This window comes from Scardinius erythrophthalmus, assembly GCF_964197995.2.
Source record: "Scardinius erythrophthalmus genome assembly, chromosome: 16".
NCBI lineage: Eukaryota > Metazoa > Chordata > Actinopteri > Cypriniformes > Leuciscidae > Scardinius > Scardinius erythrophthalmus.
In genome coordinates, this window is record NC_138236.1 from 20,952,126 (window position 1) to 21,024,214 (window position 72,089).

Genomic DNA, 72,089 nt, shown 5'->3' on the forward strand with positions numbered 1-72,089 from the left:
ACATGTATGTTAGACCCTATACCGACTAAGCTACTGAAAGAGATGCTTCCAGAGGTCATAGATCCTCTTCTTAATATCATTAATTCATCTTTGTCTCTAGGATACGTACCAAAAACCTTTAAGCTGGCTATGATTAAACCGCTTGTTAAAAAAACGCAACTTGATCCTACACAATTAGTCAATTACAGGCCGATCTCGAATCTACCTTTTCTGTCAAAGATATTAGAAAAGGCAGTATCCTCACAACTGTGTTCCTTTATTGAAAGAAATGATATCTGCGAGGATTTCCAGTCCGGATTTAGACCGTACCATAGTACCGAGACGGCTCTTGTTAGAGTCACAAATGATTTGCTCTTATCATCCGATCGTGGTTGTATCTCTCTATTAGTGTTACTCGATCTTAGTGCTGCATTTGACACCATTGACCACAACATTCTTTTAAATAGATTCGAACATTATGTTGGCATTAGTGGAATTGCACTAGCATGGTTTAAATCATACTTATCTGACTGTTATCAGTTTGTAGCAGTAAATGAAGAGATGTCTCATCGATCACAAGTTCAGTATGGCGTACCACAAGGCTCAGTACTAGGACCGCTGCTGTTCACTCTGTACATGCTATCATTAGGAGATATCATTAGGAAACATGGAATTAGCTTCCACTGTTATGCTGACGATACTCAGCTGTATATTTCTTCAAAACCTAACGAAACTTATCAATTCACAAAATTAACGGAATGCATAGCTGATATAAAAAATTGGATGACTCCTAATTTCCTACTTCTAAATTCTGAAAAAACAGAGATTCTAATTATTGGACAAAAAACTTCCTCACGTAATAACCTAGAATACTGTCTAACACTTGATGGCTGCTCTGTTATGTCTTCGTCGTCAGTTAGGAACCTGGGTGTGCTCTTTGATACCAATCTTTCATTAGTTCATGCGTTCATGACCTCAAGGCTAGATTATTGTAATGCTCTACTGGGTGGTTGCCCTGCACGCTTAATAAACAAACTACAGCTGGTCCAAAAACGCAGCAGCTCGAGTTCTTACCAGAACCAGGAAGTATGACCATATTAGCCCGGTTCTGTCAACACTGCATTGGCTGCCTATTAAACATTGCATACATTTTAAAATATTGCTGATTACTTACAAAGCACTAAATGGTTTAGCTTCGCAGTAATTGAGCGAGCTCTTAACGCATTATAGTCCTTCACGTCTATTGCGATCTCAAAATTCCGGCCAGTTAATAATACCTAGAATATCAAAATCGACTGCTGGCGGTAGATCCTTTTCCTATTTAGCACCAAAATTTTGGAACAGTCTTCCTAACACTGTCCGGGAAGCAGACACACTCTGTCAGTTCAAAGCCAGATTAAAGACACATCTCTTTGACCTAGCATTCACATAATACATTATAGACTTCTATAATTCTGTAATGTTAGGCTGCATAGATTAGGTCAGCCGGAACCGGGAACACTTCCCATAAATCCTGATGTACTCGTTACATCATGAGAAGAATGGCATCTACGCTAATTTTAGTGTCTGTGTTTATCCCGAGGTTTTCCCGTAGCCTGCCGGATCCAGGCCGTACCCAGATCTGATGAAGGACTTTCGCCTGGACCCAATGACACCACAGTGCTGAAGTGCCAACTAGTCTCTCCCTATGGAGGATCCCTTTACCACTCTACAGATAAGTAAAAACCGGCGTTGTCGGGAAAATTCGTTTCACGTTCCTACCCCGAAGTGACAAAATAAAATAAAATTCTTTATCAAAATTTATAAGGAAAGACAAGTACTTTGTTTAGGCTTGGCTTGTAGGGAATTCCAAACCTGCGTACACATATTCAAACACACATAACTATAGAACCAATTCTAAATGCGCATGTGAACGCCATCAGCGTTTCTCACAGGTTCGCGTTTAAAGTCTGTGTAGAGAGAATGGTGTCGTCTTAGCGGCCCCTAATTTAATAACAAATGATCGTTGTGACGGAAGCAAATCAATCAAAACTAACTTTAGCTGGAAAATAACTTTATTAAAGAACCGCTATAAAGCCAAAACAATCTCTGTTACCTTAAATTATACGCTTATCTCTGTAAAGCTGCTTTGAAACAATCTACATTGTTAAAAGCGCTATATAAATGAAGATGACTTGACTTGACATATGACCTTCTGTAGAATAGTTATATTCACCGTAGGTTTTTATATAGGAGACTGAGTGATATATGTTGTTGTGAATTTATATAAAGTTACATTTAGATATTAACCATATTTAGCCCAATAGACATACCGTATAATCATATGGATCCTCGATTAAATATCTGCTGTACTATTTACTATTGGTCACCATTGGCACTACAGCTACAGAATGGTGTCCTACATTTTATGAAGACAAACACATTTGATCCCTTTTCTAAAATTTCAAGGGCCATTTAGAAGAAACAGACAATATTGTTGTTCACAAAAAAAGTTATTTATTAACACCATTTATGAATTAGGATGACTTACGTAGATGACTCCCCTATGGCTTGCTACTCTTCTTTAACTGTTTTTCTATCCTCCTGTCAAAGCTCAGTGCTAAAAAAAGTTTTAAAAATAAGCAAAAGTTGGATAGTGTAATGCCATGATGTCGTGTTTGACCTTTTTTTTTTTGTCCTTTACAGGATCCTTGCAGCACCATATGTCAATGACAGGTCCTTGCGGAAATTTCTCCTCAGCCTCCAAGATGGACAAATGTCCCACAAAAGCCAGGGCACAGATGATGGACCACCAGAGAAAGAATTGAGATTGATCACACCCCAAATAGGCCAAGCATCATTTTGCATGTTTAGTTTTTTACAACAAAATCTAAAGTGCCTTTTCTATTCACCTTATTTTTAACGGAAATACGGACGCAGCCAGTTGACGGTATTTTGTGCGAGACTTCCGGTCAGGCACTTCCGGTCACTGGCGAGCTAACTCACTTTTCACCGTAGCGGTTAATCAGATAAGTATTCATAACAACTAACTCATCGTTATGGCTTCGAGGAAGACCGGGATTGTTTGTGCAGTTAGAGGTTGTCATAATAACTGGGACAAAAGAAAGATTTACTTGGCGTTTCTGTTGCGTGGCGTTCTCTATGTCTCCGCACACCAGAAATGTGTCTGACGCGGAGCTGCTGCTGCTAGGTGACATACATAAGCCTCATTGGTGATATATTCGACATATGGGGAGAGAGTTGTGGAAGGCCTATATTAAACATAAATATATAGCAGCAAAGACAACGTCGACAGTATTGACGGCAAAATAGGTTACAGAATATTCCGTTCTGTAGCCTATTGACAGGTGCAATATTAGAAAATCAAAATAATATATTTTTTTTAATTGCATTTATATCTGCATTTGTCAAAACCTAAACTTTCAAACATCAAAATGTCATTTATTAATATGTTCATCTCAAAATGACATACAAATAAATTTTCTTATTCTATTTTGCCTGGAAACGCTTCCAAAACGCTTGCGTGTCGCGTGAAAAATAGGCGTCGATTCTACTTCTAGCATGCACGCGTTTTCTGCGCGGCACAAACCTATCTGTGACGCGCGTGTCCCGCAGGCAGCCTATGCAATAGGCTTGTTTGAGATGAGCAAAATCTGCGCAGAATCGATCACCGGTGATCAGCGCGAGATGCATGCCGGTTAGAAATGTGTCCGAGTGCGGTCCGCCTTGCTCTGATGTCATGCTGACGTATGTCAAAAATCTCTCGCGAGCGCAAGGCGCACCTGTCGGATTCTGCTGTCGCGCGCAGTTGCTCTCCACCGACTGCGCTGATCAAAAGCATGATGGGAAACGACTTGCTGACGACACAGCTTAATGCTCATTAATTGGTTTAAACAACCGTGATGTATTTGTTCTCTTTTAAAATGTTTGATTTTAAAACTCTGATATCATGTTTTATGTGTATAAATTATGTGTGAATATTCCCAAACTAACTAACAGTGCGATCTCTATGGGTTATGCAATGTATTTTTTATTTAAAAAAAAAACAAGTCTGTATTAAAGAAAAAAAGACTGATAAACATGTATTTGGAATGGAATTAAATAAGTAGGCTACTTTGGGTGTCTTGTTCATTCTATTTATTTTCATAAAAGCAACAGAACTTAAATTCTATCCAGTTTATTAGCAACACTGTGCACAAGCGTGAATCCGGTGAATCCCGCGATATCCATCTTTGATCTCACAGGTGTCAGATCCACTGCGAGAAGAGAGAACTGTTCAACATCTGCTGGAAATCCAGGTAAAACTATCTGCGTGCACGCGCGCGTCCCCAGTTAACATGATCCCCAGTTGATCCGTAACACCGGCCTGAGGAATCCCTTTGCCTGTGGTTAAAAGCTGTACATTTGAAGAAACCACCAAAACGGCCGTATGTTTGTTCTTTTCATTTCATGAACACAAGACCTACAGAAGACCACCCGATACCAGAAAAGTGGCTGGGCTATTAAGTCTCAATAAAAACTCTAAGGAGAAACAAAATCATTATAGTAACCGTATAGAATCTAGTCATCATGGCATAATGGCATGATCATGGCGTTTATTTTATTTATAGCCATCTACTTTTTTGCTATCCTGTGCTTTGGTTGCATTCTGATGGCATTATTAATACATTTGACATGACAAAATACCTCCATAGATATATTAGTCCAGCGTTGGCTCGACCGTGTTTAGGGCTGTGCTGAAGGCGCCGGCGAAGTTTTGGCACTCTGCCAGCTAGATACATGAGTGTTTTCAACCAGGTCCGGTACCCGAACTGGGTGAGGCGGGGCTTTAGTTATTTGTTGTATTCATCTGCTTATGTGTAACATTTTTCTGTCAATTCTGCATAATCCTTTGCTATTGATATCGTTAGTTAGCCCAGGGAAGCGAGGAAACGGAAGTGCCGCACAAAAACCGGATACTGGACCCATATTTACTTTCGCGTTCGAAAATAAGGTGAATATTAACCACAAAAAAACAAGGAAATCCCGCACACTATCAGTACTTGCAAACAAGTATCTCAATTTTATTAGCAACGTTTCGGTCTCATGACCTTCATCAGGCATATCCTATATTAACCAAAAAAAACAACTATTATTTTTAGAGAAATGGTCTCACATTATGGATAAACTATTTGACATTAAAAACGTGACACATAAAAATGTGAATCTGACACGATGGCAGAGCACAGCTAACACACGAGACTTACTTGATCTTGTCACTGTGGGTGTGTGTACTGTAGGTGCTGCCCAGAACTGATGTCAGGGGAGTGTGTATTGCATCAACTTGCTCCTGATCTTGAATGTACAACAGCACAGGCACTGTCTTTGTGGAACACTTGGAAAAAGTGTCAAGCCACTTAGATTTATTTTGGCCACTGTTGATGGACTGTGTAGAGGAAATTGAAAATTACATTAAAAACATGTCCATGTATGTCTCTGGAATTTGTTTATTTACTATACAAGCTATTGGTTTGGAATGCAGTTAAAACAAAGAGTGGGTGTTTGTGGTTTATACAAGTTTAGAGAGAGAGAGAGAGAGAGAGAGATTTTCATTACCTTAAGGAGCTAAAGCAAACAAACCTTTAGAGGTGTGCGATCAAAGTACGATAAAACTCACATTAAGACAAGTGCACTGCATATACATTTTAGTCCAGATCATTAAGCTATTTTAAAAATATATATATTAAGATATAAATTAAATAATTTGATCATCTTATTTATAAGAAACTCAAACCAAAGTCTACAGTGTAGGCCTACATTCAAACCATATGGGACCAAAAAAACAAGTTCCCATATCTACTATAATGTTGCTCCAGAAACCATGTGGAGTAAGTTTTAATGCAAGGAGCAAACAGGGTCTTAACAGAAGAGGCCATCTCACGCAAACTAAAGACAGACAACAAAATAAAATAAAAAATATAATAAATATTTTTGAAAGTGAGTGAGACAGAGCGGGTAAAGAGAATAGAAGGGGCAGCTAAACCTACATGGTTAGCTAACTTTGAGACAGACAGAATTCTCAACCTGACCGTCAAGTAGGTTAGCCTACTTTTATTGTCTCTCGAAATAAATAATAGAACCATCTATTGATATATAGAAATGAATTGATATCTACCCTTAGCTAATCGTTTATAAATAATAAATGTTGTATCATTGCTAAACAACAAGTTAATTATTTAACATAGGCTACCTCAATTCGTGTCGGTTGTAGCCTACAGCCTCCTCCTGACGCATCAGGATCAACAGGTGCGTAAAACTGCATGGGCGTAGCATTGAAGAGCTGCACTGTCCTCAGTATAGGCTACTATTTGGGGAAGGTGGGCGCATCTCATCCTGAACAGTCAGACAGAACTTCACCGCTGCACCGTCTCTTAGTACTTGGACTTCAGCCAGATCTGTAGGGGAATAATGTAACGTTTTAAAAGTAGCACGCAGTTACAGGTAGGCTATTGTTTGCAGATATTATAAGTGTGCGTGTAATGTTAGCGACGTATGCCATTTGTATTTAGCGAATTTTGCCTACAAGTGCTTCAATGTGCATCGTGTAGCCTAGGCTACTTTTCAATCAGTAGTGAACTAAAGGGCTGTTGCATCAAATTAATGAGTCACAGATTGCCGAAGGCTCTTTGGCTTCAAATTACGATCTTTAACTCAGGAACCTGTTTCGTTTTTCCATCTTGTTGTAGCCTACCGAATTTTGTTTGTTCATTTTTCGTACCTCATCAGAATAGCCTACACCACATCACTGGCTACACGACAACGTTTCCATATCGTAAAGGTAGGCTGTTACTATTTCGTCTATTTTTCATTTTTCATTTATGAGTAATTATAATCACCAGGGATAATTTTGTTGACTTCGGTGAGGCAAGTCAAACAAAACTTAGATTAAGGATGCAACTAATGTTTAGCCTACAGCGTAATGATACGTTTTGAACACTGTTTATTTTTTATGTATAGGCTTAGTCTAGCCTATATAAATATATTTTGATTAATGACAAATAATTTTTGTAATTAATGTTTTTAAGAGAATTCGGCAACACAATAAGGTCTCATAATAAATGAATCGGGAAACATGAACTATAACATCGAACAAACTATTTTTACAGCATTTATTAACTTTTCTTGCTGCCAGTGTATTAATGTTACATAAAATGTTTGATTTTTAAAACACTTGTAGTTAATGTTGAGATTAACATTAACTAAGATTAATAAATGACGTGGAAGTGTTGTTTATCGTTAGTTGTTCATATTACATAGAAACCTTATTGTAAAGTGTTGCTGGGAAATATTTTTAAAAATCTACTTGTAAATGTACTGTTTGTATTCATTTTTGGTTTTGTGCATTTTTTTAAACTAACGTTTAAAATTTTTTTTATATATATAAAATGAATGAAGCTAAAATGTGTCATTCACCATCAAGTAAAAAATACTTGAGTTAGAGTTGAATTTTGAGATGATTATTAAGGATTTCGAGGGTACTATTCTATATGATCTGTACAAAACTTGTCTTTCTTCTCAGCCTTGTGGTTTTCTTGTCACATGACAACAAAAATGCTTTAAATATTTTTTGCAAACCACCTACACATTTTTTAACTCGAAATGATCAAAATTTCTTTCTTTTTTTCTTCAAACAAATAAAAAATAATAATTCCTACCTCTTGAATTTATTTTGATTTATAATAGATTTATTTTGTTGTACTTGTTTATTGTTGATAGTGCAAGACCATGACGTCGTACACTACATACTTTCATCTCATAAGAGTGGTTAGTTCAGTTGTGTTTGAACATGAAAATCCGGTTTGATGACACATGAAAAGAAAAGAAGTGAAATCCCAAGCTTTTAATTAATCTTGAAATTGTCATAAAGCATCATAAATGTTGTGCTTTTTTTGTTGTTTATTAGTCTGAGGGATGAAATAAGAGAGTTGAATTCAACAAGGAAACACATTGTCATTATACCTTTGTTTATTCATATTATTTGTGTATTTAAGTTAAGAAACCAATCTGATGCACCTATGAAATGAACAATATGGTCATTTTTGGTGAAAATAAAACTTATTCTAAACTCGAAATCTAAACTCGCTGAGCAAATTCAACTTGTGCTTTCGTGAGAACTCTGGATTTCCAGATTACTATTCTGTCTGATCTGTACAAAACTTGTCTTTCTTCTCAGCCTTGTGGTTTTCTTGTCACATGACAACAACAATGCTTTACATTTATTTTGCAATAGTTTACAGACAGTTAAACCACCTACACATTTTTTAACTCAAAATTATCTAAATTTCTTTCTTTTTCTTCTTCTTCTTCAAAAATGCATTCCTTCCTCTTGAATAGCCTTCAGTAGAAGTAACAGTGACATAAACCACTGTAGAATCCATAATGAGAGAACAGTGTCTTCAGGAAGTTATTCTTTGTTGTTTATCATCAGTCTTCATCAGTTGTTTTATGTGAGATTTATTTTGTTGCACTTGTTGATAGTGCAAGACCATGACGTCGTACACTACATACTTTCATCTCATAATAGTGGTTAGTTCAGTTGTTTGAACACGAAAATCCAGTTTGATGACCCATAAAAAAAAAAGTGAAATCCCAAGCTTTTATTTCATCTTAAAATTGTCGCATCATAAATGTTGTGCTTTTTTGTTGTTTATTAGTCTGAGGGATGAAATAAGAGAGTTGAATTCAACAAGGAAACACGTGCATGTCTTTATACCTTTGTTTATTCATATTCTTCATGTATTTAAGTTAAGAAACCAGTCTGATGCACCTATGAAATTAATAAGATGGTCATTTTTGGTGAAAATAAAACTTAAAATGGATGTTGTTTCATTGACGCCCCATTTTGATTCTCCTGCTGCAAATCAGCAGTAACTTAAGAGTTTTTGTTTGTTTGTTTGTTTTTAACATTTTGCATTGTTTTTGACTAATTTCTTTGCTTTTTTCTACAGATGGAAAAATACAGATTTAAGGCACTTCTTTCATTATCATTTATTGTAACTGTTTTTGGCATGCTGGTTTTGGTGTACATGGACAGTCCTACAAATTACATACACTACACTCCTCCAACAATAAATAAACTAAAAATCCCGGAGGCTTCAAATTCGATTACGCCCATCAGTGGCTCAAAGCATTTAATGGTGTCTGCATTTATCGACCACAGACTGGACGGGGTCATTCGAGTCATCAGCATAATCAACAGAAACAGTCTTCAGCCACTTTACTGTGTTTACTGCAGCACTGAACATGACTGCAGAACTGTTCAGGCAGATGTCCAGATACACACAGACCATTTTAGCTTTCCGTATGGTGCCTCAGATGTGATTTGTAAAGGTAAACACATGCAAAGTGCAACACACGTCCTCATAACAACTGACAAGAAAGATTCAGTTGACCCCAAGATGGAGTATCTGCCAATTCGAAATAAGGCAAGAGAGACTTTCAAGTTTAACTTCACGATTTGCATCTCCAACCTTTTTGGTGACTACAACAATGTATTGCAGTTTGCTCAAACTATGGAGATGTACAAGCTTTTGGGTGTACAGCATGTGGTCATCTATAAAACAAAATGTGGACCAGACCTGGAAAAGCTCTTAAAACATTATGAAACAGAGGGGATATTGGAGATTGTTTCATGGCATATCGACAAGTTTCTACACCCGTCCTCGGGCTGGAACATCAAGAAGCACAAGGGCGATGTCCATTATTATGGTCAGTTAGTAACACTCAACGAGTGCATTTACAGGCACATGTATCAATCCAGGTACATTCTCCTGAACGATATTGATGAGATCATCATGCCGTACAAACACACCAATTTACCATCTCTTATGGAGGATCTTCAGTCTGCTCATCCCAATGTTGGGGTGTTCCTCATAGAGAACCACATATTCCCCAAAACACAGTTTGAGGACAGTGGGAAGTTCAAACGAGCAGAATGGAATAATATTCCTGGTGTCAATATAATGGAGCACATTTACAGAGAACCTAATCGAAAGAACATTTACAATCCAACAAAGATGATTGTCAACCCAAGGAAGGTGCAGCAAACCTCAGTGCATTCCACTTTGAAAGAAATTGGAGGTCATTACCATGTACCGTTTAATGTATGTAGGATTGTTCATGTGAGAGTCCCACTGCAGGGCCGTCTTACCAAAGACCAACTGTTTGTAGACAAAAGAGTCTGGGACTTTAAGCAAGAACTGATACCGAACGTTGACCAGACGTTGAAGCTGTCGGGTCTTCTGAAGGTTTCCAGTTGAAATGTTTGTATTAATGTAAATAAAGCCTTTAACTGTATTGAAATGTTATATTTTCAAATAGGCCTAACTGTAGGCCTAGGCCTATTGAAGTTTTCACTTATAACCCAGTCACATGACATTCAGAAACATTTTTCTCTTTGCTGGGAAATATTTTTTAAAACCTACTTGTAAATTGTAATGGAAAATTTTGATTTTCATTGATCTTCAACATATATTGCAAAGTAATGTGTCACATGGTTCTATTGTCTATATTGTTTTTTTTTTCAAACTCAGTTTCTCGTGTTCAATTTTCAACCGAAAGAAAATAAATGTAAAAAAACACAAAGAAAAATAAATAATCCAACCGAGTGTTTGTGTATAGGTGTGCGTGTGCAATGAGCGTGTATGAGTGTGTGGTGGCTGCGTGAAGCAGTCTGTGTAGCGGCCGCAAATCCAGGGAAGTATAGAGCTGGTAAGTCCCGCCCATCCGTAAAACCCCAAGTGGACCTCTAGGTTGAAAAATCGTCAATGCAAGTGAATGGGAGAAAATAATTATTTTCTGGTCCCGTTTGAATTGTGCCATGAATGTGAACATATGTTGTCTGTGAATTTTTTATATAATTTTTCACGAGTTCACATCTACATATAATTATTACGGTAAAGGTTATGCGTATTTGGCGTGCTGTCCGGGTGGAGGGCTCCGAGCTCGGAATTTCTGCCCGAACCCAGAGTACTCCCCCCGTTGGTAAGAGTAGATGGAACTAAAAGTGAGGAGATGGGGTGGAGGTGGGATGCTGAATAAACTGTCAAGGAACAGAGGTGGGTTCTGCTGTTATTTATATTGTCCTGAGTTGATTACTGATTGATCTCCACTTGTGCTAATTGGGTTAATTATCTGCACCTGCTCCTCCCGAACCTTGTTAATAAAACATAATTTCACGAGTTCACATCTACATATAATTATTACGGTAAAGGTTATGCGTATTTGGCGTGCTGTCCGGGTGGAAGGCTCCAAGCTCGGAATTTCTGCCCGAACCCAGAGTACTCCCCCAAAAAAGCAAAAAGAGCAAAGGACAGCCGGCAGAGTAAAAAGCCCCCCAAAACGCATAAGCCTGGTTGCTTGAGGGCCTGCTGGCTCAGGAGTGGGGAGCAGACGTAATTTGGAACAACCAGTCGGGGCAGGCTCGCGTTGTTTCTTGACGGGAGCAGCTCACAACGTTGGACGGGCGAGCCATACCTGCCGATGAATGAGAAACAGCATAATTTATGCCGCCTGACCAGGAGGGCTTGTGTTGCCTCTGGCGGGAGCAGCTCACTGCGCTAGGCGGACGGGCCTACTGGCTGACAAATGAGCAGCAAGATTTGGGAATGGGGGGGAGAGAGCAGTGAGATCAAAAGACGGCCGACCGAGAGGGCCCATATAGCTTCCGACAGGAGCAGCTCACGGCTTCGGGCAGGTGGATCCTATCAGTCGACGACGGAGTGACAAATTTTGGAAGCCCAGCCGGGAGAGCTCCAGTGGGAGCGGAGGAGACATCACTGCTGTGGCAGTGGAGAAAATAGCCAGAGAAACAGAGCTCCAGTGGGAGCAGAGGAGACATCACTGCTGTGGCAGTGGAGAAAATAGCCAGAGAAACAGAGCTCCAGTGGGAGCGGAGGAGAAGTGGGTGCGTTAATCAAGACGCAAGTAAAAGGAGGTGAGAGATGAAATCCTTGCAGAATAATGCACGTCTGAAGTTTAAGTGGCCGAGCAAAGATAACAGTTCGCGTTTAGAACAATTTGACTGTCTGGGAAGTTAATTTAGTGAAGTTCAAAATAGACGGCTTATGGTAAAAGTCAAGCTTTTAATAAATTTAGGCACCTTGTTATTTATGGTGAGGTCTGACAGTGGAGGAAACTGGGCGCGGCCCAAGCTTGCTGAAGGCCATCATGGTGATTTGTACTGAGGCTTCGTTGATTTGCTCTTTAAGACTTAACAGACAGTGAAGGAGAGAGATCGACTGAGCGTGAGCGATTACCTGCGTCTGTCTTTGAGGTCAAGTCAAGTCATATGCGTGAAAAGCTTTCCGTGTCCAAGGAAAGCGAAATATTTGTCGTGTCATCCTCTTAACATTTAAGGGGATTTACCATGAATGGCATCAGCGACAGCGCTGGTCGGCATTCCACAGCGCGAGGAAGCCGCGGGAATCAAAAAGCAGTGAGTCACGCATTGAAACAATGCCATTTAAGTGTCAGCTTCAGCGTTACCCATGCAACGCGTTGCTGGTCAGCTCAGCCTTGAAAAGTAGAGCTTAACAACTTGTTTCATTACTATCTTTAAAATAATCAGCATTTTTGAACGTGTTCGTTGAATGAACTATTTAATGATTCACTCAAAGACAGTCCATTGACAGCCTGATTGACAGCCTTCAATGCGCAGAGACACTGTTTAGTTTCGGTTACTGAAAATGTAGGCTACTCGTTTTTGCATGCTGATCACATGGTAAAACCTATTTATAGCGACAAATAAATATAAATATATCTAAATAAATAAATGGCGATAATACCGCGCTATTGAGCCACTCAAAATGACCGCAAGGGAAATTCCTTCACCGCACAGCCCTAGCGTGGACTTCGGAGAGAGGTTGGCTGATTGCAATGATACGCTTCATCCTTCGCGAGAACTGAACATCCGAATTTATCAGCGCTTGCCTCAATCCTATGACTGTCCACTTCCTAAGGTGGAATTGTTGGGACAGCCGAACGATTGAAAACGCCGGGGAGGAATTTTGAAGTCTCGCTGGTGGAGACGAGGGCTGGCCTCGGCGTCTAGCGAGTGTGTGGCTGTTCGAGCAGGCCGGCGGCCTCGCGAAGAAGCCTGGGGCCCAGTTGTGATGTCGGGCGGATAAGGAGTGGTCCTAGGATCGGCAAATTGCGGCTGATGACCCGGGGAGAAGTTAGACTCATCGTCAGATGGGAAGAGCTGGTGTTGCGACATGATAGCACAAAGTGTGAACAAATATGCTGAATAAACTGTCAAGGAACAGAGGTGGGTTCTGCTGTTATTTATATTGTCCTGAGTTGATTACTGATTGATCTCCACTTGTGCTAATTGGGTTAATTATCTGCACCTGCTCCTCACGAACCTTGTTAATAAAACATCATTTCATGTTACGAGTTTGACAGTATATGGTATGATTCTTCGGCTAGCAGTTGTGGAAAAGACATAACGAGAAAGACTACATGTCGCCTATGTGACGTCACCCCATAAAGTTGACTTACCCGTGGTTTTCGCCAACCTCAACGATTTTGTCCTCTCCCTGAAAGAAGGCGGTGAAGTGCACCAAAGACACAGCCATGTTTAGCGGGATCCGTGAGCTAGTGTCCGTGTGCGAGTGGTGGTGACGTTTCAAACGCGTCGAAAGCAGCGAAGATTTGTAGTCCACAAAGTGCTCTCACACAAAGTCTAACCGTATCAAACTTCTACCCGCTAAATTGTAGCATTCTTTGCACGAAAAATTATATAAAAAATTCACAGACAACATATGTTCACATTCATGGCACAATTCAAACGGGACCAGAAAATAATTATTTTCTCCCATTCTTCTTCTTCTTCTTCTTGTTTACTGGCGATTAACTCCTAAGGAGCATTATCGCCACCTACTGTGCTGGATGGCATTTTCTCCCATTCACTTGCATTGACGATTTTTCAACCTAGAGGTCCAGTGGGGTTAGTGGAAGGGGCGGGACTTACCAGCTCTGTGGCGGAAAGGGAAAAAGTTTGGATACTTGGCGTGAGCATAGACAGTAAAAGAAATGGACACAGCGACCCCATTGGATTCAACGGAGACAAAGTGAAGTCAATTAGAAACTCTTTCTTCCTGGGGGTCGAGCGTACTGCGCAGACTCAAACTGAGCTTGACGACGTAGATGTGACATGAGCAACCCGTCTGTCTTCTAGTAGCTGTACCAAGAGAAATCTGAATCATTCCCTTCCGAAACTTGCAGAGACGGAGAGTGTGAGTAGGAGGTGTCCATGAGCTTGGAGCAGGAGAAACTTTTGCTAAGTATTCTGATGAATTATTTTGTCATTTTGCCTCCACGTCCCCCCGATTGCACGCGAGCTTCTCCTCCTGTCCATACGGTAATTCTCTACTGTGCGACAGAGAGTCGCGTGGTTATGACACAATCGTTAGCCTATTTTTACAAAAATTGCTTCTACGGGGCCATAACGGAAGCTACAAGGTAATGAAGCCTTGCATACATTTTCGTTTTTCTTTAGAAATAAATAATGGACAAATGGAGTCTTTAAACACCTCAGATGTGAAGTTATTCGCTGTCAAAGTGACGCCAAAATGAATGGGAGTCAATGGGATGCTAACAGCAGGTGGGGGTCTGCTGAGGTAGGCGAAATAAGATGGGCATTCCGGCTCTTTTTCGTGAGCCGGCTCGTTTGACTCAGCTCACTGAAAAGAGCCGGCTCTTTTGACTCACAAACGGCTCTTTAAAAAATATATAACTCGCTGAAAGTCCACCACACAACTGTGCAACGTGAATATTCACATTTTTAATTGTCCATAACAACCCCGAAATCTTGTCTGCTTTCCTTGCACATCTTATTAATAGGCAAAGTTATGATTGACTATTTTTCTTACCTTCCTTTTTTTTTTATGTGGATGTTATTGAGCTTGTAGACGTTTAGCTCTTGCGTTCTTCTGAACATCTTGCGCTGCAATTGCCCGATGTCATTTCTGTGTCATATCAGACCATAATCTGTCTCTCTTTTAAATGCCTATTCCACGAGTGGTAGGCCACGATTGGCTGTTTTAAAATAGGCTATAACTAATATCGAAACAAAATAACAAAATAACCCAGGCAGTTTCATCTACGAGACGTTTAGCCCTCCTCCAATAGTAGGCTACTGACAGCTGGGCTCATAGCTTGCAGGTTTGCTAAGTGGCAAACTTTTTTCATTTGATTGGTTCAACCGCCACCCGCCCGAATTTAATTAAAATATAATTTTTTGTCACGTCATCCACCCGATCTGCGGTTTATCCGCATCTCTAGTGTGTGTGCGTGTGAGTTGGCTCGGCCCTCCCTCCATGCAGTTTAATTGGTTGATATCGCGTGTATGATTGACAAGAACAGAATGTGAGGCTGATCACAGTCGAAACAAATGTGTGTGCGCCTTTAGGCCTTTGAATTAGTAAATTATTTTAAATACAATTAAAATCATTCATTATTTAATTATTAGCCTACATAATGATTTAATTTCTATAGGCTATATTTTTAAAAATAGAGTCGGCTCTTCAGATATGCGAGCCAGCTCCCGACGTTCACCTAAAAGAGCCGGCTCTTAGATCCGGCTTATTCGCGAACGACCCATCACTAGAACGAACCAGGCTGGATTGTGTTGCACCAGGCAGGCGAACCATGCAGTAGAGCTCAATTTCTCCATCACTTTGGTAATCGCACCCAGGCAACGCATGCGTGTCCTACTCCGATAACATAACCCACACGTTTGTTTTGTTTTTTCCCGCTCCCTCTCTTCCATTTCTAGTTCTCTTTTATTAGGGCCCGAGCACCGATGGTGAGAGGAGCCTATTGTTTTTGCTCCGTTTATTATTAGGGCCTGAGCACCGATGGTGAGAGGACCCTATTGTTTCTGCTCCGTTTATTATTATTATTCTTCCGCTTCTTCTTCTTCTCCAAAGTGAAACGCTTTTTAAAGGGCCTTAACGTGCTTGAAAACTCATGAAACTTTGCACACGCTTCAGAAGTGGTGAAACTTTACGTCTGATATGGTTTTCAAAATTGGGGGGGGGGGCAAATTCGGTAAATTATTGCCCCCACATTTTGCTCCGGCTCTAGGTTTCACGTACAGGTATGAAATTTGGTACATACATGTAATGACCCAATACCTACAAAAAAGTCTCTTGGAGCATAGCCCTAAACACAACAGGAAGTCAGCTATTTTGAACTTCCTCTCAGATTTTGGGCAGTTTTTGCCATTTCCTGATGTTGTACTTTAACAAACTCCTCCTACAGTTTTGATCTGATCCTCTTCAAATTTAGTGAGTGTAATCTTAAGACCTTTGTGACGTTAAATTGCGAAGATCTTGAGTTTTCGTCGAAGGCTGTCGCGGCCTTTTGGTGGCCTTTTGGTGATTTATGCATGATCAGATAAGTTCTCTGTTAATACGACAATTCACCACGACGTCACAACAGTAATAGACGTTCTTCCGGGTGGCAAAAGCTGAAGCGTTCCTATGGCAACGCTAGTAAATTGCATGGAAGGGAAACCCACCATCGACAGTAAAAATGTAATAAAATAAAAAAATTAAATATAATGTGTTTTTTAAATCATAATAACAACTGTGTTTAATGATATAAGTAAAAAATATAATAAATATGTAATATAGTAGGCCTACACATAATTGCACATAAAAAAACTAAATACTCTATCTCTGGCCAAAATAACGTGCTATAGCCTATCGTGGTCATTAAATGGCTTTCCTGAGGTAAATGTTATGTGACATAATTGTTCTCCAGCTGTTATATTTACCTTTGCACGGTTGAAAAACACTGATTGGTCGATATTATGAGGAATATAACGTACATTTCGGTAAGTTGCGTGAGAAAATGGATGTGTGGCGTTAGAGCGTGTGAAAAGTGACAATTGCGTGAGTCTCAGTTGGTTAATATTGTTTACTTCAGGCAGTGACTGGCAATGAGTCTGATCTTCAAAAGAGACAAGTTTACTAATATTCGTCTCAAATTTCTCCGGCTGAAGATAAATGCTCTGCTGTGATTTTGTAGATGTAGATTGAGAATACACGAAGCAGAGTTGAAGCAGAAATGTAAACGTTGGATGAATCATGTAATTTAGGGGATCGTTAAGATTTCCTACTTTTGACGACACGACGTCCACTCAGAGCCGTTGAAAAACAACATAAGTAGGAAACTGTTGCAGTCGCCGGCTGGATCTCTTCAGTTAGTCAGTGGAAGCCGCTCGCGTTCTGCCACCCGGAAGTATCTCGGTGCCTATTGTTTACAAACATTCTGAAAAGGCCTATATTGCTTGCAGTTCCGATGTTGCTAGGCAACCACAGACAGCCTGCAGTAACTCAGGCATTCAATGTCCAATCTGCCCCAAACTTCACATGTTTGATAAGAGTCCTGTCCTGAACACATGACCATGCTCATATTCGGTTATAGCAATAGCGCCACCTGCTGGTAGCAGGAAGTGTGGCAAATACAAATTACTTTGACAAGGAAGTGTGGCAAATACAAATTACTTTGACATAGTCCTCCTATTTGCATACTGCCCACCGTGCTCTGTTTTCCTAAAGGCGCCAGGTGGCGGTGGCACGGGTGCGAGGGCCCTTTTCATCGCTGCTTGCAGCTTTAATCTTGTCTTGTTCTCGGGTGCTGCGCTAATCACTCCGCCCAAGTAGCAGTGCTTCGCCTTCTGAGAAAATAGTTCCAAGTATTTAAACGTTTAAAAAATGGCTGTGTCTCTTGTGACCTTGTTATTTGTACACACTGTGACTATACAAATCACAACATGTAAATAGGAAAATGTTGGGGTTATTTTGTCACTTATTGGGATTAGTATGCTAGCTGTAGCCATTTACATCCAGTCTTTGTGCTAAGATAGGCTAGCGGTGGGTGCGTCAAACAGACTTGAAAGCACACACGGATATGAAAAGGTTATGTATGGACTTCTCTGGGGGATACGGTGAATAAGCTAAAGTCCCAAAAAGTCAAAGTGTTCCTTTAAATGAAAACGAAAAGAGGCATTGTGGTGTTTTATAACATTTCATTTTATTGTTGCATAAAATATACATACAGAGATAACCGGAGTAGCAGAGCGAGCTGAGTGACGCAGAATTACCGGACTCGCATCCTCGGGAGTCATTCTCCTGAGTCGGACTTGGCAAGTCTGAAATATGAGTACTTGCTATTGAGAAACGTTGAAAAACAGGCCGAGAAGCAAAAACAAGATCTGCTGTATGTCATCCAATGTTGTTTGTCGCTTTCTTCTTCACGCGAAAATTAAGCTGATCGCTTCTTTTCGGCATAGGCTACACCATGCGTAAGGCGACTGTTGGCAGTGGAAACGCTAGATGATTCATGGTTTACCGACCCGTACTGTACTGTAACATATCGTACCGCTCAGTGGAAACGAGCCATAATAGTGCAACAGGAATCACAGTTTACTGATTGCATGACGATTGCGGAGGAAATGTCTTGTTTTATGTCTTGAAATGACATTCATTAGAAGATTATCAGTTAAAACAATTCAAAATGCACCTGCAGACTATTTTTCCAGTCATGAATTTGGTCACTGAGGATTTCAATAAAATATTGTGCAAAAATCTTGTCTTGTTCTCGTGAACCCAATCTCGTGTCTCATCTCGTGAGATAAGTGTCTCGTCACATCCCTAATCCGTTGTTTCTTATTTAGATCATCATAATTGCTTTTAAAGGGGATGTTATAATCACTAGCTCTGTCAATTTTTCTTTTGTTGTATATGATCCAGATCGCAACAAGCAGCGGCACAAAGTCCGACGACGGATTGTCGAAGAGAAGAAGAAGTTGTCCGATGCAATATCCCACTACAATTCTCTTCCAACAAGTACCAAAACTTTGAATTCCGCGGATGACTTGCTTGCTGCGGAAACGCCTATCTGGCCATGGGAAATGGGTATGACCTTAATTTATGTAAAATCTTTATTTAATTGATAAACTTGTAAAAAAAGTGCATGATACCTTTTTTTTTTGGCTTGTTACATACCGAGTTCATTTTCAATTTCAGTTGATGATGCTTCACTGGCCATGAAAAAAAAGGTATTTGACAAGCTGATGCAAGTACAGAGACTTGAGGAAGAAGAGGCTATTCTTGTGGAGGAGATGAAGAGACACTGGGATCACATCTGCAGAAGTGTCCAAGATATAAACGATCAGACTGATGCATTGTCAGATGCCCTAACTACTAAGAGTAAGTGTTTTTGTTTTCTCTGAAATCATTGATTATTAAATGATAATAATTGTGCTTCTCATTTGGGTTTACTAAAGAATTTTGACAGGCGTGGCAAATTTGGTGTATTGATATTAGGGATGTAAACGGTTAATCGATTATCGATTAATTGTCGACAAGAATTTACTCAATTAAATTAATTGTCGGCTAATTGAACATTGCGAACGTGACACGAGATTCTCACGGGCGGCAAGAGACCCGACACAAACCTGAGGCGGTAAAAAAGAAACCAAACATGAGGGGGTCAAAACAGAGTGGAGTGTGGGAGCATTTCAAATTTGAGGCGAAGGAGGACGAAAAGTGCCATCATTGCGCATATGCTTAAGTTAATGTGTGTGAGAGAGATCTCAGGACTGGTGGGAGCATACTGGCTTTTAATATTTTGTCTTTAACGAGGAGCAGTGGGTCCGAAATTTTGTTGTGTACAACAATATGTTGTGTCAACGTTTGTCCACTTTCCTCTCCTACAACGACACAATGTTTCGTCGGGTCATCCGTCCCTTTGCAGATGCGCGTGGGTTTCTCTCGTCATTAAACCGTGGAAACGTCGCCTAATGCCTCAGAAAATCAATCTGACAGTCACATTGGCACATATCCGATGTATTTCCACATACGAATGAGGCCTGAAACCGATCTCGATATATCCGAATGCATGCGTTTTTTTCCTGTTTACACTGTCATAAACATATCGGATCTGTGTCACATGTGAGCAAAAAATCGGAATTTGGTCACATTTCACTGACAGTGTAAACAAGGGACGCCCTCTAATTTTACTGTAACCTTCCTCAGGGATGATTTTAGTTGTGTTCAGTTCTATATTTGAAGTTTCCAAGTCTAGTAATCTTACTGTTACCTTTCTCAGACCAAGGGGGATTGTAAGTGCTGCTGCTAATGTTTCAAGTTTTTCATACAAGTAGTTTACCAGATAGATTATTATATGTAGGCTTAATATTGCAGGCTAAGCCTACCCATGTAGATTTTTATTTAAAATGTATTTTATGTTGCTTAATGATTCACATGCAACAGGTGAGCCAGTGCACAATTATTTTTTATGTATTTTAATTTTCTGTGCATAATTTATTTTGTTAAACTACATAAATACCATTATCTGTACCGTATCCCAACTGTTACAATAAAACATCAATTGAGCAATATAACATGTGTAATGGCAATTTTGAGAAGTTAATAACAAACAGCATCAATGGTGTAAGAACTTTCAAGAGGCAAAACTGTAATAAAGAGAAAAGGTTTATTTCAATGAGGATTCTTTTCACAAAAGCCGCAGCTACCCAGCTTTGAAACAGAATACCTATTAGACACCATAAAACATAGACATTTTATACAATTTCTTGGCAAAAAACTCCTCCTTCCAGGTTTCTTGTAAATTTCCAGAAAGATACCCCCCTATCTTCAGCTAGTTCGGACTGGTTTCTACCCCCCCTGGTACAGGTCACACTGTTCTTTGTCCCTGAGACACCCAAAGGCCTTCATCTATGACCTAAATTGCCTCTCGCTTCCCAGCTGCTAGAAAACCTCACAGAAACATATGATTAAACAGTTTAAAAACAAATGATTATAAGAAATACTGAATTTTCCAAAACAATTCCTCCTCTTTATCATTCTCTGATAAACGTATTAAAGGAAAATTTACCCTTGTCTTCTAATTTCTTGATCAAACATCATTACATCATTACATTTCAAGAACAGAATTGATTCAAGTCTTTACATCACAGTTATACTCTTCATGTCTGACTTTTATATACAGATGGTGGTCAACCAGAATGAGACTTTTACCGCCGCCGTTCCCGCGGCGGCAAAATTGGGATGTGTATTTGCTGCCTTTTACCGCTGAGTGGCGCTGTAATCACAGACTTTGAAAAGTGTCAGTTTATTCTCTTTATGACGTAATCTGCCGCGGCAGTAATTTGAGCTGAGGTCACAGATAAATTCAAGATAAATATTGTGGTTAAACGAATTCAAATTCATTAAATTTAAACAAAGTAGACACACGTTAACATTGTGTGCCCAGTTTTTCTATAATTTAGAAAGGCTATGTCAATAGGTTACTTGTCATTTTCTTCGTGTTATTTTAATGTGTTTGTAGATTTATTAACTGAAACATAACAGTGAAATAACTTAAAATAATTTACCGTGAAATTAAAACATTTTCAGGACTTGCAGCTCCTAACCGATGTAGTCGGTTTAAGCATTCTTTGTTATATTCAGAACTAAATAGCCTTACATGTTACAAACTTTTAAAACAGAGAAAATAGTAGACGTTGGCGATTCAGACGGTAGCTCTGTGGTCAAAGCATTATCAATAGCCTCTCGGAGCTTCAAACGATCTGAGATCGAATCTCAGTGTAGCCGACAGTGTTTATGTTTTTCCGTTCTTGATGCTTAAATATGCATCTGTTTATTAAAGTCAATCATCTTGTTTAATTATCAATTGTACATTACAACATAAATTTGCTACATTCCCGCTGCAAAGACGACACATCTGATGAAGGAAGACTGTCAGCCGATTGCACCAGAAAATGAAGATGATTCGTCTTTAATCTGCTAAATAATTTTTTTGTGTGTGTGTGAATCATTCACGAGATTGAGATGACTGACAGTGATACCCGGCCATATCAACGGAAGACATTTTTCAAAACAGATCGAACAAATCAGAAAAATACTTTCAATACAGTATTGCTTTCAATTAAAAAATAAACAATGAAAATGTAAAAGAAAAATAAAATTAATTAAGTTTGAAAACCCATCGCACATTTTAAGATATGAATAAAGTGTCGGGACAGTTTATTTATTTAAACAGGGTTGCATCGATAGAGTTTATTCCCTTTGTGATGCAAAATAAGAAACACAGAATCTTAGGCCTATTCTTGCAACATTTTAAATTTCTATTGTCAAAGAAATTGCAGCTAAATTAAAAAATTAAAACGGTACAAAACGGAAAAAGTTCAAAGCAACATAAATTAAGAACAGGCGTTTTTCTTTGCCTCTCTCGCGCTGGATATTTTTTTTGTAAGTTTGGTCTCCCTCACTGCGCGCGGCGGGTCTTTCTCGAAATTAAGCATTTCAGCGTAAAAAAACACCATACAGCTGATAATACTGTATATGTCGCTGTGTGTCATCCACACAAATCACGAAAGAAAAAACTGTAACAAATAGCTTTTGTTCCTTCAAAGATACAACATGCCTTGCTGAATTCACCTCACAATAAAACGAGGTGGGTCGCCAATAAAAGAGCTCTGTATCTGCTAAATTTAAATTGTTTGTGGAAAACCTATACAATCAATAAAACTACAATATATAATTTAATAAGATATAGGGCCTACTGTACATAGGCTATGGACTTTTGGAGATTTTGAGATTAATCCTTAAAAGAATTTTGCCTTTGCCTCATCAGGCTGGCTCCGACACTCTCCATATGAAAGACGGAACATTAACACCTCTGTCCTGCACCCCCACGATAAAGCAAAGTATTGCCTTCTCCAAACCCCCCACAGGCTAGCTGAGTTTGCAAAACAAAACAAAGAGTTTGCCACTCGTCGTGCCAAACAAATTATAAACTTCAATATTTAATTCAAAACAATCTCAAAACGCTTTGAGACATTTTGAAAAGCCGTGGATGCATTACTGCCACTGGAACCATGAACGCAAATACTGGTTCTGATTTTATTGTTTGTCGTTTAAACGTCATATATATGAAGTATTATAGGCTACAGAAGTAAAGTCATTGTATAATATTTGTTCCTTAGTGTAAAATGGAAATGCATGGCGATTTTATTTTGTAAATAGGCAAAAAAAAAATGTTTTAGAAGACAAATCTCTCTGCATCAACAATAGACTATAAAATGCATTAATAGGCTAATATAAAAACACCAGTAGTCCAAGTTAGTTCGGGATTCGAACCCGTGTCATCTAAATGATCGTAACGTACGTTCAACCACTCGGCCACTATTCACTCGTTGCGATACGGCCTAACGTTCCAGTGTGTGTTCGCTCACACGAGCGAGAAACGCTCTTCATTCAAATGAACGCGCCGCCGCGTTTGTCGAACACTAATTCAACATGCCAGAATAAAACCTGGCTTTAGAACAATGCATAGCGCCACTCGTCGTGGTGTGCCAAAAATTACAATAATTTAGTTTAATTTATTTCAGTGTTAATGTTTGAGTTAAAAAATCCTCTACAAATTAAATTAACCCAAAGTCGGCTATAAGAGTCCTTTAGGCTACGTAAAAAGCAAAGGGCTTACAGTCTTAACATTTAGGCTACTTTGCTTAAATTCGATACATTTATTTTCAGTAGGGCCTAATACATTTGTAGGGATGTAATTTCAGTATGCTTTACCAACGCTATGTATTCAATTAAAGTTCCAAGAGGTCTGGTCTCTATATTTCCTTCCCAGCTGACACCAAGTGCACAGCAAAAATCACAACTTGTGCTTGCTGGAACGCAAGTTCTTTAAGGTGTCTCAACTATATACAGTCTACCCTACAGTGTGAATTCGTTACAAGGTTTCATTTAATTACATTAACGTGCAGCAATTTGTACAAATAGAGTCTATAGGCCTACTGTTGTAGACATTAAATAATCTCATTTAGTATCATATTTGTTAAAATATTATAATGTTTTTTTTTTCAATCTATGTTGAATATGAAAAGTGAACAGCACGAGTAAGATAAGATGCATTATATCGAGAGATGGATATGGAGTGGGTCAGACATGATTTTGACCACTTCATTAAGTTTTGTTTAGTAGAAACCTTTTTTTTAAGTGAATTTCGTTTTCTATAAATTGTATCTTAATTTTAATCATTTTTTCATCACCCAATTGTCTGGATTCAATAAGAGAAGCAAACAGACACTAATCATAGAGGCGCCCGTGAGGTCACTTGCATTGCACGTCAGCTGGAGCGCATCTCATCCTCCTAACTTAACGAAACTCAGCGTATGCCTCACACAGACATGATAAATACATCAAATACACAAAGCTTGAAATGTCTTCAAACGAAATAATTCAAAACGAAAAAGAAAAAGGCTACTCTCTGATTATGTCTTTGTGCATTTCTCTCTAGGTGCGTTCACTACAAATATGGCGATCGTCAACTTCATCTTTGCAGTCGACACTGTCAGAAAACACTAGTTCATTGATAAAAATCATATGAAGACAAGGCATATATTAAGTTATTTTAGCTGTTATGAGAAAAATAAATCTAACAAAACCTAAAATCTAAATCTAAAAAAAAAAAAAAAAAAAAAATATTAACGCCAATTCAACATGCCAGAATAAAACCTGATTTTTTAACAATGCGTAACGCCACTCGGCCTGGTGTGCCAAAACACTACATTTTAAACTTCAATGTTTAATTCAAAACAATCTCAAAACGAGTTGTGATTTTTTTTTAAAGCCTAACCTATATACATTAAGGGCATTGAAACCAGGATCTTAACTAAAACGTGTTCCGCGTAATCTCTCAAAAAATTATGCCACACTACTCCATGTAATTTTTTTTTTTTTTTAAGGACTGCTTTTGAAATCACTATAAATTGTATCGCTCACGAGAGCTCTTCGTTTATCTAATTCCTCAATAGAATAGTAAAAATATTCAGCGTCATTGCTCCTAACATCGTCTCTATTTTTAACTTTTGATTCTATTTTTTCAGCTGTAAAATTGATTCTATCTTTGGTTCTATTCTGTTGTAGCCTAATAGGCCTATTTATATAAATGAAAAATATGCCTATTATTTAACCCACTTACATTTTAAAATACGGCAATTGCTGCTGTTTTGCACAATGTCCCTTTGCGCCACCTGGCGGTCATTTCGGGAACGACTTTGAAATGCGGCTGGTTTATTTTCGCCGCGGTAATTTCGCCGCGGCGGCTGGCGCGGCGGTAATAGGCATTCTGGTTGACCACCATCTGTACCTGATCATTTTACTTGAACCTTCATTAAAATTTAGAATGAAAAAGCTTAGGCTGTTTTTGTAAGGATAGGCCCTTAATTTTGTATCAAGCAAGTAAAGGTTTATATAAGGCCGGGCTAGGTGAACAAGCACTGTTATTGCACCCCCAAAACTATAGTTTGGACCCTCGGTCACCCCAATATAAACAAGAAATAGTGTAGTTATATTTAGTAGGAAAACAACACATCAGTTCAACACATATCAATTTCAGCAACCTGGTCGATTTGACTCTTAGAAAGATGCAAAGAAATAGTATACATAAAAAATCCCTCATTTCAAACCCTTCCACTTGTACGTCACCTCGTAACACGGATGACCGCTGTTTTTAACCTTCTGAACATATCATCATTCTTACAATGGAAAAAAAAATAAAAAAAAATAATAAAAAATAATAAAAACACCGTAAATAAAACAGTCAATCAATGGTATCAAAACCTAAACAATCAAAGTTTAGAAACTCCCTTTCCTGGTCCCAGGAAGGCAAACAAAAAGGAAGAAAACACATTTAACTCATGTCTGTATACACGTCATCGCTGTCATAATCATCACATTGCTCTCCATCAGTTATTGGGTACAGAGTCAGTTTTCACTGCTTGGACTGGCGTGCTAACCGTCCCTGCCCTGATCAATCTCTGCACTAAGCTGGAAAGGCACTTCATAATGCATGGTAAACAAAACAGAATCAGTAATCCCATACCCACAATTGGCAAGACAGTTTGAATTATTCTATAAAACCACCCTGACCATGCAGACATCAGCCACCCCACCCACTCACTACCAGTAGCTTGAGGCGGCTCTTTTACCGCTTTCTTCATGTGCTCGATGATATTGGTTATGTTGTCACTGTAATCAGGAATATTAAAACAACATGATACCCCCAACATTTTACAAACTCCACATTTCTTTGAAGTCAAAGCTTCAGAGCACAGCTGCTTACAGCATTTGCTCTCCTCTTTTCACTGTTTGTTTCAGGACTCTTCACAAAAGTATAAGAATTTGTACTACCTGTCATCAATTTCATTAAAACTTTGTTGAAACAGTATTCCTCTATCAAGTTGTTAGTCTGCAGATTCAACTTAATGTTATCAATATTTTGTCAGTCCCACTTATCTCTGCTGTTTCACAAAAAAACAAAATATCATATTACTCATCTCTCAATCCGTAGATCGCACAGGCTCAGTTAACAGTTTTTAGCTGACATTGAATGAGAGAGACTCTTAGGCATTTAGGACTGGCACACTGTACTCTCATAAACTTCTAAAATCAAACTTTATCTACCACTTAAACTTTTAACTCTAGCCCGGCAGTAAGGCATCTTTGCCAGAATTTACATCTATTTTCAAATAAACATAATTTTTAGATTTGTCTTTTGCCCATATCAGGGAAGTTAGACATTACATTACCACTAAAATACAATTGTTCCCCATTCTGCTTAATAAAACCTTTGTTCATTCCTCATCTTCATGTCACTTAACTTGACATAAATACTTCCATAAATTCTATCAGAAATTTTATTTTCATAACATACATTTCACTATATTTCTTCTCATCTTTCCCTACATGCTAGTTCCTTCTGCATCCTCCAATCTTCTTACGACTTCCATCTATTAACTTTCCTTTAAACTTTCTTTTCTCCCTTATTTACTTGCACATTCTTTTCACTTTCTTTAGCACTGCATTCACATTCTTAGTTCTTTCTCAGACGAAAACTTTAATATCGTCATTTAAATACTGTTCTACTTTAAAAAAAACCCACATTAATACACGTCACTTTCACGTTATCACTTTCTTTTCTGAGTGTCCATTTACAATTACAGGCTAAATGGCCCCGCTGACCATAATTAAAACACTCTCTTTGCCTATAGTTTGATCATTGAGCTTGCAAACGGCTCCAACTTACTGCACACCCTTGAAGCAGTGTGTCCCCATCAGGAATGTAAACACAGCCACTGATAAGCAGTTCTCTGTATTCTTTTACAGTCCACCAGTGTGGATTCAATCACAACAGCCAAATCATAATCTTCATCATTATTATTGGCAGCACATTAATTTCCATAAGTTGTAAAGAAAATCATTCAACATATTCTAAAGGTTTTCACTAAACATTTTCGTTTTTTTTTTTTTTTCAACCACCTTGTTTGGCAGATACACAGAAGTTCCCACATTCATTAAAGCTGGATAACAGCACCCTGACCAGTCCTTTTTTGCAGACGGTGATATGATATTACCACAAACCCAAACTGCCGCCGGTGAACTTTGATACGGTTTATCGAATGGACACTTAAAGTTGATTTCTTCGTGGTTGGTTTTAATTCTGCAGTCTGACCACCCAGTTTTCAAGTTGTTTCGGTCTGACCTTTGCTTGTCCCCTCGTCTCTCATCCAGGCCAGCTCCTCTCCAGAGGCCCGTTCGATCTCGGGTGGCCCTGGCAGCACGAGAGGTTTCGCCGTTGTTGTTGTTTGTTGTTCGGGTTCCTCCTCCTGTTGCTCTCCTGAGGTCTCGAATCACCACGTAGTCACCCGGTCTGATTTTGTGCAGGAACGTCTCTGCTACTTTGCCCCTGGTATTTCTTTCACCTGCACAGAACTGTTAGATCACAAACACGACATCTCTTTGCAGTAATTCAACATTTCATTCTCACACACATCTGTTGATGGAAGCCTCCTTCTTTCCCCCATTATACCCATGAATGGTGTTCTACCAAAGAGAATTTCAAATAGGCTCAAATTTGTTTTGACTCTCTTTCTCATTCTCATGTACATTAACACAGTGGGGAGTGCGTTCACCCACGAAGGTCCTGTTTCTTCACAGCATTTTGCCAATTTGTTCTTTACCGTCTGGTTTTCACGCTCAACAGCGCCCCCGCTGGCAGCGTGTTAGGCACAGTGTGTTCCATCGTGACCACATATCCACGACTTCCAAACAATATTTCTGTTTTTCCACACGGGGTTAGTTCAATGAAATCAATCATTAAATATTCAAATGGCCCGTCTGGGGCTGGCTGACTTGCCAGTGGTGTTTTAATGCCCCGTGCAATGTTATATGCGGTGCAAATCACACATCTTTTGCAAAAATTTTCAGTATATATTGTGAAACCTTTGGTAAACCACAATTCCCTCATTTGCATAATCATCCCCTCTTTTAATGCATGGTCCCACCCATGCATTAATTTAGCGTAATGCAAGAAAAAAAATGACTAGGCAGACATGGCCACCAACAGATCTCCATACACCATCAACAAGGCTGCAGCCTGCCGTCTTCCATTTGTTTTTCTCAGCTCCTGTGGAAAAAGACTGCATGCTCTGTAAACAAGGAGAAATGTCATTGTTAAGGTTATTGTCAACTTGTGCGCAAGTGGCGCCACTGGTATCAGCTTCAGTCTGGTTTGTTGCCGCTGCCTTCGCAGCCATATCAGCTCTGGCGTTGCCTGTTGATACGAAACTTTTATCATTAGTATGCGCTGCGCATTTACAAATTGCAATCTTGTCTGGCAGCATAATGGCCTCCAAAAGGTCAGATACTAACGTAGCGTTCAGTATTGGTTGTCCGTCTGACTTAAAACAATTTCTGTGCTTCCACAGAGCACCAAAGTCATGCGTGACCCCAAAAGCATAACGCGAGTCTGTGTAAATCGTTACACACTTGTCAGTCATCAGTTTACATGCTTCAGTCAAAGCGACTAATTCAGCTGCCTGTGCAGAGTAGTGAAATGGTAATTTGCCAGATCTTACCGTTTCAAATTCAGTCGTCACCGCATAACCTACGTTATTCTGTCCTGTTTGTGGATTCTTCGACGCAGATCCATCCACAAAAAGGACATTGTCACAATTATCAAGCGGAACGTCCAACAAATCTGGACGCGGTGTGCACACCTTTTAACAGTGACATTTGGCATGTCAAACAAAATTTTATGATACCTCAATCGAGCTGTAGACAAATGTGACATTCTCTGCTCCTGCTAAATCAAAGACACCAAATGTGAGACCCCTAAAGTCAGATCAGCATAGCCTACAAACTCTCTTGAGGCCATTGAGGGCCAGTTCAGCTACCACCACCGCCCGGAGACAGTGTGGCAATCCCGCTGCCACGGGGTCGAGTTTTGTTGAAAATAGGCTAGGGTCTCATCGGTCACCATGCGTCTACAGGAGAACAGAAGTCATAAGGTCATGCTTTTCATCAACCATCTAAACAATGGATGGTCTACAACCAGAAGGCCTAACAATCGAGATATCTCATTGTGCTTTCATGTTATCAAATGCTGTCTCAGCTTCACTTGTCCAAACAAGTCTGTCACATGACTTCAACCCTTTCCCTGTTGTCAGGGCTCGTAAAGGCTGTTCTAAAATGGCATAATTGGGAATGAATGTACGACAGTAAGCACACATCCCCAAAAATGACAACAACTGTTTTTTTGTTACTGGCTTTGGCACGTCTTTTATGCCCTGCACCCTCTTTTGTGACAATGTTTTGCTGTTTTGTTTGATAACATGGCCCAGGAAGGTCACTTCCTGTTTCACAAACTGCAGCTTTGAAAGGCTGACCTTGTGTCCCTCCCTTTCAAGATGCTTCAGGAGAGTCACAGTGTCAGCCCAGCAAATAGACTCACTTTCTGAACAGATCAAAAGGTCATCAACATAAGAAAGGAGTACGGTTAATTGGGGTTCTAACTGGTTAATCATCACAAGGCCTAATTACGCCCTCTTTTAATAAAGCATCAAACACCGGTTTTATACCCTCTATTGCTTCACGTTTCAGTAGATATTGTGCCTTACATGGTCTGAAATCGGATTTTGGTGTGATTACAACTGGCTCACATCCTTTTATCAGCCCTACATCATATTTGTTTTTTTTTGCCCACAAGTTTGGTGATATTTGTGCCAAAGAAATATCAATTTCTGAGGCGGAAATATCCCCCTCTCCCTGTCCTGTCACATTTTTTCCAATAGCAGTCACATTTCTCTGAACCCCCACCTCAAAGTCACATTTTGATTTAAATGCCCCCATACTCTGACTCTCTGCTGTGTGTGTCAACTCTCACCCAGTCTGTGGCTGATAAACATTCTTTCACAAAAAGGCCCACATCTCTCCACTGCTGGCTTATGGCCTTGGAGACAGATAAGTGGCAGACGGTGTTCTCTGACATAAGATAACAAGCTTTCTGACTTTCTGTCAACACTGCAGCCAATGCGCACACACTCTCTGTCTAGAAAATCTGGTCAAACTTCACACTTTCATTCTCCACAGAATTAAACCACATCTGTTCAAAATCTGAATCTCGCTCTGTTACGACATGTGATGTACAATGCATTTTATCATTTGTCACAAACTCTGTGTTGACTGGGTTTATTCGATCCTTTGCCAATTTCAAAATTTTCTCTGCCCAATCAACATCTGTTATCTGCCATTCATAAGCCCACTTCGGCTCGAATTTGGAACAAGTAATTTGTGGTGTCTCCTCCATGCTGATTCCATAAGAATCAGCACAGAGGGACAAATTTAATTTACACATTAAATCACGAGCCATCAGAGGTGCGGGACAGCCGGGAGACCACACAAACTCATGTTTGAAAAAGCGCCCCCCCCTCTGTCTCGCACTCTAACGGCTCTGTTAACCGGTCAGAAATCAAATGGCCAGAGGCCGAAGTGCTCTCAAACACTTTCCCGGTTAAATTTGGAACACATGGTAAATCACATGGTCGTAATGTGGACAGGCTCGCACCAGAATCAACTAAAAAGTCAATAACTACCCCTTTGACTAGTAACGGGTAAATTGGCATTTCAGAAAACCCTGTACTTTTGTACATTTTCACACATTCGTCATTCACAACACTGCTCAAATTATCAGTCATAGCTTTGCTCAAAGTTTCATCAGACACACAAAAAGATTTGCAAGCAGTTTTTTTCATTGCAGGTAGCAGAAAGAAAATCAGTGTATGTGTTTGTGTGTGCGTCGTATGTGTGTGTGTTAGTAAAAATATTTTCACTTCCCTTTGCTGTAGCCAGAGAATGGCTTCCCAGAACCGGACTCTTTCCGTCCCGCTCTCCAGCCCCCTCGGTTCAATCCGACTTCATGGTGTTCGGGCACGCATCGCTCCAATGACCGTCCTGTTTGCACAGTTTGCATTTCGTGCAGTCTCGGAGCGAGTGGGCATTTGTGGCACAAACATAACAGCTCCATTTTCCTCCAGCAGCTCTTCCTTTCTGTCCTTTTCGACCAGCAGGGTTTGAGCAGGAAGATGCAGGTTTGTTGGGTTGTTTAGGTTGTTGTTGTTGCATAACCACCATTGTGAGGGGTTTTTTCTTCTCCTTTCTGTCCTCTTCAGCGTAAGTAGCGTGCCGCAGCGTTGCACTCAAACGCCCGTGTAACTGTGCATGAAACTGCGCTGTTAGTCTGTGTGCCACTCGCTCTGCGGCCTCTGCCCCCCCTCGCGCTGCTCTTGCATCTGCCTCTGCCTGCGCTGCTCTTTGGGCTGCCTCTGCCAGTTCAATTTGTGCTCGTGCTTCTGCAAGTCGTGCTTCTTGGGCTGTTCTCGGGGCTGGTGGAAAGCGGTCCAGATCGAGGTCCAGCCTGAGGGCCGGTATCTCTGCTACTGGGTAGTGAGCTGTATTGTAGGCAGGCGGCGGAGCCGTTGCCACCTCAGTCACATGTGGAAAAGCACATACATTCGGTTCATTAGTAGCATTCTGTTCCGGTGGAACTGTTTTTACACACACATGTTTGACACACACACAGCAGCTACTCTGTTTTCCCTCGTTCTTTTCTACTGACTCTTTTACTACATTTAGTCTTATTTTAGCCTACTCAAGGTTCCCGCCTCGGGGAAATCGTGATATTTGATCAGTTTCTGTATGTCTACCATACATTTACCACCATAATTATTTCTCATTTGACAGAAAATTGGTGTATAAAAATGATCTAATTTGCTGTTAGATGACCCCATTTTTGGCTGAATCTCCTTTCTGGATTTCACTTTCGACACGTGTCTTACAGTATCTGTCAAACGTCTTCAACAGACCCGATTTTCCTTCACCCAAAATCGGTCGGGTTTCAGCAAATATGCTGTGCTTTTATAATTATGTTTTACTCAAAATCTTCTCATGAGCACTTTCTAGCGCTCGATTAATTTTGATTCACCTAATTAATCTGGTGTGGCTCTTCCGTCCACCTTTACAAGATTTCCTCGGGTTACAGAGATTTTGAGCAAAGCTAATTAATCAGCAACTGTGATTATCTGAATCACCTGTGGCACTCTTGTCCACCAACGAGCTAAGTGTGGTAGAAACCGGTCTGAATCTGTCAGATCAATTTCTCCCTCAAAAATTGTGATTATCTGAATCCCCTCTCGCTCGTACCAAAAGCAAACTCAGCCAAAATGGTTCACGTTCACTCACAATTATCAAATTGCACTTAACATCAATAAAACAATTCTGCCGTTTCTTACCCAGAGATGCTTTCTCTTTTCTGTAATTGCCGCGGATTCTTTCTGATCCTGGTGGGAGTTCCCTCACTGGTCCTGAATGCGGAATTGGCTCTCTCTCCCTTAACCTGTTGAGTTTACTATCTCAAACCGTCGGGGTATGAGACGGCCGCCTGATGCCGCCGGGTTTGCAGTTCCGTCCAAATCCGTTCTTCAGGACCAGGAGAAGAAGATCCGCACAGGATCCCACGTTCTGACACCAAGTTGTAATGGCAATTTTGAGAAGTTAATAACAAACAGCATCAATGGTGTAAGAACTTTCAAGAGGCAAAACTGTAATAAAGAGAAAAGGTTTATTTCAATGAGGATTCTTTTCACAAAAGCCGCAGCTACCCAGCTTTGAAACAGAATACCTATTAGACACCATAAAACATAGACATTTTATACAATTTCTTGGCAAAAAACTCCTCCTTCCAGGTTTCTTGTAAATTTCCAGAAAGATACCCCCCTATCTTCAGCTAGTTCGGACTGGTTTCTACCCCCCCTGGTACAGGTCACACTGTTCTTTGTCCCTGAGACACCCAAAGGCCTTCATCTATGACCTAAATTGCCTCTCGCTTCCCAGCTGCTAGAAAACCTCACAGAAACATATGATTAAACAGTTTAAAAACAAATGATTATAAGAAATACTGAATTTTCCAAAACACATGCATTTTTATTCAGTAGCCTATATAAGCAATATTTAGATTTTTATGTTAAAGACACTATTGATACCGTGAGAAATTTACATTCTCAGGAAAATAGCCGCTTATCAGTTAATCGTTAATCGATCGATAAGGTCAGTCAATTAATGATTAATGAATTAATCGATAATTTGCATCCCTAATTGATATACATTGTTAGGTAACTTCTTAAAGGGTAACTCTTGCCAAAATGCAACCTAGGGTCTTTTTGTTAATCTACCTGAGGCAAACTTTTGTTTAAAAGCATAATTAGGATGTAAACGCCACTTTTAAGTTTGACCATATTTTCGTTTTCTAATTGCCTTGTGAATGGGAGTGAATGGGGCACGACTATGATAGCATCAAAAATCGTATAAAATAATTTTTAAAACACTAAGAAGGCTCGACACAACATGAAACTTCGCTGGAAGTATCACCAGGGGCTCTACACATGAACTCCAGCATTGAGAACATTGTTTGTGTACACAGAGTTTACTAAAAATAAAGATTTTGAGCAACTCACTGTGTTTCCGTTTGCCGGTATTTTTTCAGTCAAAAATAGTTGATCTCCGAATATGAATTAACTGACTCTGAATTTTAGTATTGTTTCTTATATGAGGATCCTTTTTCAAATACAAGGTCAATATTGATTTTCACTAATGACAAAACAACAAATTATCCGTGAGTTTATATGGAACTAAGCTTTAGGAGCTTTCCATCTTTACGCTCCCCCCTGTTACGTTGCATTCGGAGATCGACTATTTTTGACTGTCAAAATGCCGGCGGACATATCTACAGTGAGTTGTTCAAAATCTTTATTTTAAGTAAACTCCGTACACAAACAATGTCCTCAATGCTGGAGTTCATGTGTAGAGCCCCTGGTGATACTTCCAGCAAAGTTTCATGTCGAGCCTTCTTAGTGTTTTAAAAATAGCGATTTTGATGCTATCATAGTCGTGCCCCTAGCACTCCCATTCAACAGGCAATTTGACTGAAAACTAAAATAAGGTTCAAACTTAAAAGTGTGGTTTCCATTCTAATTATGCTTTTACACGAAAGTTTGCCTCGGGTAGATTAAAGTCCACGTGAACCGAACAACTTTTCTCCAGTGTTGTGACATATTCCAAGTGAAACAGAATATTGAACAGAGGGCAGGGTTTCACTTTAGTGCTCCTCCTCTCCATCTCTGCTCATAGCAGACTATAACGGTTTGAGGGGAGTGGTTAAGCGTTTTCAACCCAAGCCGTCAAACCGACATCATCAGAAAAGGAACGCCATTCCAGACCGGAAGGAACTTTTCAGATTTTGATTAAAGATTACCACGGCAAACAAGTTTTTTTTTCTGTGTATTAACTTGATTAATTGATTAACTTGATTAACACGGATTAATTGTTCACCACAAGACTAGTAATATGCGCTAACAAAGTAAATGGGGTCAATTCTGATTTCAGGTGACCCTAAGCCCTAAGTTGCTTTTTGGGGTGAGAGTTACCCTTTAAATACTTGAGAATTCCTATATTTATAATGCCTCACAATTTAATCAGCATTATTAATGCAAAAGTGTTCATGGTTCTGTTTTTTGTTTTTTTTTCATATTTATTTACTTTTTTTAAGCCTATCCATCAGGACTGTCAGAGGATGCATATTCTGGCTTGCTCTGTCGTTTTCGAATGCAGCTGCATGATCTGAAGGCTGAAAAAGAAAGGGTGAAGGAAGCATATCACCAATTAGTGACTGGATGGGATAGTTTGGATGTCCTTGAAGAGGATGACTGCGGCGACTATGAAAGTATGTCTACAGATTCCTATGAATCAGCTGACGAAGACAGCGTAGATCCACATTTCTGATTTTCCAGAGGTCTCTAATATAAAGATTTTTTACTTTTTTTATTTTTATTAACTTTTTATATTTTATCTGCATCACAATGTACAACACTGTAGATTGCACTTCTGGAGTAAACAATGATTCAACAAACTGTACTGTATGTAATAAAAAGTTTAATAAATGTTTGACTTTGTGTAAATTAGGGCTAAACAGTCTCGGGGCATGCTCCATTATGAGTATTGTTTTGTTTTCCTGATTGTTAATTTATTTGAACAAAATTACCTTTTGTAGGATCATCCACATGCATAGTTTGCTAATAACATAACTGCAATAAAGTAACAGCTTAGTTAACAATTACTTGTTTACATAGGTTATATGATGTATTTTATAATATTTAAGCACCTAAAACCTTATCAGTTTTACTAAATTTAACTTAAAGAACTTTACTTACTTTCCGTATATTAATAATAAATGTAACATGAATGCAGGAAACACATGAATATAAAGTGCCTTGGCTTTTATGTCTTTTTCACAACATATTTTCCTGCACTATTGAAGTTATGCACTGACATGAAATCTAGCTGCTGTTTATGGTGTTTTTATGTGCTGTTTATCAAGAACTTAGCAACTTTATTATTTCCCTTTCCCATTACAACCTTTTATGCCTTTATAAATTACTTACTTCCCTCAGCTAGCACACAAGTGTTGACTATGGTTCTGGGTGTGTTATCATAACCTTGTATGATGGAATGTTAAAGGAGAAAATGGTTAGGGTTTGTCAAGGGTTTGTCTGCTCACTTCAGTGGCTTAGTGGAAAAAAAAAAACAGACTCCACAATCTGCATGTGCAAATATTGGAACTGGGAACCTGTTGAGTAACACCATGGGGAGTGATATTTATGTTCCGGGGTCCTATGTTACCCATTTTTATAAAGCACCTACTGAACACATGATAAAGGGCTAGGGTAACATTGGACCACAGGATTAAGGACCCTGGGAGCATACATGTATTCCCCATCCTGGGAAGTCCATGCTCTTTTATTATCATTTTGTTATGTGCACATGAGGTAATCAATGAAATTATATTTCTTTTGTATGATAATTTGCAATATTATATTAAACTATTATCAGTCAGGTTAATCACAGTCCAAATAAGATGTGGTACAACCTATAAAGCACTTGGCGGCACGGTGGCTCAAAGCAAGAAGGTCTGACTCCCAACTGAGCCAGGAGTCCTTTCTGGAGTTTGCATGATCCCCCATGTTAGCGTGGGTTTCCTTCGGGTGTCCTTACAGTTTAAAGACATGTAGGTTAGGTGGACTGGATATGCCAAATTGAGGAGTGCAAGTGTGTGTGTGCACTCTCAGTGCTCAAAAAGGGCATCCAACGTAAAACCTGTGTCAAATGAAGTGGACCCTGTAAATGAGTGGGAATAACTCTAGGAAGATGGATGGGCATACTAAATACCATATGTCACAAGGCACATAATCCACACTTTTTCATGCAATATGCTTGAAGTGGGGGAAAAAAGGTGCCGGTACTCTTGCATTGGCAAATTATGACATTTGAAATTTCTAGTGAAAAACAAAACTTGGAGATATTGCTGGTGCAACAACAATTTATTGTTATTTATTAACAACATAAATGTATTTAAACAAGTCGTGTGTGTGTGTGCGTGCGTGTGCGTGTGTGTGCATGCGTGTGTGTGAGCATTTCTTTACAAAGACAACTAACATTTTCTTTTTAGAAGCTGGTCATTAATAAACTTGATAGTCTTGAAGTTTTTTAAGATGTGGAGGTGTACAATAATTGCATGTAAATGGTAAACAACCAAGAAAACAGCTCTGATTCATACTTATACACCATATACTTTCACCCAAACTGAATAATAAAAACAAGGTTAAATGGGTAAATTTTCTATAAATATTTTTGTGTCTTCATTTTCTTTTCTGACAGTTCTTGTTAAAACACACTAGACATGCAAATTCTGTGCATTTTGGGCACTTTTTGTGTGTAATCATAACCCCCGCTTCACTACTGCTGACGGGCTGCCCCTGCTCCCGGTGTGAATGCATTCATTAATTAACATGCACGCCGAATAAACACACGCCGCTCACGCTCACAGTGTGAAATGGCAGTCACGCCTTTTCTGTCAGTGAGTAGCCAACCGGACTGAATGGAGGACTGGTGGTGGACTGGATGGGAGGAGGACTGGTGGTGGACTGGATGGGAGCAGGACTTGTGGTGGACTGCTGGTTAGTACAACCTGTACAAATGGTACAAAAAGAGGAAATTATTCACCTCCTGTAATAAGAACAAATGTCCCCTTTTTTCTAGCAGTGACTGTGCTCCATAAGGAAACATCCAGTACATTTGTCTTTTGTATTCTCTAGTTTTTTTAAGTTGAATTGAGCAATGCATCTTGCTGTTGACTCTTTTGCTATGTATGGCAGACAGCTATGTGGCTCACTGACTAAGTCTGCAAACAACGGTTATTTTCATGTTAATGTTCTTTATAATTAGTCAGTTAGTTAACATTTAATTATGAGGCTTATCTCATTAAGTAATTATTGATTACCTAATAAGGAACTATCTCCTAAATGTAATATTACTTACTGATTAGTTAAGATTGTTTCTATATTAGTTAATAGTAGTAGCTGAAGTGTTAATGTAGTAATCCTCATTAGTCCTGCATTACTTCCTGCATAGTTACTTATTAATGACGAACCATTGTTATAAAGTGTTACCGAAAAACCTATTCGATAAAGCAAAGATCAAATTTGATGAACAGGTGAATAGCTATTTTTGGTCCACTGTGGTTTGCCCTGTGGCAGCGCTACCAAGACAATTCCCAACGGTAATTGCTGTGTCTGTGCCACATTTATTTTTATGTTGACTGGAGTAAGATTTTAAATCATCGCACACACTTACTATTAATTAACACTCCATAGAGAGCCTTCATCCTGTCAAGACATTTTTCAGAATGGTCTGACAGCTGCCATTTTGGCTGGAGGACTTGTGCGGACCAGGTTTTCTGCTTCTTTGTTTTCTTTCCAATGAAGACTATGGCCTCGTACCCCAATGTGTTTACCTTTTCGACCTGAAAATAAAGATATATATTATATAATTTATACAGAAATATAAGCAATTATAAATGTCTGAAACATAGTGGGCTGTAATTATGTAAATAATAACCACAGACGTTAAACACATACCAAGACAGGTTTGGTGGTTTGGTTTTTGTTTTTGTTTTTCAACCACTTCTCCTTTCTGGCCTCAAATTTCTGGAGTTGTTTTGCCAGTCTTTGCTTTCTTGGCTGTACTGACTGGCAATATTTGCAGGTCTTGGTGGCCACAATAGCTGCTTTGCAACTCACGCAGGTTGTTATTGTTGACACTCTTGGCATCTTAAAACTAGAATATAAAACAATCAACATTTAATGACAACATTTAATGACAACCAAAGTGACAAAGGCACTGCATTATTTAAGTGTTACATTGCAAATGTTTGTAATTTGGCCTACTTCAGCATTATCAGTAGTGTCAGACAACACTTCATGTGTGTTTCATATTTTCAAACGCGATACAGCACGAGATATCGTTAATATCGATATAGTTTATTTTGCGTTTAAATGACAATACATTTCTGCACTTGAGCGGCCAGACCTGTGTGTCAGCTGTCGCAGTGCATTGTGGGATTTGTAGTATGAGTGTGTGGGCTGGGAGTGCGATTTACGGCGATAGACATATGAAATTATCCAACCACGGAAAAAATATCGATATATGACTTTTATGCAAAAATAACCCATACTCCATAGTTGATATGTGTTTTCATCTAACGTTAGGTATTGGAGTCAATGAAATTTTCAACTTATATAATTCTGACCTCGGTTAACACATTGCCGCCAACTGCAGCTAACGTTAAATGCGGTGGCTAATATAATGCTGGATAAAGCCCTATGTCATTAGACACATTCCTATAAATTAATGGTGATAAATAACTAATGAATGATGGATTAGACAGCGCTAACTAACTGTATTATTCAGGTTCCGTAAGCATATGTTGATATCAGTACGTGTATTCATTACCTACCTTTGAGGTTGTACAGTATGATGGTGGCGGAGAGAGCGGACACACCCCCCTCACTCAGTTGTCAATCTGCTGACCTCTGTGCCTCTGTGATAGGGCAACCCACTTGTCAATCAGCGACCTCTCGCAGCTACGTTGCCCACAAGTAAAACGTGATGCCACTTTTGTGACACTGTTGCATTTAGCCATAAATATAAAAATGATACGATTAATTATTTTTCTGTGTACCTTTACTCTGTCCTCCTCCTCCTGTCAGGGCCTGCTGTTATTGTGTGTGTGTGTGTGTGTGTGTGTGTGTGTGTGTGCGTGTGTGTTCTTGTATATGGTTTATGAGAACACAAATGTGTATAATGACATGGGTATTACATGGTTTATGAGGATATCTGTGTCCTCATAAACCAAATGGCTTACAAACATACTAATGGTGTTTTTTGAAATTTTCTGTGACTGGTTTATGCCAGGATAACCTAACACATTCATTCAAATCATTTATATCTGCCACAGCAAATAGGCTACACAATGCATCAAATGTTATAGTTAGTCAATCTGCTGACCTCTGTGCCTCTGTGATAGGGCAACCCACTTGTCAATCAGCGACCTCTCGCAGCTACGTTGCCCACAAGTAAAACGTGATGCCACTTTTGTGACACTGTTGCATTTAGCCATAAATATAAAAATGATACGATTAATTATTTTTCTGTGTACCTTTACTCTGTCCTCCTCCTCCTGTCAGGGCCTGCTGTTATTGTGTGTGTGTGTGTGTGTGTGTGTGTGTGTGTGTGTGTGTGTGTGTGTGTGTGCGTGCGTGCGTGTGTGTGTGTGTGTGTGTGTGTGTGTGCGTGCGTGCGTGTGTGTTCTTGTATATGGTTTATGAGAACACAAATGTGTATAATGACATGGGTATTACATGGTTTATGAGGATATCTGTGTCCTCATAAACCAAATGGCTTACAAACATACTAATGGTGTTTTTTGAAATTTTCTGTGACTGGTTTATGCCAGGATAACCTAACACATTCATTCAAATCATTTATATCTGCCACAGCAAATAGGCTACACAATGCATCAAATGTTATAGTTAGATTTTAGTAGACAAAAAAAGTGTGTGCAGTGCTTTATTGTTATTCAGCCAGTGTTCGTGGGTCTGGTGGACCCGCTGCATTTTGGGGTTTTTAATTCAACATAATACAAAAATGTATGATAAAATACTCAACAGATTTTTATTTTATATAAACAATATATAAGCAATATAAACAGCATATATGGTTAATATTTTGTCTTTACCTTTGTTAGATCACATTTAAGAATTGCAACCTTGTGTGGGAACGGCAGGGGTAAACAAAACTCACTTTTGCACTCACACTCCCTCACACTTACACACAATCTCTCTCACACACACACACGCACACACACACACACGTACACACACGCACACGTACACACACACACGCGCACGTACACACACACACGCACGCACACGCACACACACGCACGCACACACACACGTTTTTGTGGTATAGAAGGACACTGATGCCCAAACAAGTTTGGTGGTGGTATATGGGGACACCCCTTTCCCAATGCCCTACAGTGATGATACAAATATCAAAAATTTTGTTTTAATCTGCAGATCACAAATCTGACTTCAAATGTTCTATACACACAACAGAACAGAAAATATTACCATATGATATTTTGGTGGTACACAAGGACATTCCCGCCCATCCTAAAATGTTCCCGCCTATGACATAATTGTGATTTTTGGGGCCCGACTTGATTATGAGGACACTCTTTTTACAATACACTAAATATGTCATTTCAGTGGATTACAGGGACCAATGTGTTTTACTGGTACATGACCACACACACACACAAACCTGACAACACAGTGTATTACCAAGACTAAGGTGATTTAAGAGGACTGGATCTTAAACACAATACACAACTGCATAATCCAACATTATAAGGACGAGTGTGTTTAATGGTACATGCCCACACACACACACACAAACCTGACAACATGGTGTATTACCAAGACTAAGGTGATTTAAGAGTACCGGATCTCAAATACAATACACAAAACAACTTGCAACATTACAGGGACAGAAGTGTTTTAGAAGTGCTTTAATTATGACTTCAATAATATCATCATAAACATTGAGTTTTTTCAGTTTTACCATGTAATACAATCATGACATGCCATTTTAAGGGGAAAGTGACATCCACAAACTTAAAAACATGGTCAATAAAACTTGCACAACTGTGTGATCTTTCAGAAAGCATACAGTATCATTACTGTTTTGACATATTAAAATGACAAGCAGATGAACCATTCAAAACTTTGAAAAGATTGACAAAACAGCCCTTGGAAACAGGCACAATTTAAAGATGTCATTAAACAGGCTTTGAAATGTATAAAATGAACTCACTCAACATGCAATAAATGCTGCAACATGTAGAGAAATCGACTTACAAGGGACGGTTTACCTAAAAAGACTATTCTGTTATTTCCAGAAAATGTAAACAGAATTGTCAAGTTTCAAAGCAGAATTACAGAGATAACAGGAAAAGTATTCAACAAAGTTAGTTTGGGCTGTACATCAGCTCTAGAAGAGTATAGTGTCATTAGAATACAACTATCATTGTAAGTACAAAAGCTCTCGTGAGAGTGAGGCCGAACTTGAAAACCCACGGAAAGGATCCTCAGCGGCCTTACACTGCTGGCATTCAGTCAGTGTGGCCAGTTTTCCTTTGGTTATACACTCACCTAAAGGATTATTAGGAACACCTGTTCAATTTCTCATTAATGCAATTATCTAATCAACCAATCACATGGCAGTTGCTTCAATGCATTTAGGGGTGTGGTCCTGGTCAAGATAATCTCCTGAACTCCAAACTGAATGTCAGAATGGGAAAGAAAGGTGATTTAAGCAATTTTGAGCGTGGCATGGTTGTTGGTGCCAGACGGGCCGGTCTGAGTATTTCACAATCTGCTCAGTTACTGGGATTTTCACGCACAACCATTTCTAGGGTTTACAAAGAATGGTGTGAAAAGGGAAAACATCCAGTATGCGGCAGTCCTGTGGGCGAAAATGCCTTGTTGATGCTAGAGGTCAGAGGAGAATGGGCCGACTGATTCAAGCTGATAGAAGAGCAACTTTGACTGAAATAACCACTCGTTACAACCGAGGTATGCAGCAAAGCATTTGTGAAGCCACAACACGCACAACCTTGAGGCGGATGGGCTACAACAGCAGAAGACCCCACCGGGTACCACTCATCTCCACTACAAATAGGAAAAAGAGGCTACAATTTGCACAAGCTCACCAAAATTGGACAGTTGAAGACTGGAAAAATGTTGCCTGGTCTGATGAGTCTCGATTTCTGTTGAGACAGTCAGATGGTAGAGTCAGAATTTGGCGTTAACAGAATGAGAACATGGATCCATCATGCCTTGTTACCACTGTGCAGGCTGGTGGTGGTGGTGTAATGGTGTGGGGGATGTTTTCTTAGCACACTTTAGGCCCCTTAGTGCCATTTGGGCATCGTTTAAATGCCACGGCCTACCTGAGCATTGTTTCTGACCATGTCCATCCCTTTATGACCACCATGTACCCATCCTCTGATGGCTACTTCCAGCAGGATAATGCACTATGTCACAAAGCTCGAATCATTTCAAATTGGTTTCTTGAACATGACAATGAGTTCACTGTACTAAAATGGCCCCCACAGTCACCAGATCTCAACCCAATAGAGCATCTTTGGGATGTGGTGGAACGCGAGCTTCGTGCCCTGGATGTGCATCCCACAAATCTCCATCAACTGCAAGATGCTATCCTATCAATATGGGCCAACATTTCTAAAGAATGCTTTCAGCACCTTGTTGAATCAATGCCACGTAGAATTAAGGCAGTTCTGAAGGCGAAAGGGGGTCAAACACAGTATTAGTATGGTGTTCCTAATAATCCTTTAGGTGAGTGTATGTGCCTTAAAATGTTCAATTACAGTTGTAACTTCAGCATTTGACCAGCACACTTTTTGTCCTTTCCACAAGGTTTTCAATTGACCGTTCGCAAAACCCCGCCCTCGAACGGTCCTCGTCCAATCCTAGCTTAGCAACTGTAACTAAGGAGAAGGACCTCCGTCAAACATTGCGATTTCAGCACATGGTGAAACGATGCGCCTATGGCACCTGCAAGCCTGACACCAGGTACCCCAAAAGTTTAGAGGGAGGGGTCGTTTTTTCGCCTTTCCAAAACCCAAGACCCAAACGGAAAGATGCCGACAATGGATTAAGCAGTGTGGGAGACCTCACTCACAGCTAAATGCCTCGAAGATTAAGCACACATATGTCAGCGGCGTATATAATATATAAGCGTCAGTCACGCCCGTTTCACATATACTCCGTAGTCCGTTTACAGTGCGTTTGCTGCAATCGTTTCTGCACCGAGTCTATTTTTGCTGTGCTGCACGCGCTGAATTAAAGTGACAGCGCATGGTTCTTGGTCAAAACGAACACAGATTGACATGAAAATATAATAATCTCACCATAAATGCATTTAATAAAATAAAATGTAGTAAACTCACCATAGCCTAAATGTATTTTTGGACTTGCAGACTTAGAGGAGTTCCGTTTGCACACAACACAAGCACACACACACACGACTTGTTTAAATACATTTATATTAATAAATAACAATAAATTGTTCTTGTACCAGCAATATCTTCAAGTTTTGTTTTTCACTGTATTAATCTCAAATGTCATGATTTGCCAATGCATGAGAGTAACAGTTACTGGCACCTTTTTCCCCCACTTCAAGCACTGGCCTCGATTGTTGTAATATTCCTGTCTTTGCTTATTTTAACATTTTGAACATATCCCTCCACTGCATATTGCAGCCCTTTCTGTCATGCCCTGGAGGATATGTCTGCTGCATTACTCCAAAACAATCACTTATACCGCTCCATACCTCAACCCAGCCATGTGTCTGTTTCTCCATTGTTTGACGGGCGTAGTAACAATAACTAGGGGGCGTGGCTTTTGCGAACGGTCAATTCCTGCCTCACGTTCATTCTCTGTACAGAAGAATACATGCTTTAGTAAACTCTAACTATATGAGAGCTCATGTACTTACAATGGTAGTCATATTCTGATTTAAACCTCAGGTACCTTGAGGAACTTCAGTGGTTTCTCGATGGGCATCTTCTGAACACCTGTAGGAAATCAGTTATAGACAGATCAGAAACTCAGATGTAACTCAAACCTGCATCTAGAACTTAAAACTGGTTATACATCTGATATCTAAAAATTACATTTCAAATGACATTCAAAACATTATTCTGGAGATGGAATGTTGTGTTAAACATCTCCTTTTCAAAGTTTTTGACCAACATGAACATGATAAACTTATTGGTTTGGTACTGATTCCATTAATTTTGTTCTAGAAAAAATGTTATTTATAATAATATCTGATTATTGATAACTGATTTTTACAATTAATGGCAAAAGGAATGTTTAGAAATGTAATTTGATATTATCTACTGGCACACTATAGTATGATATATATATACATACACTATGAACAATTCTAAACGCTTTTGTTTTTGCCCCCATTTTTCATGAGCTGAACTAAAAGTTCTAAGACTTTTTCTATGTACACAAAAGGCCTATTTCTCTCAAATATTGTTCACAAATCTGTCTAAATCTGTGTTAGTGAGCACTTCTCCTTTGCCGAGATAATCCATCCACCTCACAGGTGTGGCATATCAAGATACTGATTAGACAGCATGATGATTGCACAGGTGTGCCTTAGGCTGGCCACAATAAAAGGCCACTCTAAAATGTGCAGTTTTGTGTGGTGTCGGGGGGTCTGGAAACAAGTCATTATCTGGTGTGACCATCATTTGCCTCACGCAGTGCAACACATCTCCTTCACATAGAGTTGATCAGGTTGTTGATTGTGGCCTGTGGAATGTTGGTCCACTCCTCTTCAATGGCTGTGTTGGATATTGGCAGGACCTGGAACACGCTGTCGTATACGCCGATTCAGAGCATCCCAAACATGCTCAATGGGTGACATGTCCGGTGAGTATGCTGGCCCTGCAAGAACTGGGATGTTTTCAGCTTCCAGGAATTGTGTACAGATCTTTGCAGAATGGGGCCGTGCATTATCATGCTGCAACATGAGGTGATGGTCGTGGATGAATGGCACAACAATGGGCCTTAGGATCTCATCACGGTATCTCTGTGCATTCAAAGTGCCATCAATAAAATGCACCTGCGTTCGTTGTCTATAACATACGCCTGCACATACCATAACCCCACCATGGGCCACTCGATCCCCAACGTCGACATCAGTAAACCGCTCACCCACATGACGCCATACACCAGGGCTATTCAATTAGCTTCATCCGAGGGCCGGATTATCAAATCGAAAAGTTGAGGTGGGCCGGTGGGTTGGTTTGGGGGTTTATCTTATTTATTGAAACATAACAGTTTTAATAAATAAGTTAAAGTAACCCTAAAAAAGTGTGGTATTTACTTGGAAATGTGGTACCCAACAGTTTGCAAATATATAAAACCATAATAAATAAAAACTTGATAATTTACAGCTGTGTACAACTAGTTTCCTTGGAACAAATATATTATTAATACAAACTTATAGCTGTTGGTGAGAAATAATAATTATTTTATTTATAATAGTTATGCTTAAATGAAAATATTCTGACAGTGAGACTTGTTAACTACTCGCTCCCACTGTATAAAAAATGCCTAAACACAAGTTAAAACTATACGCACCTTTACAAAGAAACTGACATAATTTCATAACAAACATTAATTATATATTCCTCTACCCACCTAATAAATCTAATGCAATATAAATCACTATATTTACTATTATACTACATAATATTATAGTATATATATATTTACTATATTTATTTATTACTACATAGTATTCAATATAAATATTGCTTTCAATGTAAATAGTGATTAGGGGATTTAAAGTCTTCTAATTTCGTTCATGCCTCAGTGTTTCTCCTGCTTTCCTCATCAGCCTTGTTGGGAATGTTGAGGCTGTTTCATCCGATTTAATACTAATTAAATCAGAGTGATTTGTGGTTTGTAACAGGGAGGTTTCTGTCGAACTGAAACGCTTCCCACTGGTTGTCGCAACACTGTTTAATATAGTGTCCGGGACCGGGAGTAAACGCAAACGTGCTGGGCCGTGTTGAAACAACTAGTGAAACAACTGAAAACTGCGCGACTTGTTGTTACTGTACTGGCCGAGAAACCGCTTCAGATGATTCAGTGACGGAGCGGTCCGAATGAATCCAAATAGTTTTAGACCGTTATGCAAGTGCGTTTAGAACCGAACCAAAATAATAATTCATTCACGAATGATTGGTAGCCTATCGCTGGTTCAGTCGACATAAATTCGGGACACATATAATAACTGCTGAAATATTCGCACATAAAACGTTTCTTTTTTCAGTTTGTGCAGAAATTCTTTGGTTATGCAAACCGATTGTTGCAGCAGCTGTCCAGGTGGCTGGCCTCAGACGGTGTTGGAGGTGAAGATGCTGGATGTGGGAGTCCTGGGCTGGTGTGGTTACACGCGGTCTGCGGTTGTGAGGCCGGTTGGATGTACTGCCAAATTCTCTGAAAAGCCTTTGGAGACGGCTATGGTAGAGAAATGAACATTCAATTCACGGGCAACAGCAGGTGGACATTCCTGCTGTCAGCATGCCAATTGCACGCTCCCTCAAAACTTGCAACATCTGTGGCATTGTGCTGTGTGATAAAACTGCACATTTTAGAGTGGCCTTTTATTGTGGCCAGCCTAAGGCACACCTGTGCAATAATCATGCTGTCTAATCAGTATCTTGATACCGTAAAACTTCAAATAATAGCCGAGTCCCAAATAGACGCCTGTCTCTTTTAAACGCCCGGTGTGACGACAGGTTTGGGTAAATAAACGCCGGTCTCAAATAGAGGCCTGGTCTGTTTTTTTTGTTTCGGTTTGTATTTAATCTTCTAAAACCTGTCAGATCATCTTTTTAAACCAGTTCTATGGTGCAGATTGCGCACGCAAGAGAGCCGTGCGCATCTGGGCGGGAGCTGTAGTGCAAGCAAGGCGGAGAGGGAGAAGTGGACGGGAGCGCCGAGGAGGAATTCGCCAATGAACTTGTAGTTGAGGTGTATCGCGGTGAAGATGATAGAAATGAATGTTTTTTTTATGCTGCCAATAATCTCGCACACAAGACGAGAAGCGCCACGCTGCGTCAATGACAACTCGAGGTATTATGATATTATCTATTTATTCAGTTAACGGACGCTCTGAGGTAAAGTGTTCAGACTGCAGACTTAGCAACGATTGTATTTAATTGTACAGTACAATCATAACATAGTACAGTACAGACATTATATTAACTCTATAATGTCCTTAAACATAAAAATATTGCTGGCCATAAACCGAGCAAGTGCGCGACCGGTGTGTAATAACGTTACCTCGACTTGTCCCAGACGTGACACGACGCAATATAATTTAATTCTTACATTAACTGATTTGTTAAACACATTCGAATTATAAATAAAACGTAATATAATGTGGTAAACTCTTACTGTCATGCTTTCTGTCTGTCAGCCTAAATTCTATGGATATGCTACACTCAATGAACAACATCAACACTTGAATTAAAGGCCTGTCTCTTATAGACGCCCGTCTCAAATACAAGCCGGTGCAGTTCGGCGATTTGGGAAAATAAAAGCCCGGGCTATTATTTGAAGTTTTACGGTATGCCACACCTGTGAGGTGGATGGATTAACTCGGCAAAGGAGAAGTGCTCACTAACACAGATTTAGACAGATTTGTGAACAATATTTGAGAGAAACAGGCCTTTTGGGTACATAGAAAAAGTCTTAGAACTTAGATCTATAATTTTGTTAAGTGTATATAACTGGCTTAAAACCATTTTTCTTTGGTGAAAATACTAACGTAAAATTGCACTACAATATATATTGGTTTAAAATAATAATAAACATGTTCATAAACACAAACTTGTTATGCTGGGTACACACCAAAAGATAATCAGGCTGATTTTGGGCCGATTTCCCCCTTCTGAAAATCCTAGCTGTGTCCCGATTATCTTGATGGTTATAGATTATCTTATCAGATTTTCCCTTGGTGTGAGGTGTGTTAAGAGTGTCCGAACCTGATCGGAAGAACGTCGGAGCCGACCTGATCGCGAATCGCAAATATTCAACATGTTGAATATTTACGATCAGAAATCCTGAAATGTGGGGGGAAGCCCGAGGACAAACGCGCGCATGCTCTGGAGATTATCACGTGAAAGGAAACAATATCCAATCAGAAAGCGAGATGAAGGAAGACGGAAGCATAACAAACGCAGTCATGGCGCAGCACAAACTGAAATTGATGTGGACAGCAGAGATGGAGGATCAGCTTGTTGATTTGTGGCGCAAATGTTTACACAACGTGTTGTGTAAAACTTTTCCAAACACTATCATCGCAATTGCTTCCTGCATATCGTCCGCCATGCTTATTCTGAGGTCTCTAGAGTGTTAACAGTCGAGACTCTGGTTGCATGGTCTTTAGGGTTGGGTATCTAGAACCGGTTCCAAAATTCCAAAAACCGGGGATTCGATAAGTCCCGCGCACTTCAATTCCGCTTATCGATTCCTTACTTTGGTGATGCTCACATGCGCGAGGTGAATGGCAGTGAGCATTTGTTTACAGTTGTATTGATCTGCCAGGACCTGCCTGCCGCACATGCGCTGTACGTTATGTTTACGATGGCGGAGCGCAGCAGACGTTTGAAAGTTTGGTTAAGCTTTTCAAAAAAAGATGAAAATACAGCGAATTGTATCACATGCAAGAAAGACAAACTAGAGCCGCATAATTCTGGATAAAATGAGAACCAGTTTTGTTTAAAATAGAGATCATGAATAAATACATCAGACAATTAATACGAGTCGAGTCTATAATTCCTTAAAGTGTTATATATATATATATATACAGTATATTGTAAATTAAGATGCATTGTCACAGTTTTACTGGTAATAGCCTAAATGTAACAAGAATAAAAGGTAGAAAAAAGTATTTGCTCTCTTTTTTCTCTCCAATAAATATCGGAATCGAAACCAAGAATCGTTAAGAACCGGATTCGATAAGCAGAATCGGAATCGTTAAAATTTAAATGATACCCGACCCTAACGGTCTTTTCACATCATGGCACACCACACACTATATGAGCAAAACGGTTAAATCTAGGATTTTTTGTCCTCATGTTTGTGGTCCATCACATTTTGAAAATCTTATAAGATGTAAAAAATCTTTTGGTGTGTACCCAGCATTAGTTGACACATACCAACATTACTGGAGACGCCTGCAGCTCCAGCAGGAACATCACCTTCAGAACCGCTTTCATCAGGATCACTGGCATCAGAGTCCGTCATACTGATCTCATCTTAAAGAAAAAGAGACATTTAAAACAAGAACATCTTCAGTTTAACCTGTATTGAGAAGTCATTTATGAAACATGACAAATGGCACCGTTTAATAATAATAATCATATTAATAACTAGTATAATACTTCACTAAGATCACTATTATTAGAATTATCGCCTAGACAGTGATATACTAATACTGTCAATGAAAAATTTATATTTTATAATGAGTATATTATTTTACAATAAGAGGTTATAATACTTTCTTAATTTCTTCACTTAAGCTGTTATACTGGCAGAAACCTGCAGTTTAAGTGAAAACAGGTTTATAAACGCATCTTATTGCAAAATTGTATTACTACAAAAAATGTGGATATAATGCGAATGTGAAAATAGAGAGTAACTGGTGCTGGTTGCGTTCCCAAATGCATGTTAAACTTATGGCACATGCAGAGATGGAGTTCACTGCATTCATTCCCTGTGAAACGAGGCATGGAAAAAGCCAGATCATGAGCTGATCGAGCGAGCAAAGTGTGCTCTTCAGTTTGAAACACGCAGCACAACAGACTACAGACTTACTTTCTTATCGTCTTTTGCGATTTGATAAGGGCATTAAGCCATATTGTGCTTTTGATTTTAGTATGTTTGAGAGATGCTTTGCCAAAGCAATTGTGCAAAAAACAAAGACAATTTATGTTATTATGAGGCGTAAAAATATTTTCGGTTCTTTTGGTTCAAACTGTGGAGGGACAGATTAGACTGTGGTGGGTCACTAGAGTAAAGGTAATTAATGGTAACACTATGAATTTTACTCCTCCCAAAAATGCCAAATAATAAACAGGTGACAGCGTATTTTAGGCTATATGACACGTTATAGTGAGATATGACAGCGCTTCTGCAACACGCATCACTGCAGATGAGTAGCTGAGGATCTCTTCAGCATGCTGATGCACAAAATACAAACTAAAAATAAATTAAAGTAAGTCGCAGATGCTCAACACACAGTCATCTTCATTACAAGTAGTGAGAATAAATGATTTTACCAGTGCTGATGCTACTCTCTCTCCTATTGATCTTAAAATTAGCTGATGATACAAAAAATGCTGCTCATAGCGGTAGCTTTCGATGACGTGAACACCGTTAAATCTGATATAGCGCGGGAATTGAAGATCGGATTTATGTCCGTTTTGTGAAGACACATTTATGTGGCCAAGTTTAAATGGAATTGTTTTGACAATGAAATGACCAGGTGTAAAACAGCCCCAAAGATGATGTGAAAAAGTTCTTACTAGACTAGCATTTCCTAAAATGATGCAATGCTCTTTTTATTACCATCTCAACACAGTCTTGATCCTCCAATGATGATTGTTCCTTCTCAGGGCTCACCTGAAAGCAAGGCAAAGAAAGAAAAAATAAACATCTATTAGAGACAAAGGATTCAGAGATTCTCCAAATGAAGCAGCACAGATACTTGACTCCATTAACACTGACTGATCACTGTCATAAAACATAAAATTAAAACAATTTCACATTATCAATGATATACTTGAGCAAAAGAAGGCTGATGACGCCAAACTAATTCAGGTATGATGGGACATTTCAAACCACTCAGTATTAATACTGATCAAATTAATGAGATGAATAGTGACTTAAGATTTAAAACACTGTGACATAAGTTGTAATCAAGTATAAAGTTAAAACCCTATAAATATATGGTCATAACCAATCAGGGATGCATGAAAATAAATGCTCATTATTAAGTGTGCTTGCTGAAAGCGCACACTTATTGTTCTTCTTAAGTTTTCTTATTATTATTATTATTATTATTATTATTATTATTATTCCCGGGAGAAAAATTTTGGCCAGCTCCTGCGCCTAGGCCCTTTGAGACAGAGACACCGTTCCAACTTTAAAACGTTCGGTCAGTACCGGTGTAAGTTGCTCGCGAAGATGACATCACAAGTCCATGTCGTTCGTCCGCCATAGTGGATTGAACAGAAAGCGAAACTAAAGTTTCACAGGTCACAAATTTGGTCCGAACTTCACGAAACTGGACGTACATGATCCTTGGACTAAGCCTCACAAAAGTTACTAGAAGGATTTTTGATTTTTGGAAGCGTTTGCCCGTCACAGCCAAACGAAATCGGCGGCGTAGTCGCCAAAACAGGAAGTAGTTCATATTTCAGGAACGCTGTCACGTATCAAAACCAAACTTTGTACATTAACTCGATACTCCAATGTGAGGATGTACAAGATCTGAATTGTTTTAATTTTTTTTTATTTCAGGCTAATTGACAAACCCATTTACCTATGTCTAGGTTTCAACTCAGACTTTTAGTGTTAATGCATTTAGACAGTAGGTGGCACTGTTGTATTACATTTCACAGAGCTGCCAAGTCAGTGTATAGACTGCATTAGTTTTTACTAGGTTTGCCTTAATAAATGCAGGGCCTGAATTTCGTTTTTTAAACTGGGAGGGAATTCCACCGCTTACATGGGTCACATGGGGGGGATCTAAAGGTTATTAGCCTATGCATCATACATTCGGTCTTCTTCGCTAACCGAACAATTAATTGTCTGTGGCTGTGTTTGTGCGCGCGGGAAATATGCTGCGCATAACAACAGAAAACAAGGAGAAACGTGCAGTCACATGCTCAAACAATCAACAACGTCTCTCTAGATGTGTAAAAACAAGTGGAAAGCGCGAGCGCGCCGCTCTCTCCTTTCCACAAGCGCTTGCTGTCCCGTGGCGTCTGTCGTTGCTATGCAACCGTGAACTCCGATCGCCATGATGACAAGGAAGTATCAGCAAAAGATTAATAGATTTCTAGCCCTTGCATTAGCTTTACTCATGGCCGTAGCCAGCTATGATTTCACCGAGGTCCGGACCTCGGTAATTTTTTTTGTATTCAAAAATAAAATTTCAAGCTCTCTGAATGATTAATTAGCCGTTTAAACCGCGTCACATGTGTGTTTGCAATTCATGTTGCTGCGAGAATGTAGAACAGTGAACGGGGCTTGAGAGCGTGCGTGAGGTGCTTACAACAAAGTAGTTTTTGACGCGTTCGACTCGAGTTCGAATCCGCCTTTTGCCGAACTCGCTCTTCTCCCTTTTCCCAATACACATGAGATGTAAAATGTATAGCCTAACATAAAGGTCTCTAGCGTTATATTTTGCAAACGAACTAAAATCGAAACCGTGATATGGTTTTGTGCTTTATAAAACAGCACAAGACTTTAAGTATCCTATATAGGCATTATGTTTGTGCTGCGTGATTTAAAGAAAAGTGCGCACTTTGCTCACGCGATCAAAGAGTTTATTTCTTGCAAGTGAAGAAGACATTAGGACAAAAGTATTGTAATTTTCCTATAGTGTAATGAAAAATATACTTTTGAAATATTCATTTTCATTTAATACAGTACGTTTATAGGCTATTTTATGTCATAGGAATAATTATATAAATCATTATTATATTATTATACTAATTGTTTGGCGTCCTAAAACACCAGTGATAATTTAATGTAGACTGAGACTCTATATCATAAATAAAAAATATGTTTGAGCCCTCTTTAATGTCTAGGTACAAGTCAATGCTTTTTCTTTGTGCACAGTTCATGGGTTGAAGCCATTTTTTTACAGTCTATGGTTGTAGCCCGTTGAAGCTCTTAATTTTGAGCTCTCAAAGTGCACCAGACTGATGCATTTAACTTTAAAATGTACAAAATGTTCTTGCGGGGGAGCATGTCCCCGAACCCCCCTAGAGGGACAGAGGTTTACCCAACATAGTTTTAAAAATCCTATGGGAAAGAACGATAATTTATTAACTTTACTCCAGCATAGTACAACAAAGTTCCTTTTAATGTCCTAAAATGTACTTGGACAAACTATACATTTGGCCTGCCTTAGGGGGGGCCTACAAGACATTGTGCCCAGGGGCCTCTGAATTCTTAATCCGGCCCTGCACCTCACCCCAGACCTCACTAATTTTCAAACCCTGGTTACGGCCTTGGCTTTACTACTAGATATATTTATGGAGATGAAAAATAATAAGGCGCCCTGTACAGCTATGATCAGCCAGGGTTTCCGCGGGGCATTAAAAAGCATTTTGCTTATTCATGTAAATGTAAATGCGCAATCCCCACATTCCCGCACCGAAATTCAAGCCCTGAAATGGCAGCGGGATGTGTAACTCTAGCATATGGCGCATATGTCATATAAAGTTAGGCAAGGCCAAACAGCGTTATCCATGTTTTGCGATTGCATCGCTAGAGTAAGCTAGTGAAACTGATAGCGTTCTTCATTTAATTACAATATGAGGACTGACGGTAGGCTATAAAAATCAGCGTTTCTGTGTAGGTGATGACAACCATCTTGACAGCAGCAATCAAAGCATCGCTAATTACGGTTGACCTTAATTTGAGATAGTAAATTTGTTCCTAATCAAACACAGCAAAATCCCCAGAGTAAAATTAACTCTGTTCAGAGAACATTTGGTCCCTCTCTACAGAGAGTTAAAATAACTCTGAATCAGAGTTAAAGTTAATGAGATACTTAAGTGATTAATTAAGTGATGATTGGGCATTAATGATGAACATCTGCTGTTAACAAGTTCTCAGCAGAGGAGGATCCAACAACTCCACAAACAGCATTACCAGCTTCACTTATTACTAACCAGGGGTGTGTTTCCCGAAAGCATCGTTGGCCAACTATGGTCGCAAGTTCATCGCAATGTCCATTGAACTCTATTGGTAACGACGGAACTTGCGACCATAGTTGGCCAACGATGCTTTCGGGAAACGCACCCCAGACTGACTTTATTTCTGGCAGACATCTACAGAAGGTCTTATTAAGAATTAACAGAGGTTTAGATGTTGATGATTTATTGAAAATGTATGATTACCATTATAGTGATGAGTGTTTCCTTCAGTTGGGCAGTTTGACTCTTCTTGCAAGTTTGTGGTTTTTGTAACAGCTTTTACTAAAACATGTAATTTGTTACAAAGAAAACCAAAAACAAAGATGATCAGGTGATATAGTGTTTAACAGCAGATAGTAAAAAAAAAATGAGCTTATATCGTCACTGTCCAAAAGTGGTCATTTGATGTTAATAGATTATATTCACTAACAATACTCTCTTGCTACAGATTGGACATTTTGAATTTTTAAAATACATAATAGGGGATTTTTTTTTTTAAACAAAGACATCAATAATCAGCTTATGAATCTCAACAATGGTGACATGCTTCATGCTGCAATGCATGCTGGGAGCCACAATAGTATAAAACTCATGGCTCCCAGGATGCATTGCGGCATGAAACATGTTACCATTGTTGAGATTCATAAGCTGATTCTTGATGTCTGTGTCTTAGAAAAAAAAAATCCCCTATTATGTATTTAAAAAAATTCAAAATGTCCAATTTGTGGCAAGAGAGTATTGTTAGTGAACATAATCTATTAACATCAAATGACCACTTTTGGACAGTGATGATATAAGCGCATCATTCTACTTTTTGTTGTTGAAAACTAGATCACCTGAACATCTTTGCATCTGGCATTCTTTGCAACAAATTACATGTTTTGGTAAAAGCTGTTACAAAAACCATAAACACTCAAAAATATAAGCTAGAGTCAAACTGCCCAACTAAAGGAAACATTCATCACGATAATGGTGATCATACATTTTCAATAAATCGTCAACATCTAAACCTCAATTCTCAATACGAACTTCTGTAAACGTATGACAGAAATAAAGTTAGTCTGGTTAGTAATAAGTGAAGCTGGTAATGCTGTTTATGGAGTTGTTTAATCCTCCTCTGCTGAGAACTTGTTAACAGCAGATGTTCATCATTAATGCCCAATCATCACTTAATTAATCACTTAAGTATCTCATTAACTTTTACTCTGTTTCAGAGTTATTTTAACTCTCTGTAGAGAGGGACCAAATGTTCTCTGAACAGAGTTAATTTTACTCTGGGGATTTTGCTGTGAAGGGAACACTCAACCACAGAACAGCTGGGTAAGTTTTGTATTGGCTTATTGGATACAGTAAATGAAGACTGTCATCACCTACACAGAAACGCTGATTTTTATAGCCTACCGTCAGTCCTCATGTTGTAATTAAATGAAGAACGCTATCAGTTTCACTATTAGCTTACTCTAGCGATGCAATCAACAACATGGATAACGCTGTTTGGCCTTGCCTAACTTTATATGCACAATCTTGAAAAAAGTACTATTGTTGAAATTCTCACATCAAGCAAACTTCAACGCACCCTTATCCACTACCTGCTAACGTTAGTGAACCGCACCAGAGCAAGCACACTTTGCAGTTCCTCCGGAAATGCACTTTTCTAGTTGATGTTATCGTTGTCAATCCGATAAGAAAATTAGGCCGCTATATTAACACTAATAAATAATGGATTTCTTCCTTCAGCTTCAGATGTGCGCTGTTCACCATGATGGTTTTGAAATGTTTGAATCACAAATCTGTGAAATCAGCGCATTGTTACAGGGAGAGTTCACTTGTGGAATTGTAAGTTGTAATATTTTTTATTTTTGTTATATATCTGATTTATCTCATATAGGATGCATTTGGCTGAGTTAATGAGTGCTGCAGTAAACACTTCACTGTAGGCCTACCGGTGGTCAGCAAAACATTAATTATGATTGGGACTGTCATATATACATAACACTATAATGAGCAAACTATTGCATTAAAAACGTTGTGAATTCTTTGGGTTTAGTTGCTGTGTTTCAGCGTGTTGTCCTGGGAGGAGCGCATCCACAACAGGAGTTTCACTATGTAATAGTTGATTACTATTAATAATAGCTCAAGTTAATCTGTGCATGATTTTGTGCAAGTATAAGTTGTAATATTGTGTTTATTTTGTATAAATATCTAATTTATCATATATAGGTTGTGTTCCGTTGAGCTAAAACCATCTAACAAAGCCTCAGTTTAGGGGTGTTCCTTCAGCTCTTTAGGCCATTTCATTTTAAGTTTAATGTTGTCTAATAACTTGTTTGCATTTTAATTTCATTTGATTTATTATTATTATTATTATTATTATTAAGGCAATAGATGTTTTGGTAAAACTTCACAATACATATGTTATTGCATTAACTAACATGAACTAACAGAGAAAAACTTTTGTTAATGTGAGTTAATAAAATATGTGAGTTCATGTTAGTTCACAGTGCATTAAATTAACAGTTGCTGTGTTTCAGCGTGTTGTCAACACTGGATCCTAAAATGTCTTGGAAAATGTTGAGATTAACGTTAAGTAAGATAAACATTAAGTAAATCATGTAGAAGTATTGTTCATTCATTGTTAGTTCATGTTAACTAATACTAACAAGATGAAACCTTTTTATAAAGTATTGCCATTTTTTTATAAAGAAAGTTGGAAATATGAATGTAAAATTTATTTTAGAAGCTAAGAAACCTTACACTGGTTCAAACTAGGCCACTGTACTGTATATGTTTGATTTATGTTGAAGTGTTTGGGACAACGAGGACAAGCAGCTAAATTTTCAGGCAGGAATCAGACCATATTTATATAAGCCTCCCGCGAAACGAGACAAACACCGATAGCCGCACCCTCATGGGCTCTGGCCGCACCCTTTCGCCATGGCACGTGACCGAAAGAGAAGAGAGGTCGTTTCGAGGGGTGGGGGGGGGGGGTAAATGTATTTGATTAAAGATTATAAGGGTACATGAATTTTGAAAAAATAATGAAGTGCACAGATAAATCATTTATAATAAACACTACAATATTACATATAAAAAGAAGATTTGTCAAATTTGATTTCATGCCGACTTTAAATGATGTGCATTTCGTTTTTGTAATCAGGCTTTCAAAGTATATCAAATCTCTGGCTTCTGACTGGGACGGGGACGGACTCTTCATTTCGAGAGTGGAGGGTTCAACCTCACTGAGAGTCTACAAAACATAACATTAGACATGAAACAGTGGTGTAAATGTGTGAACACTAGATCTCACAGATGTCTCTGCTTCGTTTGCTCGTTCTCTTCCAGCACAACTCTCACTTACCTTGTCTAGTCCCACAGTCAGAGCAGCACAACCACTGCCTGATGACCACTGGCTCTTATGGCTCATCTGAGAATATGAAATTAAGCGTTACATACAGAAACACTTCACCTAAGAGTTTAAAAAAAGCATTATGTAGCCTTTTTGAAAATTCAGGGCTATAATGAAAATAAAAATAAAAAGCACTGGCAAAATAGTGAGTTTTATGTTTGTAGTATTTTTTTTCTTTAGTATTTTTTTTTTCTTCTAAAAAAAAAAATATTTGTTTAAAGGTTTTGCCAATGTAAGCTTCTTAACAAGAGTGTACCTTTAAGTTCTGAAAAAATGTTGAAATTGTATGCGTCTGTTCTTAATCAATGAGAGTTTGTGCCCAGCTAACACACGACGTCGCAGTTACGTAATTTATTCGTACTTTTTGGTCATTTCATGACTTACCAACTGACAACGTAACTACAACGTCGTATGCTCGGAATTTCATTACCATCATATTACCAAACCACAACGTCGTCAGTACGTCCTCCTAACGTTATAAGATAACCAACTACGTTCCAGATACGTACTCTATTCGTAATATCTTGGTAATTTCATGACTTACTGGCAACGGAACTGCAACGTAACAAGACCGTAATTTCATTACCATCATATTACCAACCCACAACGTCGTCAGTACGTCCTCCTAAGGTTATAAGATAACCAACTACGTTCCAGATACGTACTCTATTCGTAATAACTTGGTAATTTCATGACTTACTGGCAACGGAACTGCAACGTCACGGGCCCGTAATTTCATTACCATCTTATCAGACTGCATTTCTATGAAATATTTTATTTGTTTCAATTGTTTGTTTAGTATTCCGTACTGTACGTTTGAAATACGTTCATTTTATTCAAGTAAGGTTATAATTTTAGATGTTTATGTTTGTAAATGTTGCGTGGCTTTGACTTTTTAATGGGCGTGCGCGTGAACCTTCGAGTCGCCCTCAAACACTGAGGCGGAGATGAGTTGCCATGGAAACGGCGCGTCACCGACCAGCCCAATGACTGCAACTGACAAAGCGGCAGAACTCCGTCTCTCGCTGTTGTTTTCACTGCTTTCAGGTGAGTTTAGTCTCTAAAAATCACACAAATAATACACACAACTGTTCTTGACACTTCTCGTACTTGTAATTGATACGCTTCTGTTGAATATTTGCTTTATAGAAATGGTTTAGTGTCTTAGGAAAAAGTCCGTTAGCATCTCAACCGTTTTCAGAAGAGATAACGTTATGCTAACTTCATAGCTTGAGCTTTTGATATGAAAGTTTAGGATTTTAATCGCATCTTATGGGTAGATGAGAGGTTTTGATAGTTTTGTAAAAAATAAGTTAGTTTGGAAGTGAGCTAATTTATTTAACATAAACGTATTTAACATAAACGTACTCGATGACGTCACTTAACGTTACATGGAGTGTGAAAATAGGCTGAAACTAGCTCAGTGGTAAACACAAATTGATAAAACTAGTTCTGTGATTTCAGCATCAACAAAATAATCCTTCTACAACAGAGGGAAGCTCCACGACTTCAATATTTCTGAAGAAAGCTGCTGCCAGAGAAGTTGGAAACAGGTGAAGTGAGGAAGCTCATTAAATAACTTCATATCCATTTTCTCACAATATTTTGTCACCTACTGTACATCACCATGCATCTGTTATTTTAAATTCTCATATTTACATTTACATTTATTTGTTTAATTTATTTTAAGAAAGTTTTGACATCCAAACTTAAGTGAAACTGTATGAGCAATATGAATAAGTGAATAAGTAAAACTAAAAACATAGATGAAACATTTAAGATTATTATCAGTGTTGAAAACAGCAGTGCTGCTTCATATTTTTGTGTTTTTCAGGGTTATTTGATGAATGAAAGAAAAAAAAAAAAGCATCATTTATTTGAAACAAAAATATTTACTCTCTCTTCTGGTCAATTTAATGCATCCTTGCTGAATAAAATATGATTTTTATTTTTATTTTTACTCTATTGAACCCAAACTTTTGAACAGTAGTGTATATGTTGGGTCTATTTAACAATGAATTCTGGAGAGAGAAAAAAGAAAATTGTTTAAACTTTTACATTGGTTTACACAAAAAGATTAATCAGCACAACTGTTTTCAACATTGATAATACTCAGAAATGTTTAGGACGTTTGCATTGTAAGAATGTATAGTATTCAAATATTAAAATGCTGACTCGTGAGGCCATGTTTTCTTTTTAAAATCAGATGATTTCCTATTATTTCAATAGAATGTAAGGGAATAACTCTAGAATAACCTTTCTGATAATATTTGGGGCCCAGAAACACTATCCTAATTTAAATCTAGATTAAAGACACATCTCTTTAGCCAAGCATTCAATTAACACATCTCATAATCTTGCACTATATGTGATGAAATAGTAAAAAGTGCACATGTAAATAATATGAACAGCAGCAATGCTAATCTTTCTCCTGTTGTCTCCCTGTTTCTATCTCAGGATGCTCAGCATATTTTACTAGAGATTACAGCAGCTCCAGTTCGGATCCAGGCTCCAGCCTCACTTGGGAAGACTTCTAATGACATCAACACTCTTGAAGACAATGTGTTTAAACAATTTTCAGATGTTAAATGATATTTTAAAGTGTTTAAACTAATTTAAGTTATGTCAGGTGGTACAGCAAAAATATTATGTATTGTAGTTGTACCACCTGACATGGAAAGTGTACCACCAACCTACCCATACTTGAAATTAGCAGTTTTTATCAGTATTTGAAAGAGCTCTACAAACTTTTTCACTATGCAAAAGAGATCAGTTAGGCTCCTCTGGATGATGCATTATCATGTTTACTGTTATTACCTTGTAAATTCATAATAACATTTGAGAATATACAAATGGCGGACAAAAGTTTTCTACTGATATTTATAAAAAACAATTAAATGAAAGGCTTCAAACCTAAAATGATGGAATAGTTTTTATTTTGTTATTATTAAGACACCATTTTAAATTGTTTTCTTAATCTGTTTATTTGTTCGGACAGTTGCACCACCACCTGACATTTTAGGAGTTTAATGCTGCCTTCAGGAATAATCATAAATAGGCCTAGTTTCCTAGTTAAAAAAAAAAAGGACATTGTAATTATGACTTCAGAAGAAGAAAAGCAAAATATGTATTATTAAATGTACAAAAAAAATAATTTCAAACTAAGGTTTTATAGAATATAGTGATACATGTCATTAAGTTATCAAATTATTTTAAAAGGAAATAATGCACTTGCCACAACATAACTTTGTGACAATGTTTAGAAAAATATACAAGCGATTTTTAAACAAAACTGTCTTATATAGATTCTATCTTTCAGTGCTAATTGCTTTGTGTATTTAAATGTTAAATGGGAAAACACTCAACTGTTCCTTTTTCTTGCATTTTTCTTTTCTTATTCTTGCTTTGTTATTAGGGCCACCAAAATGAAGACGTGTAGGAGTAGTTTGATGTTCAAGCTTTTGAGGAAAATCTTGTTCATTTAAATGTATAACCTGTTTGCAAACTGTTTTTGCTGTTTGTGCTTTGTTCTATAGTAAATGAACTGAATTAACCAAATTTTGAGTCTGTATATCGTTCATATGTCGTTGAAAAAGTCTCTAAAATAGTTTTGGGCCAATGAGGACAAGTTAAATTAGACCACTGCATGTCCGCCCATATTATTAAAAACTAAAATGACCAACTGGTTACCAACACACGACTGTCGATCCACAACGTTGCCACGACGTCGCCGTTACCTGCTGACAACGTTACAAAGTTACGTTGTAGCAACGTATCTGGGAATTTCACTTTTCCGGTTGCCACGACGTAACTAATTACGTCGCCACGACGAAAGTTTGGTCACCAGATTACGTTGCAGTTACGTAACAGTCACGTATTTGTGTTAGCTGGGGCGGGGGAGTTCGGTGAAGGAGAGAAGGGTGGATGATAATTTGTTGTTGGAGGAGTAAAATTGAGCAAGCTGACTCTTGGACAGAGACTAATTCTTCTCTGCTGTCTGAACTGAGTTGATGAACAGTTTGTTTACGATTCGTTACGAAATTTCGAGCGGTGAGGAGAAGACTGGATCCGAAATCTCGAGGGAGAGTGGAGGACTCGGTTGGAGCTCCTGGCGGAAATTCAACCACGGCCTAATGGAGGACTGATTCATCGGGCATCGTGGATTTGAGATTGCTACCTTCTTATTTTTTTTTTGGTTTGAAGATATTCGGGACCTTGGACCGTCATCGCGCATTATAGCCTTCATGTTCATGCACATGCAGATGAGTGAGTAACGTACATTTGGACTGAGCTCTGTTGAATCTCATCGTTTGGAGGAAAAGTGCACCAACGGTTCATGGAAATTGTACATGTACTGGTTTAGAGACTAAGTTTGTGGGTTCTCATTTTTGTTATTGAGGTATTGAGTGTTTAAAATCTGTTTTTACACATGTAAAGGGGTTTGAAATGAGTGAACGGATTATCAAAGACTCGTTTAACGAATCAATTTAAGAGTCATTTGATTACGAACGAGTTAATAGAAGAGTCATTTGATTACGAACGAGTCAATAGAAGGGTCATTTGATTACGAACGAGTTAATAGAAGAGTCATTTGATTACGAACGAGTTAATAGAAGAGTCATTTGATTACGAACGAGTTAATAGAAGAGTCATTTGATTACGAACGAGTTAATAGAAGAGTCATTTGATTACGAATGAGTCAATAGAAGTCATTTGATTACGAACGAGTCAATAGAAGAGTCATTTGATTACGAACGAGTCAATATAAGAGTCATTTGATTACAATTGAGTCATATTAAGAAGGAAATTTGAGTTATTTTTGGGTTTAAACGTGTAAACCAGTCCTATATGTTCAAATAAGTATTAATTGTTGTTAATAAGAGTATTTGAGGTAACTGTTTTTTTTTGGGGGGGGGGGGGGGGGTCTGACTATTTTAAGTCTCTGTAGTACTACTGATTTTGGATCAGTTAAAAGGTTGCACTATATAAATGTGATATCTGTATTTTTGGTTTCCCTGAACCAGTTTACGATTCCATCACTGTGTAAGGCAATTATTCAGTAGTTTCATATTCCTGTCATTTATTTATTTTTCTTTGTTTTTGTTTATTTTTATTTTTATTTGTTAGTTTGTTTTTGTTTTGGGATTATTCAATAAACCCCAGGGTTTATTATAACTTTCTTATGCTCAACCTGTTTGTTTTATTCTCAAACCCCTGAGAATATGTTTATTGGAGGCACCGCGCTATAGAACAAATTATTATTGTAGTATACTGGTAGCTAACTGTTCATTCTTCAGGGGAAGGACCAGACATTACCCTTTACTACTACTGGGATACCAGGGCTCCTTTACTATTATTATACGAGTGTACCCGGTTGGGGAGGGTTACATTTTGGAGGCACCGCTGGGATCTCTTTTCCCTGTGGTGAATACATTTTTTTTGGTGAACTATGGACCTGTCTAAGGCTGGTGAGTGGAGCCGCCAGGCTAAGCTCGATCCTCACAAATGTGTAATTCTTAGCAGGGTGCCAATTGATATGGCTGAGGATATAATTGCAGAAGTGCTAAACTCAGTGAAAGTGTTTGGTTGCCCTAAAGTACGGGGGCGTCGTGGGGACACCACTGGTTTGCAGATGTTCTTGTTGGTGGAAACTAGCCTGGAGATCGACGTTAACACTGTTCCACCAGAAGTAGGCATTTCTGGAGTTGTGGGGCCATGGGGGGTACATGTCCCTGCATGTGAGGTGGCCCCTGAGCTGACGGAAAAGGGCAGTGATTTTCAGGAGAAATTAATGAGTTGGCTGAATCAGGAGGGTAGGTCCTTAGATGATGTGAGGCCTCTGATTAGTTCTGACCAACCTGCTAATGTAAGTGCAAATTTAGTACACGCCCTCGATCGGCTGGTGGAAAAGTGTACTCAGGCGCCTGTTGAGTCTTTGAGCTATCGCAAACTACGGGTGTTTTCTGGCCTACAACCTGTTCCCTCAGGAGAGGATGATTATGACTCTTGGATGGAACAGGCCACACAGATGGTTAGCGAATGGCAGTGTGCTGAGTCCACAAAAAAGCAAAGAATTGTGGAAAGTTTGAGGGGGCCTGCAGCTGACATAGTCCGTTTTGTTAAAATGGGTAGTTCAGAGGCCACGGCCACAGACTATCTAATGGCCTTAGATACCGCTTATGGGAGTACGGAAAGTGAGACAGATCTGACTGTGAAGTTCAGCTGTACTTACCAAGAGCCTGGTGAAAAGCTCTCAAGCTACTTGTATCGGCTGGACAAGATTCTCCATCGTCTCTTCTTAAAAGGGGGTATCAAAGTGGAAGACCTGAATCGGAAACGTATGGAACAGGTTGTTAAAGGTGCCCTTACATCGGATACAGTAGCGTTGAGGCTTAGAATGATGTACAGTTTGCGTGATCCACCTGGGTTTTCTCAGCTGCTGCGTGAGGTCAGAGAGGAGGAAAATTGGATAAGCACACGGGCTAGTGCTAAGCCTGTTGTAAATTCTAAACCTGCTGTGGCTATGCAAATGGGGTCTGCTTTGGATGATGTAGAGGTTTTGAAAAGAGAGGTAAAGGAATTGACCACTCAGGTAGGCAAGCTGTTGAAAAATGTCACGTCTCTACCTGTAGGCGATGTCACTACCCAGATCCCTTGTGTGGGACCTGCTAAGGCGTCTGGGTTTTCCACTGCAGCTGCAAGTAAAGGTTCAGACGTCATTTCCAGGGCAGGGATTTTCTGTTATAAGTGTGGAGAAGATGGCCACACTCGAAGGGAGTGTCAAGGGGTAGAGGATCTGCGTAAAGTGAACCAGAAACTGATTAGACGGAGCAGGTTGGCGGGAAACTTCAACGGAGCTCTGTGAAGGAACGGCTCAGAGCTCCGGCTACCACCCGTTCCGATTCTTTTTCTTCAATGAGTACAGATGTTCATGGTCTTCCTGTTGGACTGGTGGGGCCATCTTTGGAAGTCCCTGTACAAATTGAAGGGGTTTATACTAAGGCCTTGTTGGACAGTGGTTCACAGGTGACAATTCTCTATCGCAGTTTCTATCAAACTTACCTGAAGCACTTACCTGTTCAGCCTGTTGAGAATTTGGAAATCTGGGGTTTGAGTGCGCACAAGTATCCGTACGATGGGTATTTGCCCCTTCGTCTGGAGTTTACTGCGGCTGTTGCTGGAGTACCTCAGGTGGTCGACACCCTTGCGTTAGTCTGTCCTGACCCTCAGCCAGAGCAAAAAGTAGCTATTTTAGTGGGCACAAATACCACGTTAGTACGACAGCTGTTTGAAGCCTGTAAAAAGGAGGCTGGAGAGGATTTTCTGAGTGTTCTGTCTGTCCATCCAGTGGTTCGTGCTGCATATGAGACAATTAGTGAGGGTGATAGTCAGGGAGACCGTTCTGGTCCCCATGGTACCATTTGGTTCCTGCAGCACAAGCCAGTAACTTTGAAACCTGGGGAAACTGGTCAAATACAGGGAAGACCTAAACTTAGAGCTGACTTAGGGGACAAGCTTGTGTTAATCGATCAACCTTTTGAAAATACTGATTTAGGAGAACTGATGGTGAGACCAGAGTTAAGGCTTGCTTCTGTGATGTCAAACCACCTAGTGGCAGTCACAGTCAAGAATATGTCTAGCCGCAGCTTGCTTGTGACACGGGGTACTCCTATTGCCCATGTATTCCCTGTAGAGGTGCTGTCTCAGTCTACAGCTGTGAGGGCTGTTTCCGAGTCAAACGATCTGACTATGGACTCCTTTAACTTTGGAGATTCTCCTCTTCCTTTGGAGGCCAGGCGCCAACTATGCGAGAAACTTCTAGAAAGGAGAGACGTGTTTTCTTCCCATGAATGGGATGTGGGTTGTTCTCACAGTACGGTTCATGAAATCAGGCTGACTGATCCCACTCCTTTCCGGGAGAGGTCTCGGCGTTTAGCTCCCAAAGACTTGGAGGATGTGCGGGAACACTTGGTTGAGTTGCAAAAGTGTGGCATAATTTCTGAGTCTAGAAGTCCGTACGCGTCTCCCATCGTGGTGGTGCGGAAAAAGTCAGGAAGTGTTAGGATGTGTGTGGACTATCGCACCTTGAATCGCAGAACCATTCCCGACCAATATACTGTACCGCGGATTGAGGATGCATTGCACAGTCTCTCAGGCAGCCAGTGGTTTACCGTGCTAGATTTGAGGAGCGGTTACTATCAGATACCGATGAGCCCTGAGGACAAAGAGAAAACGGCGTTCATTTGTCCACTCGGATTCTATGAGTTTGAACGGATGCCTCAGGGGATTTGTGGGGCACCAGCTACCTTCCAACGAGTCATGGAGCGTACTGTGGGTGACATGAATTTCCTGGAGGTGCTGGTGTACCTCGATGACCTGATAGTATTCGGACAGACTCTAGAAGAGCATAACATGAGGCTGCTCAAGGTGCTGGATAGGCTGCGTGAAGAGGGTCTGAAACTGTCAGTGGACAAATGCCAATTTTGTCGAACCTCAGTAACCTATGTAGGGCATGTAGTGTCTAAAGACGGTATTTCCACTGACCCATCGAAAGTGGAGGCGGTGGTTACTTGGCCAAGGCCTCAGACTGTGACACAATTAAGGTCATTTCTGGGGTTTTGTGGGTATTACCGTAGATTTGTGAGGGGGTATTCAAGCCTTTGTCGCCCTCTGAATCAGTTGTTGGGTGATGGTGTCTCACAGGAACCGGGGAAGAAACATTCCCTGGGCAGAGCTGCTGACACTTTGGTGTCCCGTTGGGATGAGTCATGTGAGTGTGCATTCCGGGAATTGAAACAGAGGTTAACGCAAGCCCCAATACTGGCATTTGCAGATCCTCAGCGGCCATATGTTTTACATGTGGACGCCAGCTTGGATGGGTTGGGAGGTGTTCTTTATCAACCACATGCTGAGGGGCTGCGTCCCGTTGCGTTCATCAGCCGTAGTTTGTCCCCTTCTGAGAGAAATTATCCGGCTCATAAGCTAGAATTTTTAGCTCTAAAATGGGCTGTGGTAGACAGGCTGCATGAATATTTGTACGGGGTTACATTTGAGGTGAGGACTGATAACAATCCCCTCACGTACCTCCTAACTTCGGCCAAGTTGGATGCTACGGGACACCGATGGCTATCGGCGTTGTCTACGTACAGTTTCAGCCTTAAGTACAGACCGGGAAGGAAAAATGTGGATGCTGATTCTTTATCGCGTCGCCCGTACTTTTGTGAGGTTGCGGGAGGAGATTGGGAGGAGATTTCAGAATCTGGGGTGCGATCTTTGTGCCAGGCAGCGGCATCTGGGGAGACTGCGAGGGTAGGGAGCTGCCCTTTTGAGAGTTCTTGGGAGAGTGAGGCTACCAAGGCTCATGGCAATGTAGTGTCTTTTACCCCAACACTGGCGAGGAATTCAGACGCTGATTTGAGGGAGGCTCAGGGGCAGGACCCATGTTTGAATAAGATTATCTTGGCTATCAGCCAGAACAAACCTTATGATAGCGTGGTCTGTGACTTGCCTGAATTTCATCTTTGGAAGAGGGAGTGGGGAAATCTGATGGTGTTAAACGGATTGCTGTATAGAGTGGTCACTCTTGAGGGTGGGCATAGACGGCAGCAAGTAGTGCTTCCACCTGTGCTTTGTAGTGATGTACTGAACTCTCTTCATGATGACAATGGCCATTTTGGGTTTGACAAAACATATGCTTTGGTAAAGGACAGGTTCTACTGGCCTGGTATGAAGGAGGCCGTGAAACACTATTGTAGGGGTTGTGAACGATGTGTGGTGAGAAAGACTTTGCCCCGTAAGACAGCGTCCATGCAGCACATGCAGAGCTCAGGGCCTCTTGATCTTGTGTGCATTGACTTCTTGACTATTGAAGCAGACAGCCATAATGTGAGTAATGTGTTAGTTGTTACAGACCATTTTACTCGTTACGCACAGGCTTTTCCTGCACGAGATCAAAAGGCCTTGACAGTGGCTAAAATCCTGTGTGAGAAGTACTTTGTACATTATGGTCTGCCAACCAGGATTCATTCGGATCAGGGTCCCGACTTTGAGAGTCGTCTGGTGAAAGATATGCTTGCCGTGTTGGGGATTAAGAAGTCCCGTACTACTCCCTACCATCCTCAGGGCGATCCCCAACCGGAAAGATTTAATCGGACGCTCCTAAATATGTTGGGTACCCTGGATCCGAAAAAGAAAGCCCAGTGGAGTCAGTACATCCCACAGTTAGTACATGCGTATAATTGTACGCAGCATGAGGCTACGGGGTACTCCCCGTATTTTCTCATGTTCGGGCGTGAGCCTAGCTTGCCAGTGGACATTTGTTTCGGAACAAACAAAGGGGGCGGTTCAGTGTCACCATCGGTGTATGTGCAGAATCTGAGGAGGAACCTGAGAGCAGCTCATGAGCTGGCGGCTGAAGCTGCTGAAAGAAAGAATTTGTCTAATAAGAGAAGGTATGATCAGAAGGTGCATGAATGTGTCCTTAACCCTGGTGATAGGGTGTTTATCAGGAACTTAGGTCTGAGGGGGAAGCACAAGCTGGCTGATCGCTGGAGTTCAGTTATTTACGTGGTAGATAAACAGTTGACAAATCTGCCTGTATACCAGCTGACTCCAGAAAAGGGTGATGGACCCAAGAAGGTTTTGCATAAAGATCATATTCTTCCTGTGAGCTCACACATGAGGGTTAGGGGGGAAGGAAAGGTGACTACTTGTGGTGATGTCCCTAAGAGAAAATTGAAGGATTCTGATGGGCTTGGAGTTCAAGAGATGGGAGCAGCGGAAGTCGGGTCTGAATCCGACTCTGACTCTGAGTCCGAATATGATTACGGTCCGTTTCTGTATGGAGGACCGTCGTTATTTTACGGGGAGAGAGCTGTAACTGAAAAAGAAAAGAGAGTGGTTGAAAATCTTGAGATGGTTCCTGAAAGAAGTGAGGTGGAACCCGAGTTGGGTGAGAAAGATGGGGGTTTCCCGGCTGACCAGGAAGAAGAAATAGTGAGGTCAGAATTTCTGAAGGGGTTGGACCATATAAGAGCTGATCCAGAATGTGTTGGGTGTGGGAGAGGGTATAACGAAAATGCTGGCCCTGTGCATGAAATGCAATTGAGGAGGTCTAATAGGGAAAGGAAACCACCGGCAAGGTTTACTTACCCAAACTTGGGAGTTCCTACTCACGAGCTGGTGGTTACCTCTAAAGGGTGTGAGGTGTGTTCAAGCCAACAACGTGTTCCCCTTAGAGGTCACAACAATGAGAATTCTCATGTTTGGTGGTGTAATTCCCAAGCTCTTTGCCGGTCATGTTGGTCACACATAAATGCATGGCCGTGTATAGTCCCTAGAGTGTAAAGTTGAAACCAATATTTCCTGTTTACTGATTTAGTGGTTCGCATGGGGACATGCTGTTTTCAAGTGGGGGAAGGATGTAGCCTTTTTGAAAATTCAGGGCTATAATGAAAATAAAAATAAAAAGCACTGGCAAAATAGTGAGTTTTATGTTTGTAGTATTTTTTTTCTTTAGTATTTTTTTTTTCTTCTAAAAAAAAAAATATTTGTTTAAAGGTTTTGCCAATGTAAGCTTCTTAACAAGAGTGTACCTTTAAGTTCTGAAAAAATGTTGAAATTGTATGCGTCTGTTCTTAATCAATGAGAGTTTGTGCTGCGGGGGAGTTCGGTGAAGGAGAGAAGGGTGGATGATAATTTGTTGTTGGAGGAGTAAAATTGAGCAAGCTGACTCTTGGACAGAGACTAATTCTTCTCTGCTGTCTGAACTGAGTTGATGAACAGTTTGTTTACGATTCGTTACGAAATTTCGAGCGGTGAGGAGAAGACTGGATCCGAAATCTCGAGGGAGAGTGGAGGACTCGGTTGGAGCTCCTGGCGGAAATTCAACCACGGCCTAATGGAGGACTGATTCATCGGGCATCGTGGATTTGAGATTGCTACCTTCTTATTTTTTTTTTGGTTTGAAGATATTCGGGACCTTGGACCGTCATCGCGCATTATAGCCTTCATGTTCATGCACATGCAGATGAGTGAGTAACGTACATTTGGACTGAGCTCTGTTGAATCTCATCGTTTGGAGGAAAAGTGCACCAACGGTTCATGGAAATTGTACATGTACTGGTTTAGAGACTAAGTTTGTGGGTTCTCATTTTTGTTATTGAGGTATTGAGTGTTTAAAATCTGTTTTTACACATGTAAAGGGGTTTGAAATGAGTGAACGGATTATCAAAGACTCGTTTAACGAATCAATTTAAGAGTCATTTGATTACGAACGAGTTTATAGAAGAGTCATTTGATTACGAACGAGTTAATAGAAGAGTCATTTGATTACGAACGAGTCAATAGAAGGGTCATTTGATTACGAACGAGTTAATAGAAGAGTCATTTGATTACGAACGAGTTAATAGAAGAGTCATTTGATTACGAACGAGTTAATAGAAGAGTCATTTGATTACGAACGAGTTAATAGAAGAGTCATTTGATTACGAATGAGTCAATAGAAGTCATTTGATTACGAACGAGTCAATATAAGAGTCATTTGATTACAATTGAGTCATATTAAGAAGGAAATTTGAGTTATTTTTGGGTTTAAACGTGTAAACCAGTCCTATATGTTCAAATAAGTATTAATTGTTGTTAATAAGAGTATTTGAGGTAACTGTTTTTTTTGGGGGGGGGGGGTCTGACTATTTTAAGTCTCTGTAGTACTACTGATTTTGGATCAGTTAAAAGGTTGCACTATATAAATGTGATATCTGTATTTTTGGTTTCCCTGAACCAGTTTACGATTCCATCACTGTGTAAGGCAATTATTCAGTAGTTTCATATTCCTGTCATTTATTTATTTTTCTTTGTTTTTGTTTATTTTTATTTTTATTTGTTAGTTTGTTTTTGTTTTGGGATTATTCAATAAACCCCAGGGTTTATTATAACTTTCTTATGCTCAACCTGTTTGTTTTATTCTCAAACCCCTGAGAATATGTTTATTGGAGGCACCGCGCTATAGAACAAATTATTATTGTAGTATACTGGTAGCTAACTGTTCATTCTTCAGGGGAAGGACCAGACATTACCCTTTACTACTACTGGGATACCAGGGCTCCTTTACTATTATTATACGAGTGTACCCGGTTGGGGAGGGTTACAATTATAAATGGAATATATAAAGGATAATGTACAGTCAGTCAGTAATTAATACAAAATAAACTGACAGGATAATAAGGGTCCTGATACACAGCTACCTATCAATAAATATTTGCACATGAAATACTGATTTGAGATAATATACAAGATTACAAAATAGTTAAAGTTTTCAAATCAATATTTCAATATTTAAATGCTACCACAAGGTAATGTTCACGGCTTTTATGCATCACATCACATTACATGTGCTTTCATTACAGTGTGTCAGGTTGTGTGTAGCTTTACACCAGTTTTATGAGGACACCGTTTTATGAGGACATCATAAGAGCATGTTCCTGATGTTTGACTTGACTGAAGAATCTCAGTGTGTTGTGTAAGTTTGACAGAATCCTGGTCTATGAGGACACTAGATTTATGAGGACATCATAAGAACATGATCCTGATGTTTGACTTTGACTGAGTGTGTTGTGTAAGTTTAACAGAATACTGGTCTATAAGGACACTAGATTTATGAGGACATCATAAGAAAATGATCCTGATGTTTGACTTTGACTGAGTGTGTTGTGTAAGTTTAACAGAATACTGGTCTATGAGGACACTAGATTTACTGGGACACTGGTAACTAGATACATTTGGACGGCACTGAGTTCAAGTGTGTGTATGTATGAGAGTGATACGAGACATTGCGCCTGAGCTAGATGTACAGTAAGTGATCGTGACTCACTTCTTACACACACAATCATAATTCAGTGACTGATAACAGTGGCAAATAATCTGTTTCTGAGGAACACTGTCTGTCGTGTCGTGTCTTTAAGGAATAATTCAGTTTACATTAACTTATTGGATACCTTTAGAGTTGCTGTATCTTTTTCAGGTTTCATCTGATTCTTCTCAGTTATCATCTGAAAAAAAAAGTAGTAAAAAAATATAAAAAGACAAATAAATATTAATTTTAGTATCACTTATTGAAAGCCAAACAGAGGTTGCTATTTTTTACCAACTTCTTCAATGATTATATTTAATCTGACAAGCACAAATCTCAGATCTCTGCAAATGTCAATCG

General features: G+C 39.4%; 2 protein-coding genes across 6 annotated transcripts; both read left to right on the forward strand.

Annotated features, from left to right (window-relative positions):
- Nucleotides 1-6,245: 6,245 nt before the first annotated feature.
- Nucleotides 6,246-35,775, forward strand: LOC308704436 (uncharacterized protein; the record flags this gene model as incomplete). 5 transcript variants are annotated; one of them, XM_081388728.1, is made up of 5 exons in its annotated part: nucleotides 6,298-6,459; nucleotides 6,745-6,796; nucleotides 18,783-18,947; nucleotides 19,059-19,241; nucleotides 35,011-35,427. In XM_081388728.1, exons 3-5 carry the CDS (start codon nucleotides 18,944-18,946, stop codon nucleotides 35,241-35,243), a joined length of 420 nt encoding a protein of 139 aa, XP_081244854.1. In that variant the 5' UTR covers nucleotides 6,298-6,459; nucleotides 6,745-6,796; nucleotides 18,783-18,943. The 5 variants fall into 5 exon arrangements, with proteins under 5 accessions (XP_081244850.1, XP_081244851.1, XP_081244854.1 ...); XM_081388726.1 differs by having other exon boundaries at nucleotides 6,338-6,459; nucleotides 6,705-6,796; nucleotides 35,011-35,775; XM_081388727.1 differs by lacking the exon at nucleotides 6,745-6,796.
- A 27,641-nt stretch (nucleotides 35,776-63,416) lies between these two features.
- On the forward strand, nucleotides 63,417-64,745 carry LOC308704506 (paraneoplastic antigen Ma1 homolog; the record flags this gene model as incomplete). Its single annotated transcript, XM_081388876.1, has 1 exon — nucleotides 63,417-64,745. One exon carries the CDS (start codon nucleotides 63,417-63,419, stop codon nucleotides 64,743-64,745), a length of 1,329 nt encoding a protein of 442 aa, XP_081245002.1.
- Nucleotides 64,746-72,089: the final 7,344 nt, after the last annotated feature.